The sequence below is a fragment of the Chiloscyllium punctatum genome, chromosome 17 (assembly GCF_047496795.1).
Source record: "Chiloscyllium punctatum isolate Juve2018m chromosome 17, sChiPun1.3, whole genome shotgun sequence".
Lineage (NCBI taxonomy): Eukaryota > Metazoa > Chordata > Chondrichthyes > Orectolobiformes > Hemiscylliidae > Chiloscyllium > Chiloscyllium punctatum.
In genome coordinates this window covers 93756791-93828879 of record NC_092755.1, presented here as the reverse complement: position 1 = coordinate 93828879, position 72089 = coordinate 93756791, and the positions used below count along the sequence as shown (strand labels likewise).

The following is a 72089-nucleotide window of genomic DNA, read 5'->3' as shown; positions in this document are numbered from 1 at the left end:
GATTCGGGTAGCAGCAAATTCTGGAGCACAAGTCTTCAGTACGATAAAGGGAACATCAGTCAGGGTCTGTAGTCTTTGTTGTATCCAGTGCCTCCAATTGTTTCCTGATATCCCATCAATCAAATTGGCTGAAGACTGGTATGTAATGCTGGGAACCACTGGAGAAGCTGCAATGGATCATCCACTGAACACTTATAGAGTCATAGAGATGCACAGCACGGAAACAGACCCTTCTGTCCAACTCATCCATACCGACCAGATATCCCAACCAATCTAGTCCCATTTGCCAGCACTTCATCCCATGTTCCTCTAAACCCTTCCTATTCATATACCCATCCATGTGCCTTCTAAATGCTGCAATTATTCCAGCCTCCACCACTTCCTCTGGTAGTTCATTCCATACATGCACTACCCTCTGCTTGAAAAAGTTGCCCCTTAGGTCCCTTTTATATCTTTCCCCTCTCACCCTAAACCTATGCCCTCTGGCTCTGGATTCACCCCAGGGAAAAGACCTTGTCTATTTATCCTATCCATGCCCCTCACGATTTTATAAACCTCTACAAGGTCACCCCACAGCCTCTAATGCTCCAGTGAAAACAGCTCCAGCCTATTCAACCAACTGAAATTTGTAGCAAATGCTTCAGCTTTATCTTTTGCATTATTGTGTTGAACTCTTCCATCATTGAGGTTGGGGATATTTGTGGAGCCTCCTCCTCCAGTGAGCTGTTTTAATTGTCTCTGGATGTAACAGGACTGCAGAGCGTAGATTGGATTCGTTGGTTGTGGTTAACACTTGCTACTCATGCTGTTTGACATGAAGTAGTCCTATTTGGTAGCTTCACTAGATTGACACCTCATTTTTAGGTATGCCTGATGCTATTTCTGACATGCCTTACTGTATTCTCCACTGAACCAGCGTTGATTCCCTGGCGCGATGGTAATGGTTGAGTGGGGGATATGCTGGGCTGTAAGGGTGCAGATTGTGCTGAAGTGCAATTCTGCTGCAGTTGATGGCCTGCAGTACCTCAAGGATGGCCAGTTTTAAGTTACTAGATCTGTTTGAAGTCTGTCCCATTTAGCATGATGGTAGTGCCACACATCACGATGGAGGTTGTTCTCAATGTAAAGGCGGAAGTTCATCTCCTTAAGAAATGTGCACTAGTCACTGTTACCGATATGGTCATGTACCAATGTGTTGATGTATATTTTGTTCCACAAATCCGGACAACACAAGTTTGAGTACAATGGTAGATGCTTTATTATTAGACAGCCGGCGAGAGATTTTCAATGTCCCCAAAAGTAGTCGTGCACCTACTTGTGGTGACGCTTCTCCACGAATCTCTGCTCTACACACAAAGGCAGTACATTTTAATAGGAATGATACAAAAGGTCTATAAGTCACATGGTTGATTATCATTACATTGTTTAAGATGGGCAATTATATTTTTACAAGGCCCGGTGAATGTTGATGTCCTGTGATAATGAGTGAATAGATTACAGGGATTGATTATCGTATTCTTTATGATCATGTGTTGATGGAAAAAGATTAAAACAGATGGGTTTTGCTTGTTCTCAGTGGGGGATTCACACACCTGTGCTAATATGGAGGGGAAGCAAGATAATGGGAGCAGGAGGCAATTTAACAGGGTTGTGGCCAAGGCTATCAGTCTTGGACAACAGTGGCCATCAGCACTGGAGCACTAGAATGCAGGCGATTACAATTAATATTGTAATTCTGATACGTACCAGCAGGCCTCTCAGTCCTCCAAGAATGCCCCCTCGTGGACACTCCTCCATTCCATTGCTAAACCCATTGTCAGTAGTTTGGAGAGTCTGGATTTCCTGTGTGATGTGTTTAGAGAGGTCAGTGATGTTAGTGGACTCATCAGGGATATAGGTGCAGCACTCTGCCCCAACAATAGCACAGGTACCACCCTCCTTGGCCAGCAGGAAGTCCAGGGCCAAACGATTCAGGAGGGCCACAGTCCTGCAATAGCTCTGCACTAATTTCAGTTAAGACACTAGCCGTATCATTGGCGACCCTTTCCCATACGGTCCTGAGCTAACTAAGTTCTTGGGTATGCAAATAGATTCCTCTTGGAGGACGGAACATCACCACCCAGGTGAGGAACCCGGCCAAGGACATTCTGGGTCCTGGGAGTGAGGGTAAGTTGTCCAAGACGCGAATGCAACATATAACGTATCCCATGTAACATGACCCCCTCCAATCGGAGGGAAGCCGGTGGAAGCTTTCAACCTGTAAATAAAATATGCGCCACTGTAAGCTGTTAAGGTGGAAACTGCCTCCCCACTCCCCCCCGCCACACAAACACACACACACACACACACACACACACACATAAAACCTGGGAGCAGGGTTAGTCCAGAGGCAGCCTGATGTCCTGTTTGGGGCAGCAGACCAATCAAATACAAAGTAGCCATCTTCTGTTAAATTCTGATTAGGTTCGACCCAGGGGATAGAAAACAGCACTTACTCGTTCCCACATAGGTACCTTGAGAGGTAAATGGTGTCAATGGTGTTGTTGACAATGACAAGGGAAGGAGGTCTATGCGATTGGTTGTAATTAGGTTGATACCAATCCCTGAATAAGGTCAGGTTATACCCAGCTGATTGCCATTCCCATGTGTCATTGGTGTCAGCAAGGTCACTGGAAAGGCTTTGACGCAGTAGCCATTCAACCACTTTCTGCCAGTGAAAAGGTACGGGTCACAAAGGGAACCCCCCTCACCCGCCACCAAATGGGGCGGCATGTGGGCACATACCCAGCAGTGGGTGTTTCTCCCTATTACATGGGCTGCCTGATAGGCCAGGTGCAAAAAAGGTATACTGCATAGGGGTGTCAGTTTGAAATCCATCTGTTTCCAAGGCCTCATTTCCCAAAGTCACCAAAGTCACAACTATGGAAAACATCTTTGTCCTTACTCCTTTGTCGACTTCCATGCTGATTCTTTAGCAGTCGGTTCTGTGTATCCATTGGGGCTGCCCTTCTACCTTCACAGCAGTTGGGGTGGTCAGCAGCACCTGAAACGGTCCTTTCCATCTTGGTCCCAGCTTCTTTCATTCCCAGTCTTTTATCAGGACGAAGTCCCCTTGGCTTGGCAATGGGGTAGTCCCCTTCAGGCAAATCGTCATGCTCACAGTAAGCCTGGCGTAGCTGCGAATGCAAACTTTGGAGAGATCTGGTTAGCCCCTGCGGGTATGCCCTCACCTCCTCTCCCAGGGTGTTCATATCTAGTCTCTCGGGGAGGGGGTGGGTTGGACTATCCCAAGTCTCACGGGGTCCTCATGGGCTTCCTGTAAATCACCTCAGCACAAGACAGACCTTGCTTGAAGGTGTAACCCTCATGTGGAACAGGGCCAGGTAGGACCTTCAACCAATTCAGGCCTGTTTAATGTTTTAGCTTTGCCAGCTTATTTGTTAGGGTACCATTTGCTCATTCCACCACTCTAGCCACTTTTGGGTGGTGAATGCAGTGGAATTGTTGTTTTATTGCTAGCTCCCTGCAGATCCCCTGGTTAATTTTAGCCATGAAGTGCAGCCCATTCTCTGACCTTATTGTCTCTGGGAGTTCATAGCGGGGAATTACTTCCCTCAACAATATTTTTACCACTGTTGCAGCCGTGTTGTCACTTGCCTCAGTCCATCCCTGAAGACGTCTACTATTATCAAATAATACTTACAACATTGTACTCCGGGTAATTCTATGAAATCTAGTTGTAGACAATTGAAAGGCTCACCAGGCAAGGGGGTAGTCCCAGAACCTCAAGGCATCCCTTTTTCCAGCATTTGTCTTTTTGCGGATCAAGCATGCTTTGGCTCATTCCTCAGCCATTGTTTTGGAAATCAGGGTCCACCAGGTTTGTGGCAAAGTGCTGGCCTGGGTGTGTACAGTTATGTACATAATCCACCAAGGTTGGTAAAAGCAAAGAAGGAACTGTCCCACAGTTTGGTATGAACATCAAGGGTGGACCCCATCTGTGACCCACAGTCTGTGTGCCTCTGTAAGTGACGTATCTCACCCAGGTCTAGCATGCCTGTCCTCATAGTTTTTGTAACGAGGTGTTGCTGTGAGCCCAACGGAACCAGGAAAGTGGGGTGTAGGGCTGCCTGCTTGGTGGCAGCACCGACTTGTGCGTTGCTCTTGGAGATTCTGTCAGCAGCACCAGTGTGAGCTGAACATTTGATCACTGCTAGGCTGGATGGTAACTGTAAGGCCCGTAAGAGATTATGCACAAAAACAGCGTTACTAATGGGTTGCCCAGTGGAGATTAAAAATCTTTAGCAATCCGGAGCCTGATACATTATCATGATCATCTCTTGGGGTATCCAGGGGACATAGACCCTGATAGTTGGTGGCTCATCTTCCTCATCTGCCATGGGGTTCAGTAGCTGTCTTATGGGAAGCATAGTTTTGGGCAGGTGGGTGCAATGACATGGAGATGGTGAACTCAAGTGCAAAGATAATGGGGTGCCGCTGGTTTCCTGGAGCGGATCAGCTATTCAGGTTTTCTCGGGACTCGGGTACAGTGACAGGGACAGAGTCACAGGTGGCTCAACGGGAAGCACCGGTGCACTAGGGTAACATCCCCATTCTCCCTCTACCTTGGTATCATTCCTTCCCTCCTCAAACAGGTATGCCAGACCTGAGCTCAGGATCCCAAAAAGTGCTTCGGTTCTCATTACAGCTTTGCTGCTTTAGCCCCTCTCGTTTATCTTATTCAGCTTTAGTTTCTTTATACTGTTTCTCCTGTTCCCTCTTTTAAAAAACATCTCACTAATACATCCAATTTTAACATCTAGGAGACGTATTGCCTCCATACTGTCCAGAAATAGTAGTGTAAAGAATCCCATCAATTAGGTTTGACCTACTGCTAGGCAAGCTTATCAAGTGAAGTAACAAAGAGGATTGATGAGGGCAGAGCAGTAGATGTGATCTATATGGACTTCAGTAAGGCGTTCAACAAGGTTCCCCATGTGATACTGATTAGCAAGGTTAGTTCTCATGGAATACAGGGAGAACTAGCCATTTGGATACAGAACTGGCTCCAAGGTACAAGACAGAGGGTGGTGGTGGAGGGTTGTTTTTCAGACTGGAGGCCTGTGACCAGTGGAGTGCCACAAGGATTGGTGCTGGGTCCCCTACTTTTTTGTCATTTGGATGCGAGCATAAGAGATACAGTTAGTAAGTTTGCAGATGACACCAAAATTGGAGGTGTAGTGGACAGTGAAGAGGGTTACCTTAGATTACAACAGGAACTTGACCAGATGGGCCAATGGGCTGAGAAGTGGCAGATGGAATTTAATTCAGATAAATGCGAGGTGCTGCATATTGGGAAAGCAAATCGTAGCAGGACTTATACACTTAATGGTCAGGTCCTAGGGAGTGTTGCTGAACAAAGAGACCTTGGAGTGCAGGTTCATAGCTTCTTGAAAGTGGTGTTGCAGGTAAATAGGATAGTGAAGAAGGCTTTTGGTATGCTTTCCTTTATTGGTCAGAGTATGGAGTACAGGAGTTGGGAGGTCATGTTGTGACTGTACAGGACATTGGTTAGGCCACTGTTGGAATATTGCGTGCAATTCTGGTCTCCTTCCTATCGGAAAGATATTGTGAACCTTGAAAGTGTTCAGAAAAGATTTACAAGGATGTTGCCCGGGTTGGTGAATTTGAGCTATAAGGAGGAGAGGCTGAACAGACTGGGGCTCTCGAGCTGAGGGGTGATCTTATAGAGGTTTACAAAATTATGAGGGGCATGGATAGGATAAATAGGCAAAGTCTTTTCCGTGGGGTCGGGGAGTCCAGAACTAGAGGGTATAGGTTTAGGGTGAGAGGGGAAAGATATAAAAGAGACCTAAGGGGCAACTTTTTCACGCAGAGGGTGGTACGTGTATGGAATTAGCTGCCAGAGGAAGTGGTGGAGGCTGGTACAATTGCAACATTTAAGAGGCATTTGGATGGGTATATGAATAAGAAGGGTTTGGAGGGATATGGGCTGGGTGGTGGCAGTTGGAATATCTGGGCAGCATGGATGGGCTGGACCGAAGGGTCTGTCTCCCTGCTGTGTATCTCTGTGACTCTCTGACTGAGTAAAAATAAAAGTGGCGACCACAAAGAAGGTTATTCAACCTCTTGATTCAGTGCCAGTGCTTTGCATGAGGAACACGAAGTCTCACTTTCCCTTAATGGTTCCTCACTTGCTATGCTACCCACATGTTTCCTCATATTGCCATAACGTCTGTCACCAATTGAACATTAATCAATGCAGCCAGGCTTTAAAGTAACCATGAGGCAATGACACAGATCACTGACAATGTGGAAAGGTATAAAGCCTTGCCAATTAATTAATTAATTAATTAATTAACTGTGATACTGCAGTTCAGGATAGTATAAATTGTTTTAAGATATTGAGTAATAAGCATATTTAATGAGAGATGGAAACTGAACAAGCGATTAGACATCGCACTGTGAAATAATAAGAATGAACAAACAGATTTCAAAGTCACAGAAATTATTCAAATCTGCGTAGTGTTGTATATGAAATTGTAGCAGGGTTGTTCAATTACATGCATATCCCACTCAGCTGATCAAATCACAAGTTTTTTCTAACGAGAAGGAGTTTTGTTAAGAGTCTTCAATATAAACTGGAAATTAATTTAATCAAAATCCAGTACTATAATGTAGAATGTGCAGGTTTCAACTCTGAACTCCATTCTGATTACCTGGTTTAGTCTTTCAATTTAAATCCCTAATTTTTTTTTCAAGCAGTTCTGATCCGTCATTGCTCATTTGTAATGTCCTAGGCTGTGAAATGACTGCAGCCACGTTAATAAAAGTCTTGCCAAGATGCTTCATGTGCACAAATAATGACTCACCCAAAGACACAGGTATTTTACAACAGTATCCAAAACCCTTGTTGCATGATTTTTTTTGCTAGATACTGTTGAACTAACACTTCAGTTCTCAGTGAGGAAGGGAAATTCACATCGAATAAAGCTCCGGATGACACTCCATACTGACAAAAGAGCCGTCTTAAAATTAAGTGGAGGTAAACGAGTTTGAAACAAACATTCAATTCAACCAGTATAATTTTCTGAAAACAATATAATTGGTATATCCAGATCCACCTTTATTCTTTGTTTTACAATATTTTAAACTAAACTGTATAAAGTTTACTGTAATTCCTCCACTTAATGAACAAATGCTGGTGATTTTCCTCAATATTAAGTTTAGATTTTTTTGTTAAGAAATGAGCAGATAAGCTTCACAAATCACCAGTCCGGACACTAGGACCCTATTGACTACTAACATGAGTAACTTGTAGTCCATTATTGAGAATTGTAACAGCCTCTCCCTGCGTGGCTGGGAGGGACCAATGCAGCGACCGAGGGTCAGATTGCTCAGCCACTGATGGTAACTTTGGGGGTACTAAGGGAATAAGGCAATGGGGTGGTGGAAGGGCTTCCTGAAAGACCCTTCAGGAAGCTGTCTGTGATCTCTTTAATTTTAGGGGACTGATGGTCTCCTGCCACCTTGCCAAACACATCCATACATTAGATCACATGAATCCTACCCCACAAAGGGTCTCCACACCCACACTCTATATTTTCTTCCCCCCATCTTACTCTTCTGTGTCCTCTGTGAGATGGCAGACCGAAGTTTGGCTGCCCTTCTCAGTGAGACAAGGCTTAACGTCTCCCTGGGGGCAGACGTTTGCTGGCAATTTAGAGTTCAGCCCAGTGTTGTGTAATCAAACAAACAACAATAACAACACAAAACCCACACAGACAGGACTAAACACTGGCACCCTGGTCAATTGTTTTAATGCGATTGTAATTAAAAGCGCTAAGTAATAGTTTTGGAATCAATTCACCATTCGATGGAAAGTTTTCACCACACATACCATCACAATCACTCAAAAATTCAAACTGGACATCCTTTAATTTGTATTAAAAAATTACCAAAATGATCAATCTCTCAGAGGGGCCCACAACTCCTATAACCATTTTCCTGATCAGGTATTTTCTCACAGGTTGTCCCCCTTCCCAACCACATAGAGGGACTGTCCATTTTACCTTATGACTCCTTGCTCCGATATTAACAATTTCCAACGGCTATATCAATACTGCAGGGTGAGAAATTTACCAAGCCTGCCCTCTTTCCTTATTTTATATTAATTTCCACAGGCCATATCTGAAAGAAGCAGCTCCCTTCATCGAATCCATCATGTAGTGATGAACACTTTCCTGACCGGGGTCCCCAGTCCTGACCTTTTTCCTACAGGAACAATACAGAGTAGCCAATGTCACCCCGCAGCAATTCAGAGCAATCTGACAAAACTTTCCTCCCTTACAAGCTGGGTCTGGGTGGTTTGCTCTTCTTCTTCAAGGTACCATTTCCACTGGGCAATAGACAGATTGTCTGGCTAAGCACAAGGAGCAGTCTGGGGTAAAGTACCCCAAGGCGCCCTTACCACTTTGTTCTGTTCAATTCAGACTTTCATGTCACTTACTCAGCCCAGTGAGACATTCCATATGTTGAGATCTGTTGATGTATACTTTGTTCCACAAATCCAGACGACACAAGTTTAAGTACAATGGTAGGTGCTTTATTATTGGATAGCTGGCAAGAGATTCTCAATGTCCTCAAAAGTAGTCGTGCGTCTACTTGTGGTGACACTTCTCCACGATTCTCTGCTCTACACACAAAGGCAGTACTTTTTCAGAGGAATAATACAAAAGGTTTATAAGTCACATGGTTGATTGTCATTACATTGTTTAAGATGGGCAATTATACTTTTACAAGGTCTGGTGAATGTTGATGTCCGGGAGATCCAAGATGGCGGCGACTCAGCAAGTCTGAGTCTATAGTGCTCCTCCCAAGACCTAGGCAAAGTGGGCCACCATCCCCCACCACACTCACCAAATCAACTAAAATTAGTTTTTATTTAATGTAATTAGTGGTTTAGTACTAAATTTGTACAGTTCAGTTCCCTGTAAAAATGACTAGCGGGAAAGGCAGGGAGGAAAGGGTCGTGTGAGGGAGCCGTGGTTTAATAAGGAATTGGAATCCCTTGTTAAATGGAAGAGGGCGGCCTTTGTAAAGATGAGGCGTGAAGGTTCAATAGGGGCGATTGAGAGTTATAAGGTAGCCCGGAAGGACCTGAAGAGAGAGCTAAGAGCAGCAAGGAGGGGACATGAAAGGTCCTTAGTTGGTAGGATTAGGGAAAACCCTAAGGCTTTGTATAGGTATGTTAGGAATAAAAGAATGACTAGGGTAGGAATAGGTCCAATCAAGGATAGTAATGGGAAGTTGCGTGTGGAGGCTGAAGAGATTGGGGAGGCACTAAATGAATACTTTTCGTCAGTATTCACTCAGGAACAGGACATTGTTGTCGATATGAATACTGAGGCACGAATAAGTAGAATGGATGGCTTTGAGATATGTAGAGAAGAGGTGTTGGAAATTCTGGCAAGGGTGAAAATAGATAAGTCCCCTGGGCCTGATGGCATTTATCCTAGAATTCTCTGGGAAGCAAGGGAGGAGATTGCAGAGCCATTGGCCTTGATTTTTGTGTCCTCTTTGTCTACAGGAGTAGTGCCAGAGGACTGGAGGCTAGCAAACATGGTTCCCTTGTTCAAGAAGGGGAGTAGGGATAATCCTAGTAACTATAGGCCAGTGAGTCTCACTTCTGTTGTGGGCAAAGTCTTAGAGAGAATTGTAAGGGATAGGATTTATGCACATCTGGATAAGAATAATGTGATCAAGGATAGTCAGCATGGTTTTGTGAAGGGCAGGTCGTGCCTCACAAACCTTATTGAATTCTTTGAGAAGGTGACTAAGGAGGTAGATGAGGGGAAAGCGGTAGATGTGGTATATATGGATTTTAGTAAGGCGCTTGATAAGGTCCCCCATGGTAGGCTACTGCAGAAAATACAGAGATATGGCATTGAGGGTGAGTTAGAGGTTTGGATTAGGAATTGGCTGGCTGGAAGAAGACAGAGGGTAGTAGTTGTTGGCAAAGGTTCATCTTGGAGTGCCGTCACATCTTGGTGTTCCGCAAGGATCTGTTTTGGGACCATTGCTGTTTGTCATTTTTATAAATGACCTGGAGGAAGGGTTAGAAGGTTGGGTGAGCAAGTTTGCGGATGATACGAAAGTCGGAGGAGTTGTAGACAGTGAGGAAGGATGTGGCAGGTTACAGCGGGATATAGAGAAGCTGCAGAGCTGGGCAGAAAGGTGGCAAATGGAGTTCAATGTAGCTAAGTGTGAGGTGATTCACTTTGGTAAGAGTAACAAAAAGATGGGGTACTGGGCTAATGGTCGGATACTTGGTAGTGTGGAAGAGCAGAGGGATCTTGGTGTCCATGTACACAGATCTCTGAAAGTTGCCACCCAGGTAAATAGTGCAGTGAAGAAGGCATATGGCGTACTGGCTTTTATTGGTAGAGGAATTGAGTTCCGGAGTCCTGAGGTCATGCTGCAGTTGTATAAGACTCTGGTGCGGCCGCATCTGGAATATTGTGTGCAGTTTTGGTCGCCATACTATAGGAAGGATGTGGAGACACTGGAACGGGTGCAGAGGAAGTTTACCAGGATGTTGCCTGGTATGGTAGGAAGATCCTATGAGGAAAGGCTGAGGCACTTGGGGTTGTTTTCATTGGAGAAAATAAGGCTTAGGGGTGACTTGATAGAGGTGTACAAGATGATTAGGGGGTTAGATAGGGTTGACAGTGAGAAACTTTTTCCACGTATGGAGTCAGCTATTACAAGGAGGCATAGCTTTAAATTAAGCGGGGTAGATATAGGACTGATGTTAGGGGTAGGTTCTTCACTCAGCGAGTCGTAAGATCATGGAATGCCCTGCCAGTAGCAGTGGTGGACTCTCCCTCTTTATGGGTATTTAAGCGGGCATTGGATAGGTATATGGAGGATAGTGGGTTAGTGTAGGTTAGGTGGGCTTTGATCGGCGCAACATCGAGGGCCGAAGGGCCTGTACTGCACTGTATTCTTCTATGTTCTATGTTCTATTAACTCTCAGCAGGCAGGACCCCCTCCCCCACCCTCCCCAGCTGCAGCAGAGGCGTCCGCAGCCGCCCCGGGAGACTTACCTATGGTGGCGAGCCTCGCGGAAATAATCTCCAAAATCGACGCGAAGATCGATGCTTTTATAGAAGAGTCCTGAAGTCGGTGGAATTCACTCTCGGCCACGCTACAAAAGCACGGCCAAGACATCGAAGAAATTGAATGCTGAGTCGGAGGGGCAGAGCTAAAGGCTGCGACCTCCGAGGCCATTGCAGAATCAGCCATGGATCGGGTCCGGACTCTCGAGCAGCAAGTCCAGACCTTAGAGAACCACATTGACAACCTTGAGAATCGAAAATATATTCATTTGCTGGGCCTTCCCGAACGGTAAGAAGAAGGCCAGCTTACAAGGTTCCTTGAACAGTGGCTTCCGCAGTTATTGAATCTGGAGGCTGGATCAGGCCAGGTAAAGGTAGAATGGGCCCACCGGGTTGCAATACGTGGGCCCGGCTCGAATCAGCACCCCTGCCCAGTCCTGTTCCGGCTGCAGAGCTATAAGATGAGGCAGATGCTCTTGGAAGCCTCCAGAAATCTTGAGAAAGATCCACAAGCCATGACTAATAAAGGATCCAAAATTATGTTATTTCAGGACTTTTCCCCAGCTTTGGTTCGAAAGAGGAAGGCGTTTGTTGAAGCAAAGAAGTGATTAAGGGATTTAAACATTCAATACTCCTTGCTATACTATGCTTTAGCTATGAAGGGTCCGTGTTTAACTTCGGATCACCTGTGAAGGCCAAGGAACTTTTGGATTCTCTTTGACAAATTATAAGAGTTAATTGATGTTGTTTTGCCCTACCTCCACCCCGGTTTACCCCCCTTTTTTTTCCTTTCATTATCTTACTGTTTAATATTATCTCCGGGGGGTGGGAAGAAGGGCTTATTTATTCATCCTTTACTTAGCGATTTCCTTTCCCCCCCTTTTTTATATATATATAGGCCAGGGGGTCTAGTTAATGTAGATGGGGGAAGGTGGCTACCTTATTTTATTTTATCTTTGTCCTTGCGAGCGGGGTTGTTTTCCCCTGTTATTTTTTATTAATATATTTAATTATTATTTGCTGAGACTGTAATTTTATAGTCATATATGTTCATATATGGTAGTAACATTACCAAATATATCCAGATGTTGGTGTGGGTGGGAGGGGGGAGAGGGTACTCACTGTTAGTTCTAGTTCAGTAGTATACTTGAATTTTCTTTATCCTATCGTGGGGTGCCTGGGTTAAGGGTGGAGCACTGGTTGGGAGAGATTATGATGGGTTTTTGGAAAGACAATAGACAATAGATGCAGGAGTAGGCCATTCAGCCCTTCGAGCCTGCACCAATGTGGAAGGAAGTGATGCCCGCAGGGAATAAGGGGGAAGATCTCCATTTAAATACGTTTTATACTTTTTTTTACTATTTAGACATAGTTTTTTTATTATATTGATCTGAGCTTTTATTTTTGTGAATGTTATATGCTCTATGCTTGGGATGTTTTGGATACATATGGGTTTTGTTGTGATCTGATGTTAACACATTCCGAGCATGTATATCACTGCTCAATTTATGTGTTATCCGTTGGATTTTTTTTTTCTCTTGAATAACGTAAGAATTTTAATGATACACTCTGATTAGTTGTAAGTTAGATGAGTAGTTAGTTGAGTTTTAGATTAGATTAGATTACTTACAGTGTGGAAACAGGCCCTTCGGCCCAACAAGTCCACACCGCCCCGCCGAAGCGTAACCCACCCATACCCCTACATCTACATCTACCCCTTACCTAACACTACGGTCAATTTAGCATGGCCAATTCACCTGACCTGCACATCTTTGGACTGTGGGAGGAAACCGGAGCACCCGGAGGAAACCCACGCAGATACGGGGAGAATGTGCAAACTCCACACAGTCAGTCGCCTGAGGCGGAAATTGAACCCGGGTCTCCAGCGCTGTGAGGCAACAGTGCTAACCACTGTGCCACCGTGCCGCCCACCGTGTCTTTTTGTCTCTTGGTATTTCTGTTTTCTTGTTTGATAGATTTTGGTTATCTTTTATTTAAGATTTAACTATATCAATGTTTATACTTGGGTCTTTTTTTTTAGTTTTCTTTTGTAAACTTGTGGAAAAAATTTTTTTTAAATGTCGATGTCCTGTGATAACGAGTGAATGGATTACAGGGACTGATTATCTTATTCTTCCTGATCATGTGTTGATGAAGAGATTAAAACAGAAGGGTTTTCCTTGTTCTCAATGGGGGATTCACATACCTATGCTAATATGGAGGAGAAATAGGATAATGGGAGCAGGAGGCAGTTTAATAGAGTTGTGGCCAAGGCTATCAGTCTTGTCTGGGGAGGACAAATACCTTTGCCAGAGGCTGCAGAGGAATCCACATGTGTGGCTTCAATGGATTCCTTCTCTAAGATTCAGTCAGCCTCCGTCCGACTGAGATGAACTGTCTATTATGTAAGTGGACAGATATGCAATTGATACTGCGGTGAATCTCTTTGGTAGTGGAATGTTTAACCCTTGAGTCCCCAGTATGCCTTGAAAATGAAGTAAAACATGGAACTGATCCCTTTGTGGCTTTCTAACTTCCTCAGATGCATCTGCAGCTGGCAGATCTGTAAAGATGAGGTCGAGGATTTTTTTTGTTCTTGTTAGCTCCCTCACTACCACTGCAGACCCAGTCTATGTCCTTTAGGTCCTGACCAGTTGGATCAGTCGCGCTGCTGCCAAGCCACTTTTGTTGGTGTACATTGAAATCCTCCAACCAGAGTACATTTTGTGCCCTTGTCACCCTCAGTGTTTCCTCCAAGTGTTGCTCAACATGGAGGAGTACTGATTTAGCAGTGGAGGTACATTGTAATCAGCAGGAGGTTTCCTTGCCCATGTTTAACCTGAAGCCATGAGACTTCACGGGGTCTGTAGTCAATGCTGGTGGAACAGGCCATAACCAGGGATGATGATGGTGGTGTCTCGGACATTGTATGACTATGTCAGGCTATTGTTTGATGAGTCTGTAAGACAGCTCTCCCAGTGTTGACATTAGCTCCCAAATGATAGTAAGGAACACTTTCCAGGGTCGTCAGGGCTGTTTCTGCCTTGGAGTAAATGAGTGAATCCCATTTGACTTGGCTGAGGACTGCTGATATCCATGACAAGCTTTTTTTTTGCAATGCTGTTTAGCATAGACACTATAAAATAATATGAACCTAGTAACACTGGCTGATGGGGCAAAGTGTAAAAACAGGAAGGTAAGATAATGCAAAGCAGAGATGCTGTGAGCATTCAGTTAGACTTCGAGTAATTATGCTCTTTGACAGCAAGTAAAGAGCCTGGATATGCAGCCTAGTCTAGTCCATTAACTGGATACTTATCACTGAACACAGTAATAGGTGAGGTGTAGCACTGATTTGCAAAAGTATAGTGTAAATGGATTGGAGATGTATCATGAGATTTCTTACAGGCTGGCTCACTTCAAATACCAATGTTTGTACAAATTCGGTGTGTGTGAGACTGGTGCCTGTAGAGCATGCCCTGAGATGTTGTGTCCACAGTCCAACATGGAGGCCTTTTGTAGGAAGAGGATTACAAGGTGAACACTGCATATTGTGGCATCAACGCACACATTAAAGGAAGATTAATGTGTGGAAACTCCCATTCAATATTCAATCAGCAAACAAGGGAAGTTTTCTTTCTGAGCCATAGAACTCATAGCAGGTTACTCTAGTCATTTTCACTCTTAACACTTATCTTAACATCACCAATGACATGATGGAGGGACTGCATTCTTAGCCATGAACGGTAGTGTGTGGTTTGCAGGACTTGTATGTGATCAGTGAAGAAAATTAGCCCTATTTTAAAATTTTAGAAACCTTTGGAAGTCTCTATTAGCTACACATAGCCACCACCTTCCTACCATTGTGTTCCAATGCTTGTCTACTGTAGGCCACAGAGAGCACAGTGTAGGTCAAACTCCTACACATCTAAAGTTAAAAATAAAAATAATAACATCTAGTTTTTGTAACCAGTAGAAGCTTGGAGGCTATCTTTAGCCATTTTCTTCCCATTCTCAGCAAGGATGGTAATTTTATTTTAAAGTATTAATGAAACACACTGTGAATAAGATATGGAGATGCTGGAATTGGAAAAAAATGGACAAGGTCAAAAATCAAACGATACCAGGTTATAGTCCAACAGGTTTACTTGAAATTGCAAGCTTTCAGAGCTCAGCTCCTTCCTCAGGCATGCTATATAACTAATAGTTATGGCTAAGTGTTAAGAAAATAACATTCTCACTCTAGAATTTCACTTTGTTAATGTGTGTTAGTTGAAGCTTTGCACCTCCTTGCTAGTTGCATGCAGTTTTTATCCACATCATAGATTTAACTATATCTATCAAACACAATCATTTTAATTCCAAGAATATTTTATGGTTATCATGTCTTTACTGTTGGGAGTAAGTGAGGACTGCAGTTGCTGGAGATCAGAGTCGAGAGTGTGGTCCTGGAAAAGCACAGCATGTCAGGCAGCATCCGAGGAGCAGGAGAATCAACATTTCAGGAGGTGAAGGGCTTAGTGTTAGGTGCATTACTCAGGGGGTTACTCTTCAGGTGTGGACTTGTTGGGCCAAATGGCCTGTTTCCACACTGTAGAGCATCTAATCTTATGCACAAAACATCAATTCTACTGCTCCTTGAATGCTGCCGGACCTGTTGTGCTTTTCCAGCACCACATTCATGTCTTTACTGTTATAAGGGAAAGGAGGGAATTAAAACAAACTCTCAGCTGCTATCCTGATGTACTATTTTAAGGCTTCCTGTCTTCATTGTTATTTCTTGTCTTGCATTGAAACTAAAGGTAATCAAAGCTGAATATGGGGAAATGTCAGGAAAAAGAACTATGGGAGACTGTAGCATTCTAATCTAAGCAGTGATTTATTTCCAAAAATATATGACATTTGTAAAAAAAAACTTTCAAAACACTTCAGCTTAAATATGAGTTTTCAATAAAATTCAACTTCTCTGTACACCATTCTTCACTCAATAGCCTTAATGTTTACATTCTATATACCATATGAAGTATATAGCCCAAAGACAAGTGCAATCAACATAAAGTTCTCTACATATCATGTTTTACTGAGATGTCTCAATGTATTTCATAATACATTTGATTCACAATGTTCATTCTTTATGAAGGTAAAGTCACACGTCTTACCAGACTATAAGGCTGCTCTCTCATTAGAAGGAGATGACTAGTGGTGGTTTAGCCTGAGGATCACCATGCCTCAGGTGCGGGAAGAGGTTGAGAGTAAGAACCCTTCATGGTAACTTTAGCTAGTGCAGGAATTGAACCCACACTGTTGGTGTCACTCTGCATCACAAACCAATTGACCTAAACTGACCCCACTGACAAGTGCTATAATTTTCAACCCATATATTGTAGCTGAAAAGCCTTAGAGAGCAGTCTTTCTGCATTGCGCCTATGGTGGTTGCCCGAGCGTTAGTGCATCCTTCAGCACATGAATGTGCTAGTCTGTAACACTCAGTTGGAGACAACACCTTACATTGAAAGACCAGCAAGCTTTGGTTAGACTGAAAAGCGTCTTTTATTGAATTGATGGTTTTTCAGGTGCAGTTGGTGTTTTCCTGTGTGGGTCCCTGAGAACAGCATACAGAGCACAAGAATCCTGCATCACAGAGCAACTAAGTATGAAATTCAATAAAAACCATTGATCTCTCTCCAGACCTTTGCAAAGGCACATCCCAGAAGGAGATTTGAAATGGTTTCTTCATGAGCTGTTTAGTTGAATTGATGGTATTCAGAATCTGCACTCAACTTGAATAGCATTCTCAATTCCTGCATGTTATGCATATCATAATTTAAAAATCCAGCTGTGCAAAAGCATCACATCCAGGTGTCATGACTATTTATCTCAATTACCTGGACATAATTTTTCTCAGATGTTAGCCTGTAAATTGAATCAATTCATACTGGGGTCATTTCCATTGGTGCCAAATACTTTCTGGGAACTTGGCTAAGTGAGTTTGCTCACTGAGGTCAAGATATTGCTGTAAGGCAGCTACAATATTTGATCGTGCATAGTATAGCAGATCAATGGGATCAGGACTATAGTCTGAGGCTGAATGTATAGTCCTCAGCAAAGGACTTGGCTTCATACCCTTATGCCCCTACCTTAATGAATGGCAGGCTCATCATGATGTTGAACTGTTTTGCTGCCATCTCCGCGGTCACTTCTTTGGGCAGGAATCCCCTCCCTCCAATCCCACTGCTCCCTTCACCCACCTCCAGTATTCACCCTCCACTTGGACCTCTGGACTCTTACCTGCCTTGAATCTCTTCATTGAAAACTATCAATGTGTCATTTCAATTTCTCTGCTCCTCTCACCCACTCAAACCTATCCACTTCTGAAATTGCCGCACCTTGCTCTCTCGAATCCAATCCTAATTTTGTTATTAGACCCACCAACAAGGGTGGTGCCATTGTAGTCTGGCGCATTGATCTTTACCTTGCAGAGACTCAACACCAACTCTCAGACTCTCTTTCCTATCCTCCCCCAACCATGACCCCACATCCAAACATCAAGCCATTGTTGCCAGGACTGTCACCAACCTCATTACCTCTGGAGACCTGTCCCATTGCCTCCAACTTTATAGTTTCCTAACCCTGAACAGCCCGCTTCTATCTCCTTCCCAAAATCCACAAATCAAACTGTCCCAGTAGGCCCATCATATCAGCCTATTCCTACCCACTGCATTCATTTCCTTCTACCTTGACTCCATCTTCTTTTCACTTGTCCAGACATTGCCCACCTTCATCCGTGATTCCTCTGATTCACTCTGCCATATTGACAATTTCCAGTTCCCTGGCCCAAACTGCTTCCTTTTCACCATGGATCTACAATCCATCTATACTTCCATTCCCAACCAGGATGGTCTGAGAGCTCTCAGCTTCTTCCTCGACCAGAGGCCTAACCAATCCCAATTACCACCACTCTCCTCCACTTGGCTGAACTTCACTGAGCAATTTTTCCTTTAACTTATCTCATTTCTGCCAAGACAAAGGAGTGGCTACGGGTACCCGCATGGGTCCCAGTTATGCCTGCCTCTTTATGGGGTATGTGAAACAATCCTTGTTCCTTGATTCACTGGCTCCTTCCAGGACTCTTTGTTTTTCTGGTATATCCACGACTGTTTTGGCCAGGAGCATGAATTGAAAAATTCGTTCATCTTGCCTCCAATTTCTATCCCTCCATAACTTACACATGGTCCATCTCCTACACTTGCTTTCCTTGATCTCTCCATCCCCAAGCTTTCATTTTCTTGATCTCTCCATCTTCATTTTGGGGAATGGACTGTACACTGCCATCCACTACAAAACCACTGACTGCCACAGCTACCAGCTCTTCACATCCCATGTCCTAAAAGACTTCCATTCCATTCTCCCAGTTTCTTTGCTTACGTTGGGAGGATGCCACCTTCCAAAACAGTGCTGCTGACCTGGCTTCCTTGTTCCAAAGCCATGGTTTCCTGCCTGTTGTGATTGACTAGGCCCTCAACCACATCCAACCTATCACCCGTGCTTCCACCCTTGTCTGTCCTCGGCAAGCTGCAATGCTCCATCAAATCACAGCACAAACTGGAGGAACATCATCTCATCTTCAGACCAGGCATGTTACAACCTTCTGGATTTAATATTGAGTTCAGTGCCTTCAGAGTGTGAACCCACTCCCATTCCTTCCCTTTCTTTTAGCTTTACTTTGCATCCTTTGTCACCATATCCACTCTCCTCTCCCCCTACTCCAGTAAGACTATCTGTTCTTTCCAGTTTGGCAGTCAGACGCACCATTGTTCTGTCATTCTCACATTCTGATCTGCACTATCAACACCGTTTCTCCCCTAGCACTTCACCCTCTACTATTGCATAAATGTCGTCCCCTTTTTGAAAGTTCTTGTCTCCACTATTAAAATTTGCCTTACTCCAATGAAAAACTTGAACTCTTATGGAAGGCTTATCCTTTTTCATTATTGTTTAAAATTGATAGAATCATGATCATTAGGTCCAAAGTGTTCCCCCACTATCACTTCAGTCACCTTTAAGAGTCATCTAGACTTGAAACGTTAGCTTGCTCTCTTTCCATGGATGCTGCCTGACCCACTGTGAGTTCCAGCATTTTTTGTTTTCAGTATAACCTGATAGGGGTAGTTTTAAATGGGACATAAAACATTGCATCAGTTGAAATGAGACAAAAAAAATTGCAGCTGCTGGAATTCAAAGTAGACAGGCAGGAGGCTGGAAGAACACAGCAAGCCAAGCAGCATCAAGAGGTTCAGAGTCCTGAAGAAGGATTACACTCGAAACGTAGATTTCTGCACCTCCTGATGCTGCCTGGCTAGTTATGTTCTTCCAGCCTCCTGCCTGTCTACTCTATTATTGAAATAGCATTTTTAAATTGACATCATTTCCTTCAAGATAAGGCAGCAGCACACTGGATTAAACAGACTTGAGCATTTGAGCTTGTAAAGTGTGTCTTGGGCAATAGAAAAATTAGCAAGTCCTTTGGGCAATTGAAACAGTAAAAACAAAATGCAGCACCTCACATTTATCTAAATTAAACTCCATCTGCCACTCCTCAGCCCATTGGCCCAACTGATCAAGATCCCATCGTACTCTCAGGTAACCTTCTTCCCTATCTAGTACACCTCCAATTTTGGTCATCTGCAAACTTACCAACTATTCCTCCTATGTTCACATCCAAATAATTTATATAAATGATGAAAAGCCGTGGATCCTGCACCAATCCTTGTGGCACACCACTTGTCATAGGCCTCCAGTCTGAAAACCAACCCTCCATCACCATCCTCTGTCATCTAGCTTCGAGTCAGTTTTGTACCCACATGGCTGGTTTTCCCTGTATTCCATGTGATTAACCAGTCTACTATGAGGAACCGTGTTGAATGTCTTACTGAAATCCAAATAGATCACATTCACCATTCTGCCCTCATCAATCCTGTTACTTCTTCAGAAAACTCAGTTCAGTTAAAGAGACATGATTTCCCATGCACAAAGCCATATTGACTATCCTGAAGCAATCCTTGCCTTTCCAGATACATGTAAATCCTGCCCCTGAGGATTCCCTCCAACAACTTCTCCACCATCGGTGTCAGACTCACAGATCAACAATTCCCTGGCTTTTCCTTACCACCTTTCTTAAATGGTAATACCACTTTAGCCAACCTCCAGTCTTCTGGCAGCTCATCTGTAGCTATTGATGATCCAAATATCTCAGTGAGGGGCCCAGCAATCACTTCCCTACCTTCCACAAAGTTCTAAGGTACACCTGGTCAGGTCCTGTGGATTTATTCATCTTTATGCGTTTTAAGACATCCAGCACTTCGTCCTCTGTAATATGGAAATTTTTCAAGATGTCACCATCTTTTTCTCCACATTCTGTATCTTCCATGTCCGTCTCCACAGTAAACACTGATGCAAAATATTTGTATAGTATCTCCCCCATCTCCTGCGGTTCCACGCAAAGGCTGCCTTACTGATCTATGAGGGATCTTATTCTCTCCCTAGTTACCCTTTTGTCCTTAATGTATTAACAAAATCTGTTTGGATTCTCCTTAACCCTATTTGTCAAAGCTATCGCATATCCTCTTTTTGTCCTCCTGATTTTCCTTTTAAATATACTCCTACTGCCTTTATACTTGTCTAAGGATTCACTTGATCACTGCTGTCTATACTTGACATATGCTTCCTTACTTTTCTTGACCAAAACCTCAATTTCTCTTGTCATCCAGCTTTCCCTACACCTACCAGCCTTGCCTTTTACCCTAACTGTCTCTGGACTCTCATTGTCTCACTTTTGAAGGCTTCCCATTTTCCAGCCATCCCTTTACCTGTGAACGTTTGCACCCAATCAACTTTTGAAAGTTCTTGCCTCACAGCGTCAAAATTGACCTTTCTCCAATTTACAACTTTAAATTTTAGATTTGTTCTCTTCATCCTTTTTGAAGTGCCGTTGTTTTGATTTTCTTTAGCCAAAGTTCCAAAACTGCGCAGTTTATAAAACAGTAAGTAGTGCTCCTGGAATTCAAGGAAGTCACCTCCAAACCCTAAAATAATTCATAAAAGGAGCAACTCCTACAGCTACAATTTTTTCCTGTCCTCCATCTTGAATTACATTAGTGAATCAGCTGTATTTTTATGAACATTGACAGCAGTTATATGTTTGTAATTTGGCTGGCTTTTTATTTCAGACTATTGCATTCAAATGTCACTGTCAGACATGGTGGGATTTCAACCAATGTCCCAGAACATTAAGCTGAGACTTTAGATTACTTCTCCAGTGATATTACTACCACGCCATAACCTCCCAGCTAAGGCTCTCGATGTGACTGTCTCTTTTCATGATAAGAGTTTGGAAAAGCTCAACTATGACAGGGTAACATCAGCTCCACAGTGGGATCAAACAAGGTTTGTTCTGGCACTGATACTTTGGCATATTTTTCCTTTTTCTGTTGTCCTATTCCTTTATGTCATCCATAGAAGATGTCCTGCTTAGAGACAAAGATGCACCAAATCCTTAGAGCTGCTCTATGTTGACAATGCAATATCAAAAAGCACATTCAGCAGTAAATGAGAAGTTAACATTTCAAGTTCAGTGTTCTGATGAAGGGACACTGGACTTAAAGCATTAACTCTTTTTCTTCATAGATGCTGCCAAATGTGCTGAGTTTTTTTTAGCACTTTTGTTTTTGTTTCAGATCTTCAGCATTCGCAGTTCTTTGTTTTATTTTAGGAGATAAGGCTGAACAGTTTCCACCTTCAGGTGTTGTTACTGATGTATCTCGGCATCTCTTGGCAGGATAATGTCATCAACCTGGAGGTCCCAGACTTTGCTAATGCCACCAATATACATTACTTGTTTAGTCAATGTCTGTGCCAGCTCCACCACATTAATTGGATAAATGTTGGCTGTATTCCTAAATACCTTCTATACAGTGAAGTGATCACTGGGTCACAACTTCCTGGCATCCATACTTCTCCTACTAGGACGACTGCAAGTAAAATATAAGGATTACAGATATTGATGCAGACAACTGGGAGACAGTCACTGACACCCTCTGCAGGATGACTGTTTGAAAGGCATTGGAAAGTGGTCATGCCAGAGCAGGGCTCTGAGCTGCATCATGCTATAATAGACAAGTGTTGACCATTGCACAAACTACTGTTTTACAAAACAGAAGGGTGCCACTCCTTGCTTCACATTTATTCATTTTGTGGTGCTGCCCAGGGGAAAATTACCTCATGGTCTCTCAACCTGGAGATTTTCTCAATTTGTGTGTGTTACAATCCCACCACTTAAACTTCCTTTGTTTAAACTGGGCAATATCTCTAATCAGTTGTTATTGCATCATCAGTTTCAAAGTCAAGGATTACAGCATGTTAAGCACAATGAATACTTCAGGTTGATAAAAGTGTTCAGTGAGTTTGTACCTTGTTAAAGGTGTACTCCTAAGAAAATTACATGACGAAAGCCCAACAAAGCAGTTCAAGTACAGCAAACTTTTTTTTGTGAATAATACAAAAAAACATTTTTTTTGTTAACGTTCCAGTAAAAGGTTGAGGGGTAACCTTATGGAAGTTTATAAAATCACGAGGGTCATGAATGGGGTGAATAGCTAAGAACTTTTTTCCCAGGCTGTGGGAGTTCAAAACTAGAGGACATAGTTTGAGGGTGAGAGGTGAAAGATTTAAAAGGGATCTGAGGAGCAAGTGTTTCACATCAGGGGTGGTGCGTGTATGGCATGAATTTCCACAGGAGGTGGGAGAGGCAGGTACAGTCACCCACAACATTTAAAAAGCATCTGGATGGGTACATGAATAGGAAAGGTTTAGAGAGATATGGACCAGATGCTGGCAAATAGGACTAGATCAGTTTAGGACATCTGATCGTTGTGGACAAGTTGGACCAAAGAGTCAGTTTCCATGCTGTTCAACTCTATGACTAAATACAGCCAGTGGCTGAGAGTTTGCTACAACGCAATGATTCAGTTGGTTGATGTTGCAAACTTTGACAATGAAATTCTATAAAAGTTAATTATGGAATAATTTTGGAATAATTTTTAAACATCACAACTGAAGTTACTGTGACTTTGTATAACAAAGTACTGTGATTACTTAAGACCAATATTCACAATTGTGTGAATGACTGTTTTTAGTATTCAAGGGATCAGATTATCAATCTCCTGTTTAATCCCATTGTTAATTTACAATATAAAAACCACACTCACTGTATGGGAATGGGAAAGGATGGGAAGGAATAAAATTTTATTACAGGTATGAAATGCACCTCTTCTCTCTTCTGGGCCACATCTCGTTATTCAAACAGAAGGATGGGGGAAGGGAGAGACACTGAAACATGTGGAAAATCTGACCTATGTGACTGGGGGATGGGGTGGGACAGATCAGCAATGATTGTGTACAGATGCCTCCTGGAAAGCATGACTTTATTTAGGTATAGAGGATGTTTTCAGTACCCCCAGTGTGAGAGGACCTGTCTTCCCTGCTGTATTAGTTGACAAACAGATGAGTGTTTATTACTATTTCAGGAAGTGTGTTTTGAAGTCTCATGCTGTGACAGTCGGTCCTTAAATTGACAACCAGTACAGGTGGGAAATGTATTGCCTCGCTCTTTTCAGTCAAAAAGAGACATGTTATATAATTAACTAGTCAATATTCAGCTTGGTTATGGACATGCTAGGACTTTGACAGGAACCCAGTGGCATAGTGGTTAACACTTCTGCCTCATAGCGTTTGGGACCCGGGGTTGATTCCAGCAGTGAGTGAATGACTTGTGGAATTTGTACATTCTCCCCATGTCTGCGTAGGTTTCCACTGGGTGCTCCAGTTTCCTCCCATAGTCTAAAGATGTGCAGGTTAGGTGGATTGGACATGCTAAATTTCCCCATAGTGTCCAGTGATGTGCAGGCTAGGTGCATTAACCATGGTAAATGCAGGATTACAGGGATAGATGGGGGGATGGATCCGGATGGGATGCTCTTCAGATGGTTGGTGCAGACATGATGGGCTGAATGGACTCTTTCTGCACTGATGGGATTTTATGATTCTCTGAATGGTAATCATTTTTTCTCTCAAACAAGAGAATTTTCTTTAATAAGGTACTGATTACTGTGCTGCAATTCTACTGGACCTGCCTCTTTGCCGTTATTCACGTGCAAACCTTAGTAGCAAATATGAGAAGGGAGTTCTATTGGGAAGGGAAAGTTGCATTGCGTTAAATAATCTTTTCCTTAATCTTTTATACTTTCTTGCATACTTTTAGCAAGTCAGGTTGTTAGGACTCAGAAATACCCTACTCTCCTCCTCTTAATATCTTGAAACCTCTACTAATCAAGTCACTCCCTACTTTATAAATTATAGAATTATAGAGAGGTACAGCATGGAAACAGACCTTTTGGTCCAACTCATTCATGCCGACCTGATATCCTAAATTAAGCCAGTCCCAAATGCCAGGATTTGGTCCATATCCCTCTAAACCTTTCCTATTCATATATTCATCCACATGCCTTTAAAATGTTCTAATTGTACCAGCCTCCAGCACTTCCTCTGGCAACTCATTCTGAAGACGCACCACCCCACGTGAAAAGGTTGCCTCTTAGGTCCCTTCTAAATCTTTCCTCTCTCACCTTAAACCTATGCCCTCTAGTTTTGGACTCGACCTCCCCAAGGAAAAGATCTTGTCTATTTACCCTATCTATGCCCCTCATGATTTTATAAAACAGTGTAAGATCACCCGTCAGCCTCTGACACTCCAGGGAAAATAACCCCAGCCTATTCAGCCTCTCTCTATAGATCAAACCCTCCAACCCTGGCAACATACTCATAAATCTTCTGCACCCATTCAAGTTTTACAACATCCTTCTTATAGCAGGGAGACCAGAATTGCACACAATATTTGAAAAGTGACGTAACCCATGTCCTGTACAGCTGTAACATGGCCTACCAACTCCCATACTCAAATGCATTAACCAATAAAGGTAACCATACCAAATGCCTTCCTCACCACCCCGTCTACCTGAGACTCCACTTTCAAGGAACTATGAACTTGCAGTCCAACAACACTCCCCAGGACCTTATTATTAAGTGTATAAGTCCTGCCTTGATTTGTCTTTCCAAAATGCAGCACCTCATATTTATCTAAATTAAACTCTATCTGCCATTCCTTGGCCCATTGGCCCATCTGATCAAGATCCTGTTGTACTCTGAGGTAACCTTCTTTCTGGTCAACAACACCTCCAATTTTGGTATCATCTGCACACTTACTAACCGTATCTCCTATGTTCATATCCAAATAATTTATATAAATGACAAAAAGAAGTGGACCCAGCACTGATCCTGGTGGCCTCCAGCCTGAAAAGCAACCCTCCATTACAACCCTCTGTTTCTTACCTTCGAGCTAGTTGTATAACCAAATGGCTAGTTCTCCCTGTTTTCCATGTGATCTAACCTTGCTAACCAGTCTACCAGGAGGAATCTTGTTGAATGCCTTACTGAAGTCCATATAGTTCACATTCATTGCTCTGTCCTCATCAATCCTGTTTGTTACTTCTTCAAAAAACTCAGTTAAGTTATAGAGACACCATTTCCCATGCACAAAGCCATATTGACTATCCTGAAGCAGCCCTTGCCTTTCCAGATACATGTAAGTCCTGTCCCTCAGGATTCTCTCCAACAACCGATGTCAGGCTCACTGATGTTTAGCTTCCTGGCTTTTCTTTAACACCTTTCTTAAATAGTGGCACTAAATTAGCCAACCTCCAGTCTTCCAGCAGCTCACCTGTGGCTATTGATGACCCAAATATATCAGTGAGGGACCCAGCAATCACTTCCCTACCTTCCTAAAGAGCTCTAGGGTACACCTGACTAGGTCTTGGGGATTTATCCACCTCTATGCATTTTAAGACGTACAGCACCTCCTCCTCTGTTATATGGACATTTTCAAGATGACCAGCATCATTGGAAATAATGAGATAGGAAGAGAAAAGGATGAGATTCTAAGGAAATAATGTAGGAAATTAGGCAGGAAATTAAAGAGGAGGTCCTTGAGGGTAGTTATATATGGATTACCCCTGGTGCCATGACCTATTGAGGGTTGGAATAGGAGGATAGATCAGATGAATGTGTGGCTGAGGAACTGGTGCAGGGGAGAGGGATTTGCATTTTTGGATCATTGGAATCTCTTCTGGGGTAGACGTGACCTGTATAAGAATGACGGATTGCACCTAAATTGGAAGGGGACTAATGTACTGGCAGGAAGATTTCCTTGAGTTGCTTAGGAGAATTTAAACTCCTAAGAGCAGAGCAGGACGTGGAGATGGTGAGGAAACAGATTAGTCTGAGACTAGTACCTTTGAGAAAAGGGATAAGTCAAACAGTCATGACAGGCAGGAACAAAGCCGAGAACAAGGTAGAACTGACAACTTAAACTGCATTTATTTCAATGCAAGAAGCCTAACAGGTAAGGTAGATGAACTCTGGGCATGGTTGGAAACATGGCACTAGGATATCATAGCAATTACAGAGATGTGGTTCAGGGACGGACAGGATTGGCAGCTCAATGTTCCAGGATATAGATACTATAGGAACAATAGAAAGGGGTGGACAAGAGAGGACGAGGAGCGGTGCATTTGATTAGTAATAACACTACAGCTGTGCTTAGGGAGGATATTCCTGTGGATACGTCCAGAGAAGTTATTTCGGGTCGAACTGAGAAAAAAGAAAGGGATGAATGCCTTCTTGGGATTGTACTATAGTCAGCAGGAAATTGAGAAACAGGGCGGCATGGTGGCTCAGTGGTTAGCACTGCTGCCTCACAGTGCCAGGGACCTGGGTTCAATTCCAACCTCGGGCAACTGTCTGTGTGGAGTTTGCACATTCTCCCTGTGTCTGCGTGGATTTCCTCCAGGTGCTCCGGTTTCCTCCCACAATGCAAAGATGTGCAGGTTAGGTGAATTGGCCATGCTAAATTGCCTGTAGTGTTAGGTGTATTAGTCAGGGGTAAATATAGGGGGGGGTAGGTTTCTCTTGGTGTGGACGTTGTGGATTTGTTGGGCCGAAGGGCCTGTTTCCACATTGTAGGGAATCTAAATTTGTAAAGAAATCTCAGTAATTTGTAAGAATAATAGGGTGATTATGGTTGGGGATTTTAACTTTCCAAACATAAACTGGGACTGGCATAGTGTTAAGGGCTTTGATGGAGAGGAATTCATTAAGCGTGTATAAGAAAATATTCTGATTCAGCATGTAGACATACCTACAATAGAAGGTGCAAAACTTGTCCTACTCTTGGGAAACAAGGCAGGGCGGGTGACTGAGATGTCAGTGGGGGAGCACTTAGTGACCCTAATTCTATTAGTTTTAAAAAAGTGATGGAAAAGGATAGACAGGATCTAACGGCTAGGTGAAAGTGAGTACTGCAGATGCTGGAGATTAGAGTCAAGAGTGTGATGCTGGAAGAGCACAGCAGGTCAGGCAGCATCTGAGGAGCAGGAAAATCAGTTAAAAATCTAAATTAGAGGAAGGCCAATTTTGACAGTATTAGACAAGAATGTTCAAAAGTTGATTGAGGGCAGATGTTTGCAGGTAAAGGACAGTTGGAAAATGGGAAGTTGTCAAAATGAGATAACAAGAGTCCAGTGACAGTATGTTCCTATTAGGGTGAAGGGTAAGGCAGGTAGGTGCAGGGAATGCTGAATGACTAGAGAAATTGAGGTTTTGGTCAAGAAAAAGAAGGAAGCATATGTCAGGGATAGACAGCAGGGATCAAGTGAATCCATAGAAGAGTATAAAAGCTGTAGGAGTATACTGAAGAGGGAAATTAGGAGGGAAAAAAGGGGATATGAGATAGCTTTGGCAAATAGGGTTAAGGAGAATCCTTAACATACATTGAGGATAAAAGGGTAACTAGGGAGAGAATAGGACCCTTAAAGATCAGCAATGCTAATTATGTGTAGAACTGCAGGAGATGGGGTAGATTCTGAATGAGTATTTCACATCAATATTTATTGTGGAGAGGATATGGAAGATATAGAATGTGGGAAATAAATAACGATATCTTGAAAAATGTCCAAATTACTGAGGTGGTGGTGCTGGACTTCTTAAGATGCATAAAAGTGGATAAATCCCCAGGACCTGATCAGGTGTACCCTAGAACTCTGTAGGAAGCTAGGGAAGTGATGGTTGGTCCCCTTGCTGAGATATTTATATAGCCACAGGTGAGGTGTCTGAAGACTGGAGGTTGGCTCACGTGGTGCCACTATTGAAGAAAGGTGGTAAAGAAAAGCCACAAGGATCGGTGCAGGGTCCATTGATTTTTGTCATTTATATATATGATTTGGATGTGAACATAAGAGATATGGTTAGTAAGTTTGCAGATGACACCAAAATTGGAAGTGTAGTGCACAGCGAAGGAGGTTACCTCAGAGGACAACGGTACTTTGATCAAACTGACCAATGGGCTGAGGAGTGGCATATGAAGTTGAATTTAGATAAATGTGAGGTGCTGCATTTTAGAAAGACAAATCAAGACAGGACTTGTACACTTAGTGGTAAGCTGGGGAGTGTGGCTGAGCAGAGACCTTGGAGTACAGGTTCCCAGTTTCTTGAAAGTGGAGTCGCAGGTAGATAGAATAGTGAAGAAGACATTTGGTATGCTTACTATTAGTGGTCAGTGCATTGAGTGTAAGGGGTTGGGAGGTCATGTTGTGGTTGTACAGAAAATTGGTTAGGTTACTTTTGGAATACTGTGTGCAATTCTGGTCTCCCTGCTAGAGGAAGGATATTGTGAAACTTGAAAGGATTCAGAAAAGATTTATAAGGATGTTGCCAGGGTTGGAGTGTTTGAGCTATAGGGAGAGGCAGAACAGGCTGGGACTATTTTTCCTGGAACATCAGAGGCTGAGGGATGACTTTGTAAAGGTTTATAAAATCATGAGGGGCAAATCATGGAAGTTTATAAAATTATGAGGGGTATGAATAAGGTAAATGGGGTAAATAGACAAAGTCTTTTCCCCAGGATGGGGGAGTCCAAATCTAGAGGGCATGGGTTTAATGTGAGAGGGGAAAAAATTAAAAGGGATCTATGGGGCAACTTATTCACAGAGAGGGTGGTGTGTGTATGATAAAGCTGCCTGAGGAAGTGGTGGAGGATGGTACAATTAGAACATTTCCAAGAAATCTGGATGGGTATATGAATAAGAAGGGCTTAGAGGATATGGGCCAAATCCTGGCAAATTGGACTAGATTAATTTAGGATAAGTATATACAGTAGCTCACTGAGCTTGAAGGTTTGTTTTCAGATGTTTCATCATCATACTAGGCAACATCATCAGTGAGAGTCTCTGGTGAAGCACTGGTGGCTCTCACTGATGATGTTATCTAGTATGGTGACAAAATGTCTGAAAAACAAATGTTCAAGCTCAGCGAGCTAACTTACATATTTATCATCAACCTCAGCTACAAATCTTCTCAACAATTGCTATTAATTTCGGATATCTGGCCAGCACTGACGAATTGGATCAAAAGGTGTGTTTCCGTGCTGTACATCTCTATGACTCTATGACACCATGCAAAAACAAAACTGAAAGTGATGGTATTTCAAATAAGGTCTGACAAAGCCTTGCTCAAGAGCAGTTTGGTACTTTTCACTTCTATGTATAAGCCCTGGATTTAAAAAAAAAATCATTCATGGATGAGGGCATCACTTATTCAAATCCAGACCCCCAGAACAGTCTTTAGATGAACAGTTTAACGATAATACCACTAGGTCATCACCTCCCCTTATAATTTAACTTAACTTTAATGGTTTTTCAATAACTTTGCAACACTGGTCATGAACCTTTAGAGATTTGTATAGCATACCACAAAAGTTTTAATTCCGCTGAGCAGCCATGAGTGCACAATTCTGCGCAGTAATTTGGGGATTTTACTGGGCTGCATGGGTCTACTTTTCATGGGCTAAATCTGCCCATAGATGCTCAGAGGACCTATTTCCTAGAATGTTTAACTTTTGACTAAGTATGCTATATTGGGTAAGCTACTGAAACGGACAGACCAGGAAGGTTCACTCAATGCTGTTTGAGTCTGCTGACACAAGGAATGTTAGTTTGTTTAGATGTTTTGTAGGAGGAAGGAACTAAGATCAACATAGGGTTTCAGCGAAGGTACTAGACAATTACAGAATACAAACCAGCAACCTTCAAAGAAAAAGAGGAGATATTTAAGATGACAGGAAAGAAAGAACCCATTTCATCCTTTGACAGTTGTGAATTGGCTCTGCACTCTTCTCTAATTGACTTTGAGAGATTGAACAAAAAAAACTACCCTGCCCCCACTCATTGTGACATTCCTGTTTAAAGTGCACAGGCCATTCAAAACATCTTCCTGAACACTAAAGCATTGGTAATGAGCTGTAATTAGTGATGAGATTCTTCTCATTTGTAACACATTAACATGTAGTGACAAGTTTACTGTTGACAAGTTTACCTATAAAATTTGATGATTGAGCAATTTACTGAATGGAGTCATGATTTAGTCAATATTTGGTGATTATGTTGTAAATATTAATAAATTTCCTGCCTTTAGAACAAAACTTACCAGATTAGACAATTTTCTGATTCGTATATAATGATCCCAATGCCTCAGATTTAGAATTTTATCCTTCTCTTCATACTCCATGACCTTACTGTGTCCCAATCTTCATAATCTTATTTCTTCCAATTCCAGCCTCTTGTGCTTCTGATTTCTTTCACTCCATGATTGGTTGTTATACCTTCAGTTCAAGCCCCACGTTCTGGAGTTCTCCTTCCAATTCTTTTTACCTTTCCCACCTGCTCACCTCCTTAAAACGTTCTTCTTTAATTTATCTTCCAATTACATCCCCTAATATCATCAGTTTCTTTGACTCTGGTTTGTTTATGTGATGACCTTGCCTTTTGTATGTTTTCATCTGAAAGAAGTGCAATATAATTATAAGTTGCTGTGTTGTCAATGCCGTTACAGAAAGTTCTTAAATTATACTCAGTGTCTTCTTTGATCATCTGGGTTAGACTGGAAGCATAATGGGCCTTGAAACCATGCAAAATCAATTACAACATATCAAGCCATCCACTGACTGCTAAAAAAAAGGATCCCCAAAGGATGCATGTGAACATTCTCAGCCCAAATGATGTTAAGGTCAGAACCAGCACATTCCCCAAAGGTTGCTGGAATTGGCACTCACCCGTCAGCTCCTTGTCACTACAACTGGCTCCTGTCAATAACAATAACCTGCTGATTAAACACCAACTTCAAAAGATTCTAGCCACATTGAAAGTTTCCCATCACCCAGTGTTGCCAGCTTCTCTGCATCCATAAACCATCTGCTCAGGAATCCTGTCTCCAAACGGCCCTTTACGACCTTCTTTGTAAGCAGTCTTCAAAAGTTGATCATGTGCACATAATGGAACCCAGGGCAAAAAAAAAGCTCTTTAAATCAAAGGAAGTAATAAGGAGCTTGCTCCCAACTGGTCACCACAGTTGATATCGCATGTTTTAGTATCAGTACCACTCGTTTTTAATCCGGAGCAAACTTAATAAGTAACGACCTGTTTACATTCCAAATTTTACACTGGACATGGAAAGTAAATAAGAATCGTGTTGTCAAGCAACAAATTGCCTGTGTCCGATGTATTATTTCCAGCCTTTTAAATCTAAACTGACGTCAATTTAAAGTGATATCTATCCCAAGTCAGATTGCTGCTTCTTTCAATTTAATTCTGCAATAATTGGAACACTGTCATGAATCACCAGAACTTATTTTATAAAAGGTGCTGCGAACCTTGAAATACAAAAACAGGTAGTGTTGGAGAAATTCAATAGTCCTGATGAAAGGTCCCGACCGTTGACTCCCCTGCTCCTCAGAAATGCTTGACCTGTTGTGCTTTTTCCAACTCCACACTATCAACACTGACTTTCCAGCATTTGCAGTCTTCATTAGCTCCAAGAAGTTCAACAGGCCTGGCACCATCTTTGGGAAACCAAAGAGTTAACACAACATGTGGGTACAGAACTGGCTGGAAGGTAGAAGAGGGTGGTGGTGGAGGGTTACTTTTCAGACTGGAGGCCTGTGACCAGTGGTATGCCACAAGAATAGGTTCTGGGTCTACTGCTTTTTGTCATTTATATAAATGATTTGTGTGTGAACATAGGAAACATGGTTAGTAAGTTTGCAGATGACACCAAAATTAAAGGTGTAGTGGACAGTGAAGAAGGTTACCTCAGAGTACAACGGGATTTTGATCAGATATAGATGGGCCAATAAGCTGAGGAGTGGCAGATGAAGTTTTGTTTCAATAAATGTGAGGTGCTGCATTTTGGAATGGCAAATCAGGGCAGGACTTATACACTTAATGGTAAGCTCCTGGGGAGTGTTGCTAAACAAAGAGACATTGGAGTGCAGGCTCATAGATCCTTGAAAGTGGAGTCTCAGGTAGATAGGATAGTGAAGAGGGCATTTAGTATGCTTTCCTTTATTGGTCAGTGCATTGAATCTTGGAGTTGAGAGGTCACATTGCAGCTGTAGAGGACATTGGTTAGGCCACTTTTGGAACATTGTATTCAATTCTGGTCTCCCTACTAAAAAGATTGTTGTGAAACCTGAAAGGATTCAAAAAAGATTTACAAGGATGTTGCCGGGGTGGAGGATTTGAGCTATAGGGAGAAGCTGCATAGGCTGGGGCTGTTTTCCCTGTAGCATCTGAGGCTGAAGGGTGAGGGGCATAGATAGGGTAAATAGACAAGATCTTTTCCTTGAGTTGGGAGAGTCTAGAACTAGAGGGTACACGTTTTGGGTGAGAGGGAAAGATTTAAAAGGACCTAAGGGGCAATCTTTTGAGGCTAAGGATGGTACGTGTATGGAATGAGCTGCCAGAGGAAGTGGAGGCTGATACAATTACAACATTTAAAAGGCATCTGGATGGGTATATGAATAGGAAGGGTTTGGAGGGATACGGGCCAAGAGCTGGCAAATGGGATTAGATTAATTTAGGATAGGTGGTTGACATGGGACGAGTTGGACCGAAGGGTCTGTTTCCGTGCTGTACACCTCTATGATTCTATGACTGTAACAGGACTTCTTTTGAACTATTATTCATTTTAAGTGGTGAGTAAACTTCATTTTTAAAATGATGAAGAGACGTGTTTTTCTGACAAAAATAAATGAGCAAAAAATAGAAAACTACACTTTGGCAATGTATAAAAATCTCTGGAGAAATGTTTAAGTAATTAAAAAGCGTTTGAAAATCCGCCTGGAGACAACAGAGGAAGCAGCTTGCTGCCTATCTTCCTTTAATAAGCTTTGCTTTTCTCTCACAACATCTACTTTTGATGATCTGCGATGGATATTTTATGTATAGGAAATGACCTTAAGGTCTTGGTAAGGTATAATCAGAAAAACACAGTAACCGGTTAACCACTGGAGTGGTTAACCACTGGAGTGCTGGATTAGCTTCAATCTATCAGCACAGGCTGCAGAGGATAAATCATTGAGAGAAAGAACATAGGTAAATTGACTAGTGAAAGGTTTTGGTTTCATGGAACAAAAAAACCTCATGGAAACAAATAAAGAAACTAAGTCTTATCACCAGAAGGAAGAATTCTCGCAGTTTTAAGAGTCTGTCAAAAACATTCTATGTATTTTCATAACACTTTTTGTACGTAGTCCAGGGACGCTTCGCTGAGGCATTTTTAAAAAACGTGGTCCCACACATTGCCAGGCAAGGAGGTTAGGGGAGGTGGCCAAATGCAAGATCAAAAAGTTAGTTTTAATGGGGAAAGTGAAGTGGAAAAGTAAATAGGGCAATTGAAGGCCATCAATCAATGAACAAGTAAAATCAAAGGTTTTCTAGAGGTCAGAACTAGAAATGCTCCGATATCTGTCAGGTTAGAGGAAGTTACAAAGATAGTGAGGGGCCTTTGAGAAAGAAAATTATAAAATCTAGATTTTTGACTGGAGCCAATATAGGTCAACAAGCTTAAGGATGATGGGATTTGGTGCATTTATAACCCAGCTGTAGAGTTGGATGATCCCAAGTATGTAGAATGTTGGAGGTGGATAGGAATTGAAGTGCAGAGGAAAGGATGAGGCTTTCAGCAGCAGATGAGATGTTGGATATTGTTTTGTGTGTGGAAGTAGCCAGACCTTGTGACAGTGCTGGTAGACAGTTAATGGATCATTCCAGGTCGCAATTACAGATTGCTAACAGTCTGGTTCAGCATCACACAATTGCCTGGGAGGGGGCTAGAGTCAGGGCAAGAGAGTGGAATTTGTGGTAAGTGTCAAAGTAATTGCTTAATTGCTCCCCATCATTTAATTGACAGAAATCTCTACTCATCTAATGCTGGACATCAGACAAGCAGTTCGATAATTTACACAATGGCAGGATCAAGAGAGATGGTGATGAGGTAGAGCTGGATAAAAGGCAGTGAGGAGGTGCAAAATATGAAGGTAATTGTGTAGGTATGGGTAAAGAAGCCATTGGTGATTGACTATGATTAGGTAGACAGGAATAAAAACCAGAGGAATGCAGTTCCACATAGTTACAGTTACACAAAATGTATGTATATTTGGTGAGATTTTGGATCAAAGACCAGGACTGATCTAAGCATGAATTCAGTGAAAGATGCGTTGGTGTTTGGAAAATGACAACCAATTAAAGAAGTTGGTGAAGTAAGTACCAACATGCTCATTATCCTGCTGGAATGATCTCAGACCAGTCACTTAAGCCAACCTTTGATCATGTTGTTCTCTGGTGGGATCACATGGCAGTGCACCTCTCTGTCATATTGGAAGAATCCTTGTTCTGCAAACACAGAAATTGCTAGGGACCTTTCAGTAAGTAATTTATTTGCTATCCATTACTGGCCCAATTCTTCCAACCTTTAGTATCCTTACCCCCTCCCCACCATTTTCTCTTGCCTATAGAAGGCTCCACAAATAATGGTTTATTACCCAAGTAACTTTTCCTCACGTGAACCTAAATGCTGAGTGACACTGGATTATTGATATCCAATATGTTTGCCTGTGAACGTATTTTTAGCCCATATTTATGGACATGCGTTTTCCAGCAGGGAACATGAGGCAGATATCAGGACCCGAAACCCAGATTCACTTTCCTCTTCATTTTAAAGCCTATATACAGGGACAAATTGTAACTCCTGAATCAATGAGAGCTAGAAATTTGTTGATACCAATGTCTGTTTTGCTGGTATCAAGTGGGTGACAAATATTCAAAATGGTAGTTAGCACAACTCAATCTTAGAAGTGTACTTTGAATCATTTTGGTAAAGATTGAACTTTAGGAAATTCGATCTCAATTTGAAAAGTGCCACTTTGCATATGTAAACAGCTGGTCTATTGCCTATTTCTGGACCTCCCATAAACAACCTACTGCATTTAGAAGAAAAACAGATCAACATGCAACCTGACTACGTTTTATTTATTGGTTCTTGGGACATGAGCTTCTCTGACAAGGCCAGCATTTAATACTTATCCCTAGTTAATACCTATCCCTGGCCAATAATATAAAGGAGGATAGTAAAAGTTTTTTTTAGGTATGTGAAAGGCAAAAAAATGGTTAAGACTAAAATTGGGCCCTTGAAGACAGAAACAGGGGAATATATTACGGGGAACAAAGAAATGGCAGAAGAATTGAATTGGTACTTCAGATCTGTGTTCACTGGGGAAGACACAAGCAATCTCCCTGAGGTAACAGTGGCTGAAGGACCTGAACTGAAGGGAATTTATATTTGCCAGGAATTGGTGTTGGAGAGACTGTTAGGTCTGAAGGTTGATAAGACCCCGGGACCTGATGGTCTACATCCCAGGGTACTGAAGGAGATGGCTCGAGAAATCGTGGATGCGTTGGTGATTATTTTCCAGAGTTTGATAGATTCGGGATCAGTTCCTGCAGATTGGAGGGTGGCAAATGTTGTACCACTTTTTAAGAAAGATGGGAGAGAGAAAGCAGGAAATTATAGACCGGTTAGTCTGACCTAAGTGGTGGGAAGGGAAAGATGCTGGAGTCAATTATAAAGGATGAAATTACAACACATCTGGACAGCAGTAACATGATAGGTCAGAGTCAGTATGGAGTTATGAAGGGGAAATCATGCTTGACTAATCTTCTGGAATTTTTTGTGGATGTAACTCTGAAGATGGACGAGGGAGATCCAGTAGATGTAGTGTACCTGGACTTTCAGAAAGCTTTTGATAAAGTCCCACATAGGAGGTTAGTGAGCAAAATTAGGGTACATGGTATTGGGGGCAAAGTACTAACTTGGATTGAAAGTTGGTTGGCTGATAGGAAACAAGGAGTATTGATAAACGACTCATTTAGATTAGATTAGATTAGATTACTTACAGTGTGGAAACAGGCCCTTCGGCCCAACAAGTCCACACCGCCCCGCCGAAGCGTAACCCACCCATACCCCTACATCTACATCTACATCTACCCCTTACCTAACACTACGGGCAATTTAGCATGGCCAATTCACCTGACCTGCACATCTTTGGACTGTGGGAGGAAACCGGAACACCCGGAGGAAACCCACGCAGACACTGGGAGAACGTGCAAACTCCACACAGTCAGTCGCCTGAGGCGGGAATTGAACCCGGGTCTCTGGTGCTGTGAGGCAGCAGTGCTAACCACTGTGCCACCGTGCCGCCCACAAACTCCATTTCGGAATGGCAGGCAGTGACCAGTGGAGTACCGCAGGGATCTGTACTGGGACCGCAGCTTTTTACAATATATGTTAATGATATAGAAGATGGTATTAGTAATAACATTAGCAAATTTGCTGATGATACTAAGCTGGGTGGCAGGGTGAAATGTGATGAGGATGTTCGGAGATTACAGGGTGACCTGGACAAGTTAGGTGAGTGGTCAGATGCATGGCAGATGCAGTTTAATGTGGATAAATGTATGGTTATCAACTTTGGTGGCAAGAACAGGAAGGCAGATTACTCCCTAAATGGAATCAATTTAGGTAAAGGGGCAGTACAGAGAGATCTGGGTGTTCTTGTACACCAGTCAAAGAAGGTAAGCATGCAGGTACACCAGGTAGTGAAGAAGGCTAATAGCATGCTGGCCTTCATAAAAAGAGAGATTGAGTATAGAAGCAAAGAGGTTCTTCTGCAGCTGTACAGGGCCCTGGTGAGACCACACCTGGAGTACTGTGTGCAGTTCTGGTCTCCAAATTTGTGGAAAGACATTCTGGCTATTGAGGTAGTGCAGCGTAGGTTCACGAGGTCAATTCCTGGAATGGCGGGATTACCTTACACTGAAAGACTGGAGCGACTGGGCTTGTATACTCTTGAGTTTAGAAGACTGAGAGGGGATCTGATTGAGACATAAGATTATTAAAGGATTGGACACTCTGGAGGCAGGAAACATGTTTCCGCTGATGGGCGAGTGCCGAACCAGAGAACACAGCTTAAAAATGCGGGGTAGACCATTTAGGACAGAGATGAGGAAAAACTTCTTCACCCAGAGAGTGGTGGCTGTGTGGAATGCTCTGCCCCAGAGGGCAGTGGAGGCCCAGTCTCTGGATTCATTTAAGAAAGAGTTGGATAGAGCTCTCAAGGATAGTGGAATCAAGGGTTATGGAGATAAGGCAGGAACAGGGTACTGATTAGGGATGATCAGCCATGATCATATTGAATGGTGGTGCAGGCTCGAAGGGCAGAATGGCCTACTCCTGCACCTATTGTCTATTGTCTATTGTAATTTTCTGTGTACCACTCCATTGCAATGAAAACACCCAAAGGCCTTTCACCTCCTTTCCACTTCTTGAGCTTCTTTTTTAACCTGTGGTAAACTATAACCAATGCGCTCTACTCTTTGTTTTGTAGTGTAGGATCTCCCCTTCTCCCAATTTCTATCCGTCACAGGATGAAATTCTTGCTGGAAGCTAAATTTTGCCTTGTGCACCAATGCATATTCATCTGCCATCTCTGCTGCTCTTTTCATTTCTTGAACTTTCTGTTCATCCACATGAATTCTTATCACCTCTGGAAGTGAGTTTTTAAACTCATCCAGCAGAATATTTCTCTTTGAGCCTCATAGGTCTTATCTATTTTTAAGACCCACACACATCTGTCAAAATTACTATGTTTAATTCTTTTGAACTCAAGGTAAGTCTGACTTGGTTCCCTCTTTACATTTCTGAACCAATGTCTATACACTTCCGGTACCAATTCATATGCACTCAAATTAACCTGTTTGACATCTGCATAATCTCTTGACCCCTCGTCTGACAGTGCTGCAAATACCTCACTAGGTCTGCCCACCAGTTTAGTCTGAACTAGCATTACCCACAAGTTCTCTGACCACTCCATCTGCCAGGGCAATGTTTCAAATGAAATAATGAAGGCATCAACATCTTACTCAACAAAATGTGGCAATGTTTTAATGCATTTGTATATATCACTACGTTCTCTCTTCATCTCCGTCCTGTTAACTTAACTTTCCTGACTAATTCACAACTTCTGAAGTTCAAATTCTCTCCTCTATTTCTTCTCTCTCTTTTTCCTCTTTTTCTCTCTCCTCTCATGACTCTTCATTCTCTTTCCTGAGTTTCTAACTCCATTTGCCTCAATTGTAATGTAAGTTTTTCTAACTTTACTGCACTTGTCTGTTTCTCTGACACACCTAAGTGCTTGACTAACTCCCTTACAATTTCAGCTTTCCTTTTGTCCCTGATTACACCCAATTCTAACCTATTTGCTAATACTAAAAGTATATCATCCTTCTGTATTTCTAAACTTCCTTGGCAAATTTAGGTATCATCTTCAAGCGCCAGAACCTCTTTAGCAAGCTTAAGAGCAATTTCTCTCACTTTTAATTTACTAACCACATGTAACCGAAATTAAACAATTTGTCTCACCTACGTTTTCAAAGAACTACGATACTAATTGGCAAGTGTTTAAATCTGCTGGAATCTTTCATACTCCAAATCCATCCAAATCTATCTGTCTAAACCTGTCCAAATCACAGATCCGAGCCCCTAAACTGTTACAACACGGTGGTGAATCCACCTGTTAATTAAACCAAACTCCCAGAAAAGTTTGCCTCGCCTCATAATCTGTTAAAATATAAGTGACAGAGAACTCCCAAATTCCACTATTGAAAGAAAATAATATCAATTTATTCCTTAACTCCAAAAGTGAACACAAGTGGATCGGTTAGAGAGACTGATAAAAGCGATGAGGAATTTGCAACAGCAACAGTATGTGATGGATGGCAGTTATAGGAAGGGGGGAAGTCTCAGATACAGTCACATAGATGGGTTAACTCCAGGAAGGGTAAGAGAGGTAGGCACCTAGGGCAGGAGTCTTTTGTGGACATACCCATTTCAAATAGGTATGCTGTTTTGGAAAATGTAGGGGGTGATGGATTCTCAGGGGAACGTAGCACGAAGAGCCAGGTTTCTGGTATTGAGACTGGCTCTCATGCAACGAGGGGTACGTCGGTTTCCAAGAGATCATTGTGTTAGGGGATTTTGTAGTCCGAGGTACAGACAGACATTTCTGTGGCCAGCAGAGAAAAGGCAGAATGGTGTGTTGTTTCCCTGGTGCCAGGATCAAGGATGTCTCAGAGAGGGTGCAGAATGTTCTCAAGGGGGAGAGGGGCCAGCAAGAGGTCATTGTCCACATTGGAACCAATGATATTGGAAGGGAAGAGGTTGAGATTCTGAAAGAAGATTGGAGAGTTAGGCAGAAATTTAAAAAGGAGGTCCACAAGGGTAGTAGTATCTGGATTAGTCCCAGTGCTACGAGCTAGTGAGGGCAGGAATAGGAGGATAGAGCAGATGAATGCATGGCTGAGGAGCTGGTTTATGGGAGAAGGATTCACATTTTTGGATCATTGGAATCTCTTTTGAGGTAGAAGTGACCTGTACAAGAAGGATGGATTGCACCTAAATTGGAAGGGGACTAATATACTGGCAGGAAAATTTGCTAGAGCTGCTTGGGAGGATTTAAACTAGTAAGTTGGTGGGGGTGGAGGGGGGGGGGGGGGGGAGCCAGGGAGATAGTGAGGAAAGAGATCAATCTGAGACTGGTACAGTTGAGAACAGAAGTGAATCAAACAGTCAGGGCAGGCAGGGACAAGGTAGGATTAATAAATTAAACTGCATTTATTTCAATGCAAGGGGCCTAACAGGGAAGGCAGATGAACTCAGGGCATGGTTAGGAACATGGGACTGGGATATCATAGCAATTGCAGAAACATGGCTCAGGGATGGGCAGGACTGGCGGCTTAATGTTCCAGGATACAAATGCTACAGGAAGGACAGAAAGGGAGGCAAGAGAGGAGGGGGAGTGACGTTTTTGATAAGGGATAGCATTACAGCTGCGCTGAGGGAGGATATGTCTGGAAATACATCCAGGGAAGTTACTTGGGTGGAACTGAGAAATAAGAAAGGGATGATCATCTTATTGGGATTGTATTAAAGACCCCCTAATAGTCAGAGAGAAATTGAGAAACAAACTTGTAAGGAGATCTCAGGTCCTGGGGATTTATCCGCCTTTAACCGTTTCAAGACATCCAGCACTTGCTCCTCTGTAATCTGGACATTTTGCAAGATGTCACCATCTATTTCCCTACAGTCTATATCTTCCATACCCTTTTCCACAGCCCCAGCCTGTTCAGCCTCTCCCTTTCGCTCAAATTCTCCAACCCTGGCAACATCCTTGTAAATCTTTTCTGAACCCTTTCAAGGTTCACAACATCTTTCTGAAAGGAAGGAGACCAGAATTGCACGCAATATTCCAAAAGTGGCCTAACCAATGTCCTGTACAGCCGCAACATGACCTCCCAACTCCTGTACTCAATACTCTGACCAATAAAGGAAAGCATACCAAACGCCTTCTCCATTATCCTATCTACCTGCAACTCCACTTTCAAGGAGCTATGAACCTGCACTCCAAGGTCTCTTTGTTCAGCAACAATCCCTAGGACCTTACCATTAAGTGTATAAGTCCTGCTAAGATTTGCTTTCCCAAAATGCAGCACCTCACATTTATCTGAATTAAACTCCATCTGCCACTTCTCAGCCCATTGGCCCATCTGGTCAAGATCCTGTTGTAATCTGAGGTAACCCTCTTCGCTGTCCACTACACCTCCAACTTTGGTATCATCTGCAAACTTACTAACTGTACCTCTTATGTTCGCATCCAAATCATTTATGTAAATGACAAAAAGTAGAGGACCCAGCACCGATCCTTGTGGTGCTCCACTGGTCACAGGCCTCCAGCCTGAAAAACAACCCTCCACCACCACCCTCTGTCTTGTACCTTTGAGCCAGTTCTGTATCCAAATGGCTAATTCTCCCTGTATTCCATGAGATCTAACCTTGTTAATCAGTCTCCCATGGGGAATCTTGTTGAACGCCTTACTGAAGTCCATATAGATCACATTTACTGCTCTGCCATCATCAATTTTCTTTGTTACTTCTTCAAAAAACTCAATCAAGTTTGTGAGACATGATTTCCCATGCACAAAGCCATGTTGACAATCCCTAATCAGTCCTTGCCTTTCCAAATATATGTACATCCAGTTTCCTGCCACAGTCCAAAAATGTGCAGATTAGGTGAATTGGCCATGCTACATTGCCCGTAGTGTTATGTATTAGTCAGGGGTAAATATAGGGGGGGTGGGTTTCTCTTTGGAGGGTCGGTGTGGATTTTTTGGGCCGAAGGGTAAATATAGGGGAATATAGGGGTCTGGGTGGGTTGCTCTTTGGAGGATCGGTGGGCCGAAGGGCCTGTTTCCACACCGTAATCTAATCTAAAAAAAATCTAAACTTTCGAAAGCTGATTGGAGGCAGATGTTCGCAGGTAAAGGGACGGCTGGAAAATGGGGAACCTTCAGAAATGAGATAACAAGAATCCAGAGAAAGTATATTCCTGTCAGGGTGAAAGTGAAGACTGGTAGGTATAGGGAATGCTGGATGACTAAAGAAATTGAGGGTTTGGTTAAGAAAAAGAAGGAAGCATATGTCAGGTATAGACAGGATAATCCGGACATTTTGCAAGAAGTCACCATCTATTTCCCTACAGTCTATATCTTCCATATCCTTTTCCAAAGCCCCAGCCTGTTCAGCCCCTCCCTATAGCTCAAATCCTCAAATAGAGTGAATCCTTAGAAGAGTATAAAGGCAGTAGGAGTATACTTAAGAGGGAAATCAGGAGGGCAAAAAAGGGGACATGAAATAGCTTTGGCAAATAGAATTAAGGAGAATCCAAAGGTTTTTACAAATATGTTAAGGACAAATGGGTAACTAGGGAGAGAATAGGGCTCCTCAAAAATCAGCAAGGCCACCTTTGTGTGGAGTTGCAGGAGATGGGGGAGACACTAAACGAGTATTTTGCATCAGTGTTTACTGTGGAAAATGACATGGAAGATATAGAATGTAGTGAAATAGATAGTGACATCTTGAAAAATGTCCATATTACAGAGGAGGAAGTGCTGGATGTCTTGAAATGCATAGAAGTGGGTAAATCCTCAGGACCTGACCAGATGTACCCTAAAACTCTGTGGAAAGCTAGGAAGGTGATTGCTGGACCTCATGCTGACATATTTGTATCATTGATTGTCACAAATGAAGTGCCAGATGACTGGAGGTTGGCTAATGTGGTGCCACTATTTAAGAAAGGTGGTAAGGACAACCCAGAGAAGTATAGACTGGTGAGCCTGATGTCGGTGTTGGGCAAGTTGTTGGAGGGAATCCTGAAGGACAGGATGTACATGTATTTGGAAAGGCAAGGACTGATTAGAGATTGTCAATATGACTTTGTGTGGGAAATCATGTCTCACAAACTTGATTGATTTTTTTAAAGAAGTAACAAAGAGGATAAATGAGGGCAGAGCAGTAGAAGTGATCTACATGGACTTCAGTAAGGCATTCGACAAGGTTCCCCATGGGAGACTGGTTAGCAAGGCTAGATCTCATGGAATACAGGGAGAAGTAGCCATTTGCGTACAGAACTGGCTCGAAGGTAGAAGACAGAGATTGGTGATGGAGGGTTGTTTTTCAGACTGGAGGCCTGTGACTAGTGGAATGCCACAAGGAATGGTGCTGGGTCCACTACTTTTCAACATTTTGGATGTGAACATAAGAGGTATAGTTAGTAAGTTTGCAGATGACACCAACATTGGAGGTGTAGTGGAGAGTGAAGTAGGTTACCTCAGATTACAACAGGATGTTGATCAGATGGGCCAATGGGGCTGAGAAGTGGCAGATGGAGTTTAATTTAGATAAATGCAAGGTGGTGCATATTGGGAAAGCAAATCTTAGCAGGATTTATACACTTAAAGGTAATGTCCTAGGGAGTGTTGCTGAACAAAAAGACCTTGGAGTGCAGGTTCATAGCTCCATGAAAGTGGAGTTGCAGGTAGATAGGATAGTGAAGAAGGCATTTGGTATGCTTTCCTTTATTGGTCAGAGTATTGAGAACAGGAGTTGGGAGGTCATGTTGCAGCAGTACAGGATATTGGTTAGGCCACTTTTGGACATATTGTGTGCAATTTCCTATTGGAAGGATGTTACAAAACTTGAAAGGGTTCAGAAAAAAATTACAAGGATGTTGCCAGGGTTGGAGGATTTGAGCTGTAGGGAGAGGTTGAATAGGCTAGGGCTGTTTTCCCTGGAGTGTTGGAGGCTGATGGGTGTCCTTAGAGAAGTTTATAAAATTATGAGGGGCATGGATAGGATAAATAGACAAAGTCTTTTCCCTGGAGTCGGGGAGTCCAGAACTAGAGGGCATAGGTTTAGGGTGAGAGGGGAAACATATAAAAGAGCCCTAATGGGCAACGTTTTCACACAGAGGGTGGTGTGTGTGTAAAATGAGCTGCCAGAGAAAGTGATGGAGGCTGGTACAATTGCAGTATTTAAAAGGCGTCTGGATGGGTGTATGAATAGGAAGGGGTTGGAGGGATATCAACTGGGTGCTGGCACGTGGGATGACATTAGGTTGGGATATCTAGTCGGCATGGGTGATTTGGACCGAACGGTCTGTTTCTGTGCTGTACATCTCTGACTTTATGACTATGGCCCTATATGTGTGTGTGAGAGAGGCTGTGTGTGAGTGTAAGGGAGTATATGTGTGTTTGTGCGTGTAAGTCTGAGAGAGAGAATGTTTGTGTGTGTGTGAGAGAGAGAATGTATGGTGAAGTGGGGTCACCTGTAGGGTGACACAAACCCCAAGATCCCAGTTATTTAGATTCACAACGCTTTTTTTTGAGTATATAGGTTTTGGGTATCATTATACAAAATCTCAAATTTGAAACATTCCCCTAGTGGGTTGAGTTTTGAGAAATAAACAATTCCATCTCTGAAATCAATTCGCCTTCACGGACCATAGTTTAAAGGAAGTTTAAAATAAACCTGTTGGTCTATAACCTGGTGTTGTATGATTTTTAACTTTGTCCATCCCAGTCCAACACTGGCTCCTCCACATCATGGTTTTAAAAAATGGTTAAAATAATCAGAGAGGTTAGCAGCCCAGAAGTGAATGACCCAAGGAGTAATTTTGGCTGATGATGTTAGTATCTTAAGTAGGACGTGTTCATCACGCTGGTAGAATTGAAATTATTTTGCACTTGTAATTTGCAACACTTTTGCGGTACATCAATAAAGTACTCTTTGACTTCGTTAGACGTGAACTGGCCGAAGTATTAGAACGCACACCGAATATTGTGGTTTTTCACACAATTTCTCTGACCCAGTCTTTCTCAACTCCCTCAGAATCCCCCCCCCCCCTAGTATTTATTTATTTTCTGTGCTCTAGTCGGATCACACATCGGTGAAATGCATGTGCTCCATTTGATATGGACGAGAAATCGACCAGTTGACTATTTACTGTATAAACAAGCGTCGTCTCGAGGTTTTCTGCTCCTTCACTGCTTTGGGGCTTCCGTGTTGATTGAGGTCTGTGCAGGGGCCTCCTTGCTTGTTGCAGCCTCTGACGTCCCTCTGAATTTGCAGGGTGGGTCTCGGTCTTTGAGGGGGTTATCCTCTTGTTTTATTTTATTTGGGTACTGTTTTAGGATATCGGTATCAATTGACTAAAGCTTTTTTTGAGCTCGTGGGTGTCAACAAACGTTCGAAAGCGCGCATTTACCTGGTAATATTGATACCCCGCCAAAGTTCAGCAGAATAAACCCGAGACCGTGTGAGAGAATAGATGGGGGGACTCAAATATTTCCCATTCTAAATCGGTCTTCCAAATGAAAATCGGATTATTCGTTTATGGTCTGAATTCACTGAAACTTCAGCATTCAAAATCTGAACCAGAAATGTCAAATCTGGCAAAGTGCATCTCAATTCGGAGTCAGCGCCACTTTCTCTCTCTCCCCCCACCCCCCCCCCCAACACACACACACACCTCTAAGTTTCCTCCTGAGTAATAAAGGATAAATAGATGAAGTAATAAATGAATCAAATGCCGGGGTATCGGGGATGTCTAGGATACATGTTTGCAACTACACGCGGGACTGTATCTTTAAGAGATAGTGTTGCTGAGTTGGGTGTAACTGGATCTGTCCCTTTAAGAGCTGCTGATTGGTTTGGGAATGGGGGCTCTTATCTTCAGGGGCGGACCCCTGGGGTATATCAGTCAGCATGCAAACTTGGAAGTCCACAGTAACAACTTTTCCCTTCTGTGAAGCTGATCTCTATGGATCATTTAATGAGTCAGTTCGCGGAGGAAAACTACAGTGAGCTGATGAACTTTTCCGATTACGAGTGTGATTATGCTGACTGGGAGCACTCGAACTCAGTGGTTCCTGTCCTCTACATGCTGGTCTTCGTCTTCGGACTGTCCGGGAACGGAGTGGTCATCTGCATAGTGTGGAGGTCCCGCACCAAGAGAAGATCTGCAGACACCTACATCGGGAACCTCGCCTTGGCTGACCTGGCCTTTGTCGTCACTTTACCCCTATGGGCTGTGTACGCTGCCCTGGACTATCACTGGCCTTTCGGCTGGCTACTCTGTAAACTCAGCAGTTACCTGGTGATGATCAACATGTACGCCAGCGTCTTCTGCCTGACCTGCCTCAGCTTTGACCGCTATCTGGCCATTGTCCACTCTCTGTCTAGCAACAAGCTGCGCTCCAAGAGGACCACCATCCTCTCGTTGGTCCTCATCTGGACCGTGGCCGGAGTCCTGGCTTCCCCAGCGTTAATACTGCGGCGGGCGCAGGAAAAAGAGAACCAGACGCTCTGTGCCATGGACTACACTTTGGTGGCGAATGAGGCCACTGAACATTTCTGGGTGGGGGGGCTCAGCCTGTTCGCCAGCACGGTGGGCTTCCTGCTGCCGTTCCTGCTCATGTCCGGCTTCTACTTCGCCATTGGCAACACAGTCAACAGGCACTTCCAGAATGTCAAGAAGGAAGAACAGAAGAAAAAACGCCTCCTGAAGATCATCACGGCCCTGGTCCTGGTCTTCGCTATTTGCTGGCTCCCTTTCCACATCATTAAGACCGTCGATGCGATCATCTGGCTGGATCTCATCAAGATCCCGTGCTCCGTCGATGAATTCTTTATCTCGGCTCATCCGTACGCTACATGTGTCGCTTACATTAACAGCTGCCTCAACCCGTTCCTCTACGCTTTCTTTGATCAGCGATTTCGCTCAGAGTGCCTCTGTGTGCTGCGCTGTTCCCGGCTAAAGAAAGCTCTGCATGTCCCTATCACATCCATCTCCTCCAGCATGAGCAACCCCACCAAATCCGAGGCACCCTCCTCCGCTACCAAAGTCTAAAAGCTGGGGGGCGAGGTAGGGGGAGAAAGAGACCCAGAGAGAGAGAGAGAGAGAGAGCGCCAAATAACCCTAAGTCCTCTCCGCTAGTCTGCCAACGAACCCAAATAGCCCTCAGTCCATGCGAGGCAGACAAACTCTTGATTCGGACCAGCGTTCCCGGCCCCAGTCTGGGTCCTTGCTGGTGACTGGACTGTCCGGGATTAGGAGCTCAGGGACCGGCAGAGATTCTCCCGTTTACCCTGCCTTGGGAAATCGAGCGCCCGGAGAGATTTCTGCCTTTAAGCTCAATGCTGGAGTTGCTTTTTTTTAAAAGAAACTTTTTAAAAATAGATGTTAACATCTGGGTTTTGAGAGGAACTCCGATCCAGAGGCAGAAGCCGGTTTCTTCTGTCCTCTCTTTCATTCATCCGAGCACTGCTGTATTTTCACTCCCGCTCTTCACCCTCACGGTCTTCTTTCTCATTCTCTCTGTGTCTCGTGGTCCTCGCATTTCTTCCGATTATTCTTCCCTCTCCTTCGCCCCTGGTCTCAACTCTGTTCGGATGCTGTTCTCATTGAATCCAAGGCAGGCAGCCACTCGCTATGACCTTCTCGAAGTGACTTAGGCGCCTTTTCAGAGTCGAGTTCTGCCGCTTTCCTCGATGTTTTCCTGCAGTTCCCCAGAGTGGCTGCGTCGGGCTCGCTCTCTGGCTTTACCCGATAACACCCCCGAGTGAGCGGTCCACACCAGGACAGAGACTCAGTGTATTGACCCGGCAAGATTCAAAGAGAGTTAGTGGGCACCTTATTCGTTTTACTGAGGGACCGAATATTGTAAATAAATATGTACATTTAATGCTTCTGGCGCCACGCTAGCTTGTGTTGCAACACTGGATAGGAGAGCTAGAATTTATATTACAAACATAACCTGCTTTTTTAATTAATTAAACCTATATTTGTACAATTGTCGCGAAAACAATAAACCTCAATGTACCCTGTATTTACTTTTTAAAATTCCTTTGTGGTAAATCAGGGATTCAAATATTAAAGGAATCAAAATGAACACGTCTGAATCTGGCATCTACTGTTAGTCAGCATTACTTTTTTAAAAAAAATACTGTTAGGGTTTTTTTTCGCTCTTCCGGAAGATACTCTTCTTAATTGTTCAGGTAACTTTGCAGTAAGTCCAGACTTTGACGTTCTATTAAGAGTCTCCAGAGCCGTTTCCAGTCTGTTAGCAATCACGGGGGTTCCTGATAACTGAATGATTGGCTTAACATGTGGTAGTGTTATCTCGGCACCAATTAACAGGTAAAGTCAACGCATTGTGAAGCTTAAAACTATTTTTAAAAAATAGGCCCAATATACCACTTTTAACATCAAATTCTGGACTATATGGAGGTAACACTCTGCCGTCCGAAAGTGTGCAGCGTTTAACCTGTTGAAGAAGGGTTACTATGCCGCTACAATACAGAATGTAGGTATCACAATGGACCGTGCCCACATTCAGGACCAAATGCTGACTTTTTTTAATTTCAAAAATATACTTTATTCATAAAATTATTTGGGTCTCTATACAATTGGTCATGCCATTCTTGTGCACACATTACATTTCTTTGCATACAGACATCAAATTTATTTTTCCTATATACAAGTCTGTGCATTTACTATCCAGCTCTTCTGCTGAGGAGTCAGCGGAATTCTGTCGCTATCTTGTATAACCTAACAGGGGAGTCATAAGCACCAGACATATGACGTTTTAGGGTGTTTCTGTAGTTGCTGTCCCAAACCCCACCTCCTAACCCACCCACTTGATACTTTCAGAATGTCAGACCTAACCAAGAAACTGCTCCATGGTTACCTGAGAGCCTGCAATACACTGATTCTTCAAGTGATCTGAAATAAAAACAGAAATGCTAGAACTGTAAGATTAATAGAATAAGAAAGAGGGTTGGCTAATATTTTGGGTAGCAACTTCATTGGAGACAGGGAAAGAAGACCAGTTACTTTGTTGCCTCCAAAGACTGAAAAAACTGAATAGAAATTAGTAATCAAATATGCTCACTTATGACAAAGGCACTCATTTGTTTCCAAGTTATTCATATTGGAGGTAGTGAGGACTGCAAATACTGGAAAATCAGAACAGATAAAATGTAGAGCTGGAAAAAGCGTAGCAGGTCAAGCAGCATCAGATGAGCAGGAGAGTTGATGTTTCGGGTAGGACTGTTCATCAGGGCTGAGGTGGGGTAAGGGAGCTGAGAAATGAATGGGGGGAAAGTTAGGTGGGATGATGATAGGCGGATACAGGTAGTTGATTGAGATTGGACAGTGGGAAAGGTGGAGCGGATAGGTGGGAAGGAAGATGGACAGGTTAGGTCAGATCAAGAGACAGTGTGGAGAGGGAGGGTTGGACCAGGGATGAGGTGGGGAGATTTGGAAACTGTGTTGAGGCCATAAGGTTATAAGCTCCAGAGGCATAAGATGAGGTGTTCTTCCTTCAGTTTGTGCCTTGGGAATTGATTCCCATTCACCAATGAACTCATGAAACTCAAAACAGCTTTCTAGGGCCTTATTACAATAGATCACAAGATCAGACATTGTCATAAGCCAACCAACATTTCTCATAAATTCCAAGCAGCATTAACTATTGCCAATTTGCACACAAAGCTTCCTAGTTTTAGGTAAATTAGTATCTCCCTGGGAGGAGAGAACGTATTCTCCATATTAGGCAATTAGAAACTTTACCTATGTAAGAGTGAGTAACTTGGTTTGGAGACTATTTAACAATTGCAACTGTTTAACAATTTCTGTTTATATCAAACCATCAGCTAACCAAAAAGAAATGAACTGTTTATTATTCATTTGGAAGTCAATACACTGCTACAGATAAGATCTATTAAAGGGTTTTTTTTTAAAAAAAGGTATTCTTTTGGCCCCTCTTGAGAGGTTAACCTATTATTTTGTGAATGCTTTTGGAGCTTCTTTTGGATTCTAGCATTGCTGTAGGGAATAACTGAAATATCTTTGGGTCAAATATATCTGAGTACACTGTGAGAATTTTTGGATTGTTAAAGGTTGAAGGCTAGTGTTGAAAGCAAATTGTTTATAAGTTGGTGCATTAATTTGTAATAAGCACCAGTTAGACACTGGACATTGTAAACATTATTTGCCTTAACTGAGGGGGCTGTACAACCTTCATCACATTTTATATGCTTTATTTGAATTGTTTGAGCTACTGTATCACTGTCTGACTGTGGACCAGTTTGACACGCTATATCATTACTACAGTATCAGTCTATATTGTTATTGTGCTACTGTTTAATGTGAATGTGCTTCTGGCAAAATCCTTTTTGTAAAAGTGTCCAATTGGACAGTAAAGACATGAAATATAGTCTTGATTGTGTTTTTAGTGTGATTGTAATAATTAAAACAAGAATGCAAATGTTTCATAACGATCTCCTATTGATCTCAAATTCGCATTCACAAAAATCTCTGATCTGTATTATCATTCAACATTTGCCTCTTATATGTTCATTCATTCATCCACATTATCCATCTTTTGAACACACACTGTCTGCGATGCACAGCATTTCATGGTTTCCTTCACATTGCCTACTGCTCCCCTCCATGCATTTCCTATTGTTTCAGTTACTAGATGTTTTCCGAACCTCTTTACAAATTCAAAGCTGGGTCCTACTAACCCTGGTCATCTCCATTACTAGTACAACCTACTCCCATCACTTTTTCCTTCCAAACCAAATAACCCCAATCTCAGTTACACCATAGAACATAGAACAATACAGCGCAGTACAGGCCCTTTGGCCCTCGATGTTGCGCCGATCCAAGCCCACCTAACCTCCACTAGCCCACTATCCTCCATATGCCTATCCAATGCCTGTTTAAATGCCCATAAAGAGGGAGAGTCCACCACTGCTACTGGCAGGGCATTCCATGAACTCACGACTCGCTGAGTAAAGAATCTACCCCTAACATCTGTCCTATACCTACCACCCCTTAATTTAAAGCTATGCCCCCTCGTAATAGCTGACTCCATACGTGGAAAAAGGTTCTCATGGTCAACCCTATCTAAACCCCTAATCATCTTGTAAACCTCTATCAAGTCACCCCTAAACCTTCTTTTCTCCAATGAAAACAGCCCCAAGTGCCTCAGCCTTTCCTCATACCATCTTCCTACCATACCAGGCAACATCCTGGTAAACCTCCTCTGCACCCGTTCCAGTGCCTCCACATCCTTCTTATAGTATGGTGACCAAAACTGCACACAATACTCCAGATGCGGCCGCACCAGAGTCTTATACAACTGCAACATGACCTCAGGACTCCGGAACTCAATTCCTATACCAATAAAAGCCAGTACGCCATATGCCTTCTTCACCGCACTATTTACCTGGGTGGCAACTTTCAGAGATCTGTGTATATGGACACCAAGATCCCTCTGCTCATCCACACTACCAAGTATCCGACCATTAGCCCAGTACCCCATCTTTTTGTTACTCATACCAAAGTGAATCACCTCACACTTACCCACATTGAACTCCATTTGCCACCTTTCTACCCAGCTCTGCAGCTTATTTATATCCCGCTGTAACCTGACACATCCTTCCTCACTGTCAACAACTCCACTGACTTTTGTATCATCCGCAAACTTGCTCACCCAACCTTCTAGCCCCTCCTCCAGGTCATTTATAAAAATGACAAACAGCAATGGTCCCAAAACAGATCCTTGTGGAACACCGCTAGTAACTGCACTCCAAGATGAACCTTTACCATCAACTACTACCCTCTGTCTTCCAGCCAGCCAATTCCTAATCCAAACCTCCAACTCACCCTCAATGCCATACCTCCGTATTTTTTGCAGTAGCCTACCATGGGGAACCTTATAAAACGCCCTACTAAAATCCATATACACCACATCTACCGCTTTACCCTTGTCCACCTCCTTAGTCACCTTCTCAAAGAATTCAATAAGGTTTGTGAGGCACGACCTGCCCTTCACAAAACCATGCTGACTATCCTTGATCACATTATTCCTATCCAGATGTTCATAAATCCTATCCCTTACAATTCTCTCTAAGACTTTGCCCACAACAGAAGTGAGACTCACCGTCCAAGAGTTACTAGGGTTATCCCTACTCCCCTTCTTGATCAAGGGAACCACATTTGCTATCCTCCAGTCTTCTGGCACTATTCCTGTCGACAACGAGGACATAAAAATCAAGGCCAATGGCTCTGCAATCTCCTCCCGTGCTTCCCAGAGAATCCTAGGATAAATGCCATTAGGCCCAGGGGATTTATCTATTTTCACCCTTTCCAGAATTTCCAACAACTCTTCCCTACATACCTCAAAGCCGTCCATTCTAATTAATTGTGACTCAGTATTCACATCGGCAACAATGTCCTGTTCCTGAGTTAATACTGACGAAAAGTATTCATTCAGTGTCTCCCCAATCTCTTCAGCCTCCACACACAACTTCCCACTACTATCCTTGACTGGACCTATTCCTACCCTAGTCATTCTTTTATTCCTGACATACCTAATCCTACCAACTAAGGACTTTTCATGTCCCCTCCTCGCTGCTCTTAGCTCTCTCTTCAGATCCTTCCTGGCTACCTTATAACTCTCAATCGCCCCAATCGTACCTTCACGCCTCATCTTTACATAGGCCGCCCTCTTCCCTTTAACAAGGGATTCCAATTCCTTATTAAACCACGGCTCCCTCACACGACCCTTTCCTCCCTGCCTGACAGGTACATATTTATCAAGGACACTCAATAGTTGCTCCTTGAATAAGCTCCACATTTCAATTGCACCCTTGCCTTGAAGCCTACTTTTCCAAGCCACGCATCCTAAGTCGTGCCTCACCGCATCATAATTTCCCTGCCCCCAGCTATAACTCTTGCCATGCAGTGCACACTTATTCCCTCTCCATCACTAGAGTAAAAGTCACCGAATTGTGGTCACTGTCCCCAAAGTGCTCACCTACCTCCAATTCTAACACCTGGCCTGGTTCGTTACCCAGAACCAAATCCAGTATGGCCTCACCTCTTGTTGGCCTGTCTACATATTGTGTCAGGAAACCCTCCTGCACACATTGGACAAACACCGACCCATCTAATGAACTCGAGCTACAGCTTTCCCAGTCAATATCAGGAAAGTTAAAGTCCCCCATAACAACCACCCCATTACTTTCACTCTTCTCCTGAATCATCCTCACAATCCTTTCTTCTACATCTCTAGGACTATTAGGATCACATTTCCAGTTTCCAATTATCTCTTTTCCCAATGTTTTTTGTTCTCAATTGCCCCTGCACTTCGAATGATCCCTCATTCCTAAACTCCCCCTTTTCAATTCTATTGTGTTGTAATATAATTTCAGTAGTTACAGTGTTCTGAATACTGAAAATGTGCCCTAGTATCAAAGTTAATAAACATACTATCAAGAGAGGGACTCCCAGACAGAAACATTTAAAAACAGATCTAAAATAATCTCAAAGATGGAGGTTAGAATAGAAACAAACACAAAAGTTTGTAATTTAATGAATTTGTCCACTGAACTACTAAAAAGGAGAGGGTTGACATTTTGTACTTTTCAAAGTCTGCTTAAAAGACCAAATATTTCCTTCTAATAGCAGAGTGCTATTAGATTCCCATGGATTCCCATTGGTAACCACAATTCTTTTGAGCCAAAGTTCCACACTTTTCCTTGTTCAATGACATTTACATAAATGGCATAACAGCTTCCAAGGCCCAAAATAAGTCAGAGGCCACAGGTGAGTAAGTCTGTTAAATATAGCCCACTAAAATTGAGGATTTATACACTCTCCCCATATTCTCAAACGCCCCCTCAATTTAAGGGCGGCAATGGCCCAGTGGTATTATGCTAGAACACAAATCCAGAAACTTTGCAAATGTTCTGAGGACAGTTTCAAATCCTGCCACAACAATGGTGGAATTTGAATTCAATTAAAAGAAACACCATCTGGAATTAAGAAGCTAATAATAACCATGAAACTATTGCCAATTGTCAGAAAAATATTTTTTTATTTCAAAAATATACTTTATTCATAAAATGATTTGATGGTCTGTACATTTGGTCATGCCATACATATGTCCACATTTACAAACACAGATTCAAATTTATCATTGTCATATACAGGTCTGTGCATTTCTCAATCTTATACATATTTTTGGCTGAGGCATCAGCAGAGCCCAAAAAACGTCCGCATGGGCCCCCTGTTCTTCTTTAGGCAGGCCGATCTTACACGGTGGTCTTCCCCAGCGCGCCTTGGCGGCAGCTGCCCCAAGCTTCAGCGCGTCCCTCATCCCGTAGTCTTGGACCTTGGAATGTGCCAGTCTGAAACACTCGGTCGGGGTCAACTCCTTCAGCTGGAAGATCAACAGGTTTCGGACCGCCCAGAGAGCGTCCTTCACCGAGTTGATGATCCTCCAGGCGCAGTTAATGTTTGTCTCGGTGTGAGTCCCGGGGAACAGGCCGTAGAGCACGGAGTCCCGCGTCACGGCGCTGCTCGGGACGAACCTCGACAAGCACCACTGCATTCCTCTCCAGACTTCCTCTGCATAGGCACATTCCAGAAGGAGGTGTGTGACAGTCTCGTCCCCCCCGCAGCCACTTCGAGGGCAGCGTGCTGTGCGGCAGAGAGTCCGGGCGTGCATAAAGGATCTCACAGGCAGAGCCCTTCTCACCACCAGCCAAGCCACGTCTTGGTGCTTGTTGGAAAGTTCTGGCGATGAGGCATTCTGCCAAATGGCTTTGACAGTCTGCTCAGGGAACCGCTCGACAGGATCCGCCCTCTCCTTTTCCCGAAGGGTCTCAAGGACGATACGTGCTGACCACTTCCTGATGGACTTGTGGTCAAAGGTGTTTTTCCTCATAAATTTCTCCACGAAGGACAGGTGATACGGAACGGTCCAACTACTCGGAGCGTTCCGCGGCAGCGAGGCCAGGCCCATCCTTCGCAACACCGGGGACAGGTAGAACCTCAGTACGTAGTGACACTTGGTGTTTGCGTACCGGGGATCCACGCACAGCTTGATGCAGCCACACACAAAGGTGGCCATCAGGGTGAGGGTGGCATTGGGCTTGTTTTTTCCCCCATTGCACTGGTCTTTGTACATTGAGTCTCTTCGGACCCAGTCCATCTTTGATCTCCAAATGAATTGGAAGATGGCCCGGGTGACTGCGGCGGCACAGGTCCTGGGGATAGGCCAGACCTGTGCCACATATAGCAATACTGAGAGTACCTCACACCTGATGACCAGGTTTTTTCCCGTGATGGAGAGCGACCGTTGCCCCCATCTGCCTAGTTTCTGTCTCATCTTCCTGATCCGCTCCTCCCAGGTCTTGGCGCACGCCCCAGCCCCCCCGAACCAAATACCCAGCACCTTCAGGTGGTCAGTCCTGACGGTGAAGGGGATAGAGGATTGGTCGGCCCAGTTCCCGAAGAGCATGGCCTCGCTCTTGCCTCGGTTTACCTTGGCCCCCGAGGCCCGTTCGAACTGGTCACAGATGCACACGAGTCTGTGCATGTACAGCGGATCCGAACAGAAAACAGCGACGTCATCCATGTACAGGGAGGCCTTAACCTGCAGGCCCCCGCTGCCAGGAATAGTCACCCCTCTCAGGCTCGTATCCTTCCTGATGGATTCGGCAAATGGCTCTATGCAACACACAAACAAGGCGGGTGAAAGGGGGCATCCCTGCCTGACTCCAGATCTTACAGGGAAGCTATCTGATTCCCACCCATTGATTGAGACTGCACTGACAATGTTGGTGTAGAGCAGTCTGATCCAATTTCTGATTCCCTCCCCAAAGCCCATTTTGGAGAGGACCTCTCTCATATACCTGTGCGATATCCTGTCAAAGGCTTTCTCCTGGTCCAGGCTGATGAGGCAGGTGTCCACACCCCTGTCCTGCACGTAGGCGATCGTATCCCTGAGGAGTGCAAGACTCTCAGAGATTTTCCTGCCCGGTACAGCACAGGTTTGGTCCGGGTGGATCACCGATCCCAGAGCAGACCTGACCCGGTTGGCGATGACCTTTGACAAGATTTTGTAGTCTGCATTTAACAGTGAGATCGGTCTCCAATTTCTAATTTCCTCCCTCTCCCCCTTCCGCTTGTAGATGAGGGTGATGATGCCTTTCCTCATGGATTCACTCATGGTACCTGCCCAAAGCATACTGACATACACCTCCAGCAGGTCCTGGCCGATCAAGTCCCAAAGAGCGGAATAAATCTCGACCGGTAAGCCTTCGCTTCCGGGAGTTTTATTCTTTTCGAAGGACTCGAGGGCCTTGGTCAGTTCATCCAGAGATAGCGGCTGGTCCAGCCTCTCTCGTGTTCCGTCATCTAGGACCTCCGTGATAAAGGACAGGAACGACTGGGAGGCCGCGCTGTCGGTTGGCTTCAGGTCATACAGGCTGGCGTAGAAGGATTTGCTGATCCTCATGACGTCAGCCTGAGATGACGTTACCGAGCCATCTTCTTTCTTCAGGCTGCTGAGCACGGAGCTCTCTTTGTGCACCTTCTGGAAGAAGAAACGTGAGCATGTCTCGTCCTGCTCCACCGAGCAGACCCTGGACCGGAAGATTATCCTGGAGGCCTCTGAGGCAAAGAGCGAGGCTTGCTGGCCCTTCACCTCCTTGAGGTCCTCCGTGACATCGACCCTCATCTTCTGCAGCAGGAGCAGGTTCTGCATACTTTCCTGGAGCTGGGGCAGTTTTCCCCGCCTCTCTCTCGCCTCCTGGACACCTTTGAGGATAAAGAACCTCTTGATGTTCCCTTTTACCGTTTCCCACCAGTCTGCTGGAGACTCAAAGAGGGGCTTCACGGTTCTCCAACCTGCATAATCCCTCTTGAGCTCTTCGATGTTTCCCGGGGTCAACAGCTTAGTGTTCAGTTTCCACGTTCCCTTGCCCGCCCGCTGTTCGTCCTGTAGGTGACAGTCAGCCAGCAGGAAGCAGTGGTCAGAGGAGAACACCGGCTTGACGTCGGTGGATCTGACCGAGAGCGTTCGGGACACAAACAGGTAATCTATCCTTGAGTGGATAGACCCGTCTGCCCGTGACCAGGTGTATCTACGCTGTGCTCCATCTGCAGGGGTGCTGAAGACGTCGTGCAGCTTGGCGTCTTTGACCGTTTCCACCAGGACTCTGGATGTAGCGTCCGGTTTACTGTCCCCTCCGCCGGATCGTCCATCTGCATCAATGATGCAGTTGAAGTCTCCGGCCAGAATGACCGGCCTGGACGTAGCCAGCAGCAGTGGAAGCTGTTGCAGGACGGCCAACCGTTCACTCTTACCCACTGGGGCGTACACGTTGATTAGTCTCACGGGAACGTTTCTGTATTTAACGTCCGCGACGAGGAGGCGCCCGCCCACCACCTCCTTAACCTCGGAGATGGTGAAGTTGCCTCCCCGCAACAGGATACCCAGGCCGGAGGCGCGGCTATCATTGCCCCCCGACCACACTGACAGCCCGTGGGCCCACAAGCTCGACCATCTCCTGTAACTGCTGAGGTGCGGGATCCCACACTCCTGCAGAAACAGGACATCGACTTTGACGTTGGCCAGGAAGGCCAGCGTTGAAACACATCGCGTAGCCGACTTAATGCTATGCACATTTATGCTGGCAATTTTAAACCCCATTTTACCAGTTTACGGGGTTACCAGTGTCCATTTTCTTCTGGTCTTGCCCCTCTGGGGTTGCTGCGTGCATCCCCGTGGTGACGGCCAACTGCTGGACCTTCCCAGGGCTGAGGTAGTTGTCCAGCTCCACGCTGGAGTCATTTCCCCGCTCTGGTGTCATCGTGTCGGACCCAGGGTCCGCATCGCCCAGTTCTCCATTTGACAGCAGGGCTGTCACAGGGCCGTTGCTCCCACTTACCTGGAGCTGTGGGCCGGTGGGTACCCCTTGGTTCTCACCGGGTAGGGGGAGGCCTTCACCCATCCCCTCAGAGGGATCGACTTTTCCTTCTTGGGCAGTGCTGCCCTCCTTTCTCCCCACGGCGCTCTGCCTCTTCCTCAGGTGGCGACCCTTCTTGCGCCCGTCCTCACCCTCGGAGGAGCTGCCTGTATCCTCATCTTTTAGGTGTCTCTTCCCCCTTCGCTTGGTGGCTTTGGGGCCCTCGAGAGGTTTCCTCTTCCTGTTTTTGACGATAATCTACTGCTCTGCCTCCTTTGATCCCTCCTCTTCCATTTCCTCCGTCTGTCTTGCAGGAGCTTGGGTCGGCTGCTGCATCTCCCTGCTGTCTGCCGCCTGCTCTGCTACAGCCTGCCCTTCCTTCTGGGTGCCTCCAGACACCGTTCCTTTGCTGATTCGCGGTACCTCGTTGGACTTTGTCGGTCCGCGGCTCGTGTTGCCACCTCCGGCCATCTGTGCGTAGGTGGTGGCTCCTCGTCTTGGGCAGGCCTTGTACATGTGGCCCGCCTCTCCGCACAGGCTGCAGCTCTTTTCTTCCTGACAGTCCTTAGTCAAGTGCCCCTCCTGTTTGCAGTTCCTGCAGATGGTCACTTTGCAATCCGCCGCCACAAATCCATCTAGCTCACTAATGTCCTTTTCGGAAGGAAATCTACAATCCTCACCCAGTCTGGCCTACACGTGACTCCACACCCACAACAAGATGTGGTTCACCCTCTGAAATGGCGAAGCAACAAACTTAATTCAAAGGCCAGCTAATGACGTTCACATCCTACAAGTGAATACAAAAAAATTACCCCAACATTTCTGCATAAACCCACATCATGATTCCTAAAACACCTAAAGCTCACTAAGCGAGAAAGCAACATGTGAGTGAATTGGACGAGCGGGTTGCCACCCATCCAATCACAGGTGTCGTTACACACATACGGGCCGCACCTACTTGTCCATTCAGGGAGCCCTCGGAGCCAGACGCTATCATTGGAGGAGAAGCAAGGGCGGGAGAGCAGGAGGCCTGTGATTGGGGGAGCTGCAGCAGTTGACGCTGAAGACGTCTGGAAGTTTCCACCTTCTCTGGAAGCGGGGCCGTAGCGAGGAGTTCAATGTTAACTAATTGCCCCCCTTACTGGGTCTAGGTGTGGTAAGAGGAAGAGTTGGTGATGGTGGGAATTCAGAAAGGAGTAGAAAATGAAGGAGTTGCCGCCGCCTAAGAGAAGGCCAACACATTTTAATTTCATGTGGTAATAGAGGCTGAGGGGGTAATGAGAAGAAGGTTATGCTGATTCCTTTGATCTTTTGCTAACTTAAACTTTTATATCTGTTCGGTATCCGTTCCATCGCATCAAGTTATTGCAGTTTTAGGTGAGTGTGATCTTACTTTGTTGGCACTTATAAAGTGGGAATTGCATTTCGTCAGTGAGTAAGTTGTCCGGGCGGTCTGTCAGTCTTGGCTCATCTCCTGTCTCCTTCTCCTGAAGCGTGATGTGCACAGTTTTACAATGATGCGGAAGAGCCGGTGTTGGACTGGGGTGGACAAAGCTAAAAAAATCACATCATGCCAGGTTATAGTCCAACAGATTTATTTGGAAGCACTAGCTTTCAGAGCGCTGCCCTTCATCAGGTGGTTGTGAAGCAGGGCCATAAGACACATAATTTAGAGCAAAAGATGACAGTGTCATGCAACTTAAGTTATATTGATACTCATTGATAATCATTTCAGTTCAGTATATCATTTCAGTTGCATGAAACTGTCATCTTTTGCTATAAATTAGATTATAGCAAACAGTGTGGAAACAGGCCGTTTGGCCCAACCAGTCCACACCGACCCTCCGAAGAGTAACCCATCCAGACCCATTTCCCTTTGACTAATGCACCTAACACTATGGGCTACCTGATGAAGCTAGTGTTCTCAAGTAAACCTGTTGAACTATAACCTAGTGTTGTGTGATTTATAATTTTACAAGATCATGATCTGTTGTTGCTACTGCATGGACTTCATCCTGTGTTGGATGTAGTAATTGCACAGAAAGCTGAGATGTTGAAATGCTGAGATCACTTTGGTGATTTTATAGAAATGTACTGATAATGTCATGATTTAATAGATAAAAGAAAAGCTCATAAACTTTATGTGTATTTATTGTTGGTTAGAAAGGAAACTTTTACTTCAATTAAAATTGCTGTTTTCACTTCCCATATGTTTTCTTTGTTATGAATTTGTTTGAATTGCTATTACACAAGCCATGTGTTGCCAAATAAAAGTGAAATAAATTTTTAACATTGAAATCTGAATAATTATTGTCTTTATATGTGTTCCAAAGTTTTGTTGTGTTGTCTTGTCTATCTCATAGAGTCAGAGCTGTATAGCATGGAAACAGATCCTTTGGTCCAACTTATCCATGCTGACCAAAAATCCTAAATAAATCTAGTCCCACATGCCAGTATTTGGCCTAAAGCTCTCTACACCCATCCTATTCATGTACCCATGCAGCTGCCTTTTAAATGTTGTAATTGTACCAGTCTCCACAACTTCCGGTGGCAGCTCATTCCATACACACACCACTCTGTGAAAAATGTTTCTGCTGAGGTCCCTTTTTAAAATCTTTCCATCTTGCCTTAACCCTATGTCCTCTAGTTTCTGACTCCCCCCACCTTGGGGAAAAGACCTTTGTCTATTTAGGAGACAGTGAGGTCTGCAGATGTTGGAAATCAGAGTTGAGAGTGTGTTGCTGGAAAAGCACAGCAGGTTAGGCAGCATCCGAGGAACAGGAAAATCAATGTTTCGGGCTGGAGCCCTTCATCAGGAATGAAGTTGGGGAGGCTCGGGGTTGAGATATAAATGGGAGGAGGGTTAGGACTGTGGAGAAGGTAGCTGAGTGTGCAATAGGTGAATGAAGGTGGGGCTAAAGGTGATAGGTCAGAGAGGAGGGTGGAGCGGATAGGTAGGAAGGAAGATTGACAAGTGGGACAGGTCATGAGGGTGGTGCTGAGCTGGGGTAAGGTGGGGAGAGGGGAAATGAGGAAACTGGTGAAATCCTTATTGATGCCCTGGGGTTGAAGGGTCACAAGGTAGAAGATAAAGCGTTCTTCCTCCAGGCGTCGGGTGGTGAGGCTGTTGCGATGGAGAAGGCCCAGGGTCTGCATGTCCTCAGCACAGTGGGAGGGAGAGTTGAAATGTTCAGCTAAGGGATGGTGGGGTAGATTTGTGCAGGTGTCCCAGAGATGTTTTCTAAAGCACTCTGCAAGAAGGCGTACATTGTCCCCAATGTAGAGGAGACCGTGTTGGGAGCAACGGATACAGTAAATGACATGAGTGGAAGTGCAGGTGAAACTTTGATGGATGTGGAAGGCTCCTTTGGAGCCTTAGACAGAGGTAAGTGGGGAGGTGTGGGTACAGGTTTTGCAATTCCTGTGGTGGCAGGGGAAGGTGCCAGGAGGGGAGGGTGGCATGTTAGGGGGCGTGGACCTGACTGGGTAGTTGTGGAGGGAATGGTCCTTGCGAAAAGTGGATGGGGTGGGGAGGGAAATATATCCCTGATGGTGGAGTCCATTTGGAGATGGTGGAAATGTCGGCGGATGATGTGATTTATGCAGAGGTTCGTGGAGTGGAAGGTGAGCACTGGGGGGGGCTCTGTCCTTATTGTGGTTGGAGGTGCAGGACGTGGATGAGATGCGCTGGAGGGCATCTTCAACCACATGGGAGGGGAAATTTCGGTCTTGAAAGAAGGAGGCCATCTGGTGTGCTCTGTGGTGGAACTGGTCCTCCTGGGAGCAGATGTGGTGGAGGCGGAAGAATTGGGAATACGGGATAGTGTTTTTGCAGAAAGTAGATCAGGAGGAGGGGTAATCCAGGTAGCTTGTGGGAGTCGGGTTTGTAAAAAAATGTCAGTTTTGAGTCGGTCCTCGTGGGTGGAGATTGAGAAATCTAGGAAGTGGAGGGAGGTGTCAGAGATGGTCCAGGTGAATTTAAGGTTGGAGTGGAATATGTTGGTGAAGTTGATGAACTGTTCGATCTCCTCGTGGGAGCATGAGGAGTGCCAATGCAGTCATTGGTGTAGCAGAGGAAGAGGTGGGGATATGTATCCTCCTGAGGATGTAAAAATATGGAGGTCCGCTGCAGGTCTGGGAATGTGAGGCTCTGAGCTGGGGTTTTATCCTCCTGACGATATAGAAATACAAAGGTCCTAGTATCCTGCTGAGGATACCTGTATTCCCAATTCCTCTGCCTCCACCACATCTGCTCCCAGGAGGACCAGTTCCACCACAGAACACACCAGATGGCCTCCTTCTTTAAAGACTGAAATTTCCTCTCTCAGGTGATTGGAGATGCCCTCCAACGTATCTCCTCCATGTACTGCACCTCTGCTCTCAAACCCCACCCCTCCAACTGCAACAAGGACAGAACCCCCCCACCCCAGAGCTCACCTTACACCCCACCAACCTCCACATAAGTGGCATTATCGCCAACATTTCCACCACCTACAAATGGACTCCACCATCAGGGATATATTTTCCTCCCAACCCCTATCCGCTTTCCGCAAAGACCGTTCCCTCTGCAACTACCTGGTCAGATCCACGCCCCCTAACAAGCCATCCTCCCCTCCTGGCACCTTCCCCTGCCACCGCAGGAATTGTAAAACCTGTGTCCACACCTCCCCCCCCCCCCCCCCCCGCCCACTTACCTTCGTCCAAGGCCCCGAAGGAGCTTTCCACATCCATTAAGGTTTCACTTGCATTTCCACATGTCATTTATTGTATCCGTTGTTCCCAATGTGGTCTCCTCTACATTGGGGAGACTGGACACCTTCTCGCAGAGCGCTTTAGAATTCATCTCTGGAACACCCGCACAAATCTACCCCACCCCGTGGCCGAACATTTCAACTCCCCCTCCCACTGTGCTAAGGACATGCAGGTCCTGGGCCTCCTCCATCGCCATTCCCTCGCCACCCGACGCCTGGAGGAAGAACGCCTTATGTTTTGCCTTGGGAACCTTCAACCCTAGGGCATCAATGTGGACTTCACCAGTTTCTTCATTTTCCCTCAGCCCATTTTACCTCAGTGGAGCTCAGCATCACCCTCATGACTTGTCCCACTTGTCAATCTTCCTTCCCACCAATCTGCTCCACCCTCCTCTCTACCTATCACCTTTACCCCCACCTCCATTCACCTATTGCACTCTCAGCTACCTTCTCCGCAGTCCCGACCCCCTCCCATTTATCTCTCCGCCCCGAGGCTCCCTGCCTTCATTTCTGATGAAGGGCTCTGGCCTGAAATGTCGATTTTCCTGTCTGAAAATAGCTGTCTGAACTGCTATGTTTTTCCAGCAATGCACTCTTAACCTTGTCTATTTACCCTATCTATGCCCCTCATGATTTTATAAATCTCTGTAAGATCATCCTTCAGCTTCTGACCCTCTCGGAAAAATAATCCCAGTCTGTTCAGCCTTTCTGTATAGCTCAAACTCTCCAATCCTGGCAACATCCTTGTAGATCTTTTCTGAATCCTTTCAAGTTTCACAACATCTTTTCTATTAGCAGGGGGACTAGATCTGTACGCAGTGATCTAAAAGTAGCGTAACCAATGTTCTGCATAGCTGCAACATGACCTCCCAACTTCTTTATTCGATGCATTGACCAATAAAGGCAAGCTTACCAAATGTCTTCTTCACTATCCTATCTACCTGCGACTCCACTTTCAAGGAGCAATGAACCTGCATTCCAAGGTCTCTTTATTCAGCAACACTCCCTAGGACCCTACCATTAAGTGTTTAAGTCAAAGAGATGTACAGCATGGAAACAGACCCTTTGGTTCAACTCGTCCATGCCAACCAGGTATCCCAACCCAATCTAGTCCCACCTGCCAGTTCCCAGCCAATATCCCTCCAAACCCTTCCTATTCATATACCCATCCAAATGCCTCTTAAATGTTGCAATTGTACCAGCCTCCACCACATCCTCTGGCAGCTCATTCCATACCCGTACCACCCTCGGTGTGAAAAAGTTGCCCCTTAGGTCCCTTTTATATCTTTCCCCTCTTGCCCTAAACCTATGCCCTCGAGCTCTGGACTCCCCAACCCCAGGGAATGCCCTGATTTGGAGATGCCGGTGTTGGACTGGTCTGGACAAAGTTAAAAATCACACGACACCAGGTTATAGTCCAACAGATTTAATTAACAGTGGCTATCTGTCAGACAAGCTTTTCATTTTCCACTATATCGTAACTATGTAGTTACCATGCAAATATGAGTAAACACAAAGATGTAAATATTTTTGATGCCTTATTGAGTTTCAGTGCCTTTTGATTAAACACGTAATTTCAATGTAGCTGGTTTCATGTGTACTGTATGGATAAGTTTTTGAATGACACAAAGATGAGCGGGTGGTTGACCTGAGGTGGAAGGTCTTGTGGTCCAGGAGGATATAAATTGATTGGCCAGATTTGGAAATCCGTGCCAGATAAAATTTAACTCATAAATGTGAAGTGATGCATTTTGGAAGAAGGAGAAAGACAAGGAAGTACTCAGAGAATGGCAGGGCACCTAAGAAATTCTGAGGAACGTAGGGATTTTCAGCTGCTAGCATACAATGCTTGAAGATGGCATGACAGGTTTACAGGGTGGTGTGGTGCTGGAAAAGCACAGCAGATCAGGGAGCATCCGGGGAGCAGGAGAGTTGACATTTCGGGCATAAGCCCTTCAATGCCTGAAACATCTATTCTATTCTCCTGCTCCTCGGATGTTGCCTGACCTGCTGTGTTTTCCAGCACTGCACTCTTAACTCTGATCTCCAGCATCTGCAGTCCTCACTTTCTCCAAGGTTAATAGGGTAGTTAAGAAGGCATTCAGACACTTGCATTTATTAGTTGAAGCATAATCATAAGAGCAGAGAGGTCACGTTGGAGCTTTTCAGGACTAATTAGGCCACGGAGTACTTTGTGCAGTTCTGGTCACCACACAATAGGAAGGGTGTGATTGCATAGGAGGGGATGCAGAGGAGATTCACCAGGATGTTGCCTGGTATGGAGCATTGGAGGCTGGATAAGCTTGAGTTCTTTGGAGCAGAGAATGTTGGAGCAGAGACGGGGACCTGATAGAGGTGCATAAGATTGAGGGTGTGGCCGGAGTGAATAGAAAACAGCTCTTCCCATTAGTTGAAGCGTTACTAGCAAGGGGGCATAATCTAGAGTAAAAGGCAGGAGGTTTATTGGGGATTTGAGGCAAACATTTTGATCCCAAAAGATCATAGAATCCCTACAATGTGGAATAGATATTTGGCACATCAAGTGCACGCTGACCCTCTAAGGAGCATCCCACCCTTACGCTATTTCTGTAACCCTCCATTCCCTATGGTTAATCCTCCTAGCTTACATATCTTTGGACTATTGGCACACCTGGAGGAAACCCAGACAGACACAGGAGAACTTGTAAACTCTAGTTAGACAGTCACCCAAGGATGGGATCAAACCCGGGTCCCTGGAACTGAGGCAGCAGTGCTAACCACTGAGCCACTCTGCTGCCCTATGAGTGGTGGGAGTTTGAATGTATTTCCTGGGAAGATAGTTGAGGCAGGAAATCTCATAGTCTTTAATCAGTACTTGATGAACAATTTGAAGTGTTACAACATTGAAGGCAATAGGTGTAGGGTGGGAAAGTGAGACTTGTGTAGGTAGCATATTTTTGTCAGTACAGAGGCCAAAAGCATCTACAATGTGATTTTGTGATCCACTTTATAATGTGATAATATCATAATGTCTCCCTGTACCCAGATATGCAATGTGGGTAGGTTCCATTGCAGCCTGTATACCTTCCCTTGTATAATTAGCTGTTGTATTAAACATGCTCTTTGCTTTTTCTGTTTCATGTATCTGATGTGAACACACACTGTCAAAGAAGTTTTAGAGTGCATGTATCTAAAGTTTACCATGTTACCTTCTAAGTCTACTGCATATGATCTTATATTACACCTGACCTAGTAATCTTTGCTAATTATTCCAATATTTTCTATTTTATATAATGCCTTAATGGGCATCTACTCTGGCACAACTGGGATTGCCGAAACAAAGCTGATTAACACAATGGATAGAAAATTCTAGATCAGTTTTTTAATACACTGACTGGCAACCAGTCAGGCCAAGCTCCTTATGCAGTGAAAAGTTAAACAAATGCACATTCATTATCCGTAGGGTCACCTCACCCTCATGAAGTTGATTGATGTTTTCCCACCATCTGCTCGAGTATCCATGATCCTTACGTGATACAAATATAATTCTTGATTCATCGTCTAAGAGATCTTTCTCCCCATTAATCTACCTGATAAAGGTTTGTGCATCACTCTCTACTGCAGTGGCCAAACTCTAAATTACCCGTCTCAGGTCATAGTCTGTAGTGGGCTGTCTGTTGTGGATTCGTTGTTCCTTTTTTAGAATTTTATTAAGTTGAGAACTTAAAGTTAGTTGACCTTTTTAACCCGCTGTTGCCAAAACAATGCTATTTAGATATTTTCTAATCAACCTGTTCAGAGATATTATTACAAACGTCCAGAGCAGATGAAATTTGAAATCTGGGTCTCCTGGTTCCAAGGTAGGGACTCTGCCAGTGCACCACAAGATCTTAAATCAAATCAATAACAGGTGCCTTTAATACGGCAACATCATTGATCAGACTGTTTGAGTTGGTCTATTCTCTGAACAGGAGTTAAGCCATCGGGTGCCCTTGATGCATAGACCAAGCCCCTGTGTTGTCATTTGTTTTACCAAAGCTGCATAAGATGCTTGAGTCTGAACCAAACGCCAATTGTGGAGATGTTTGAAATTCTCGGTATCAGGTAATGGTGAACATTATCATTAAGGTTTTATCATCCTTCACCAAGAGAGGGGGGGGCGTGAGTGATGGGATTGAAGCATCGTCTCGTTGGGAGATCCTGTTTCTCAAGGAATGCTAGTTGAGTTTTCCTTTGCGTTCCACTGTTCCCATGACCATCAATGTGATGAGCAACATGCTGTGGTTTGTAAACAAATGATCTCCCAGCCATCACTGGTCATGGTTAATTCTTGAAATGGAGTTGGTAACGTGTATCAGTTTTGATCAATGTTTCTTATTACTTCTTCCTTTTCTACTGCACTAGAAAATCATAAATTAATGATATCCTAGCCATTTTGGTGTGAATTTAGCCTCTTTAGTGTAACCATGCTGTGACCTTATCTTCTACATAAAGTACCTCCGTCAGTTCTATTCCTGTCCATACATTCCATGTTGTGTCTGATCTCCTGATCTATAATCTCTTGACCCAGTCCAGCTGTCTGGCGAACCGTTGAATTCTCGTTGTCTCTATTTCCCTCTTTTGCAGGTCCTACTTCCTCACTGCTAGGGGATGGTGTCACTGGTAATGTCATCACCCTTCCTGTCATTTATTGAGAGGGAATTAAGCCAGGCTTTCTACTGAGTGTTATCCTGAGTCTAAATAGGCTATTAGGCAATAAATAGGCAAATCCCTGTCCTGTCTCTTGTCTGGACTTAGCTAGCGCTCTTTAATGTCCTATTCATTTGCTCAATCATGCTGTATTTTGTAAGTGGTAGGGAATGTGAAACTTTTGTTTTATTCCCAACACCTTAATAAACGTTATTAATCACTTGTCATGTAAAATATGTTCCTGTTCCAATCCACATGCAATGCTAAACTTCCTCACCGTTGTGTTTCCTTCTATACCTTATTTTTTTAATTGTTATTGTCATGGAGCAATATTTTCCCACATGGCAGGAGGGGTCTGGGTTGTCATTTGGGAATGGGTGTTTCTTGAACATGCCTGCTTCAAGTTCTGAACTCTTCAATTAATTTCCTCCTCCTTTTCTGGTGGTGACCACTACAATACTGTCTGCTGTTTTCTTGTTTCCTTAAACTATTGTATGCTATCATGTACTCACCCACATATTTCTAAGTAGTAATAATCATTGTCCTCTTATTCTTTTTCTTTGGCCTATTCAGCATTTTCGTTTCCTCGGAGTCTGAGTTCGGCTGTCGTTCTGAATTTTCTTGATTTCTTTTTTGATGTTCTGCTGTGAAAGTCGTTAGGTGCTTTGCTATTCTCTGTCAGGAAGCCCAGTGTCCCTTGCTTCCTCTTCCTTTCACGAAAACATTGTTAATTCTTTGTTTCAGACTTTTGGTCTCCCTGAATGATCTTATAACCTGGTTCTGCACAGCTTTGGCTGATTTGTTCCTTTTACAGCTTCTTGGGATCTGACTGACTTGTGTGGTTTCAGCATTCTGTTCCACCAGTGCCGTTCCACCTCCTTACCAGATAACTCCTGTTGTGTGTCCTCCTTTAGATTCTTTGTATCTTGCCCATGTTGGTTCAGGTGAAACTAATATCCTTACCTATATATGGTAAATTAAAAGATAGCCATTTGCAGTGCTGGCCCTGATGACAGGACACAATAATCTTGCCAAATATGCCAAAATCATTGTGGTGCAACTTTACAAACAATCAGAAGACTTGGGTACAGGTTACAATTGCTTATTCAAGCAAATGGCAAGCCAATCTTAGGCATTCTGAGACTGTACTCTGAAAAACAACAAGTGTTCATTCCATATATACAATTTCAGTCACATACATCTTTAATTCACATCTTAAACAGATGCCCCTAGCTTCAGTGCTTTGATCCTGTGGCAAACATACATCCTGGTTTCTATCACCTATTTGCTGGCCTTGCCCTTCACCCTTGTCTCATTCCTTATCATATAGTGCACCTGCTAACCTTTTGCTCCAGAAGTAGAGAGCATAGGTTTAAGGTGAGAGTGGAAAGATTTAAAAGGGACCTAAGGGACAACTTTTTCACACACATGGCTGTGCATATACGGAATGAGCAGCCACAGAAAATGTACAATGACAACATTTAAAAAGCATCTGGATGGGTATGTGAATAGGAAGGGTTTGGAGGGATATGGGCCAAATGCTGGCAAATGGGACTAGATTAATGTAGATATCTGGTTGGCATAGATGATTTGGACAAAGGGTCTGTTTCCTTGCTGTACATCTCTATGACTCTGACACTTTCCTGCTTACAACGTATTTCACTAAAAGGCACTTATAATCAAAACAGTTTAATTCTTTTAGCCATTAGTCCCTTAGTCTTGTTTTGCCATTCAGTCAGATCATGGTTGATCAGTACCTCACCTCAGTTTATTCCCTCTTGCTTCATATACCTGACAAAAATGCTGTGGCGTCAATCTTGATGATCTTTCATATTTACAGTCTTTGGGAGTATGAGATGCATATCTTCACTTTTTTGAGATAAAGTACTTCATGATTTAATTCTTGAATGGTCTAGTTCTAATTATATGATTTTTGCTGAACAAAAGACATTTTTGGAAACTTTCATCTTGTAATTGTCAGGGAAATTTGAAAGACATACCACATAAATGTTGTTTTCCCTGTATTCTGAAGTGAAAGGAAAGTGCTAAATCGTTGGCAGTGGATGTTAATTGATACATGCATTGCCTTGGAAAAGGCATCAGTTATTAATGATTGACAGTCAACTGCCAAGCTTTGTTTACATTTTAAACAAGGCAGGTTGACTCTGGTCAAGACATGCCCTGAGACATCAGAGAATGGCTTTCATCTATTTTGTTGCAATATTGGATGGAATTAGGGATAAGGTAAATTTTGAAAGAAGATGGAAAAAAGAAGCAAATATTTGATAAAAACAACTTTGACATATGTTTAGGAACCTGGGAACAAAACTGTTTTCCTAACAAGAAGCAGATGAATCTGTGCCAGCAGTATAGGTAGGGAAGGGGTTGTAACTCTGTTTTCAGTTAGTTCCAATAACTCTTAGTCCAGGGAATTGTGTAATTAGCATCTTTGAGAGGTAACGTCTATACCCAGGCTTAAAGGTGCTTTTATAAATTATTTAAAATTGTTTGTTTAGGGAAGTATGTGAGGCTGTTCCAGCAACATCCTGTATAATCAGTAGTCCTTTTAGTAAAATGGAAAGGAGGAACAGAAATTGTGACCATTTCCTTTCTAGAGACAGTTCATAGAGATTCAATTTTGCACAAATAGGGTCTGTATTTGGCTTCATTCATTGTCACACGCCTTAAGCAGCTCTTTCACATTTTACCTCAGACTCATTTAAGTGAGAATAATCACAGACAAAAGTTTAGCGAAGTTTATTTAGAAATGTGCTAACTTCTTCAAAAAAAAGCAGGGCCATCTTGTATGTGTTGACAAATGGTTTCCTTTCTCCAGCGTTACTCTGCCTTGTTGTTGATTTTTCCCAATAAAAAGGGGTCTGTGTCTGTGTGTGTGTTGGGTTCTCTGTGTGCCCAGGACTCGGCTCCAGGCCACCTTCCTCTTCATCCTCAGGAAGAAGACTGAAATCCAAACAGAATGGAATGAGATTTGAAAAAAAAAACAGCCAACTTCACCGTTCACAGATAAACACTTTTATTTCAAACTGAGCCAGCTGTCAGAGATTTCCTGAGACTCGCGTATCCTTGGAGACAGGTTTTTTGGGAGTTGTTTCATTAATTTATTCTGGCTTTAGTAGGAGGGTTGCACACAATGTCGACTTGTTCAACTAGATTTTTATCAAAGAGTTTGAACGTGCTCCTATCAGATGCTATCCCTGAAAGAGTAAACATTTTCTTAAAAAGTGATTGGGGCCAGATCTGTTAGTGTAAGCTTACTTTAAGCATAGTGCAAAGGGGAAAGGGAACAATATCTGAAGTTGTATTTGATTTTTAAAATAAATTTTGAAATTTACTAACTTTCCAATCCTCAGATTTATTACTACTTCTGGCCACTGTATAAGGTTTCTCTTTTGATCTTATACAATCCTTTACTTCCTTTATTAGCCATGACTGACCTTTTTTTGAGTTTTTTCACCTTGAAGGAATATATTGCTGCTATAATCTATGTCATTCATTAAATAAAATGCATTGCTGATGTATAATTGTGCCTTTGAATGTATTTTTCCAATTCAACTCAGCCAAGTTTTGCCTCGTTTTATAATTTCCCTCATTCAAACATAATATTTTCGCTCAAGATTAGAGTGGTGCTGGAAAAGCACAGCAGGTTAGGCAACATCTGAGGAGCAGGAAAATCGATGTTTCGGGCAAAAGCCCTTCATCAGGAAATGGCAGTCTTCCTGATTCCTGATAAAGGGTTTTTGCCCGAAATGTCGATTTTCCTACTCCTCGGATGCTGCCTGACCTGCTGTGCTTTTCCAGCAACATTCTAATCTTGACTCTGATCTCCAGCATCTGCAATCCTCACTTTTGCCTGAAATACTCTTGCTTCAGAGTGAACTACCTCAGTTTTCTACATAATCTAAAATTTTATTATCATGGTCACTCCTCCCTGAAGGTTCTTTTACAGCAAGATTATTAATTAGCCCTTTTCATTACATAATACTAGTAGATCCATTGTAGCCTGTCCTTTAGTTAACTCTTCAAAATGCTACTCGAGAAAATGATCCCTAAGACACTGCAGAAACTTGTCCTTCATAGCTTTAGTGCTCAGTTGGTTTACCCAGTCTATATGCAGATTGAAGTCACCAGTGATTACAATGTTGCACATGCTACAAGCTTCCCTCGTCTCCTGACTTACACCATGCCCCACATTGTCATTATTGGATGTAGGTTTGCTCGCTGAGCTGGAACGTTCATGTTCAAACGTTTTGTCACCATACTATGTAACATCTTCAGTGAGCCTCCGGGCAAAGCATTGCTGATGATTCCTGCTTTCTATTTATATGTTTGGGTTTCTTTGAGTTGGTGATGTCATTTCATGTGGTGATGTCATTTCCTGTTCTTTTTCTCGGGGGTGGTAAATCGGATCCAAGTCAGTGTGTTTGTTGAGAGAGTTCTGGTTGGAATTCCATGCTTCGAGGAATTCTCTTGCGTGTCTCTGTTAGCTTGTCCTATGATAAATGTGTTATCCCAGTCAATCTGGTGTCCTTCCTCATCTGTATGTAAGGATATTAGTGAGAGAGGTTCATGTCGTTTTATAGCTAGTTGATGTTCATGTATCCTGGTGGCTAGTTTTCTGCCTGTTTCTCCAATGTAGTGTTTGTTACAGTTCCTGCACAGTATTTTGTAAATGACATTAGTTTTACTTGTTGTCTGTATAGGGTCTTTCAAGTTCATTAGCTGTTGTATT

General features: G+C 43.7%; 1 protein-coding gene across 1 annotated transcript; it reads left to right on the top strand.

Moving 5' to 3' along the window:
* Window positions 1-45857: 45857 nt before the first annotated feature.
* LOC140488139 (apelin receptor A-like) lies at window positions 45858-50368 on the top strand. The gene has a single exon (XM_072587961.1). It carries the CDS (start codon window positions 45910-45912, stop codon window positions 46996-46998), a length of 1089 nt encoding a protein of 362 aa, XP_072444062.1. The 5' UTR covers window positions 45858-45909; the 3' UTR covers window positions 46999-50368.
* Window positions 50369-72089: the final 21721 nt, after the last annotated feature.

What these genes read in the sequence shown, in the direction of transcription:
- LOC140488139 (XM_072587961.1), top strand. Translation starts at nt 45,910, where the DNA reads ATGGATCATTTAATGAGTCAGTTCGCGGAGGAAAACTACAGTGAGCTG.